Source organism: Hordeum vulgare, chromosome 7H (genome assembly GCF_904849725.1).
Source record: "Hordeum vulgare subsp. vulgare chromosome 7H, MorexV3_pseudomolecules_assembly, whole genome shotgun sequence".
In the NCBI taxonomy this organism is placed as follows: Eukaryota; Viridiplantae; Streptophyta; class Magnoliopsida; order Poales; family Poaceae; genus Hordeum; species Hordeum vulgare.
In genome coordinates this window covers 45924028-45996116 of record NC_058524.1, presented here as the reverse complement: position 1 = coordinate 45996116, position 72089 = coordinate 45924028, and the positions used below count along the sequence as shown (strand labels likewise).

The 72089-nt window shown below is 45.2% G+C and overlaps 3 protein-coding genes and 1 non-coding gene across 5 annotated transcripts; 1 reads left to right on the top strand and 3 right to left on the bottom strand.

The window, feature by feature from the left end:
- Positions 1-25690: 25690 nt before the first annotated feature.
- On the bottom strand, positions 25691-27178 carry LOC123411236 (peroxidase P7-like). The gene is made up of 3 exons (XM_045104173.1): positions 26809-27178; positions 26530-26727; positions 25691-26435 (listed from the first exon to the last, which is right to left on the bottom strand). The coding sequence occupies exons 1-3, from the start codon at positions 27094-27096 to the stop codon at positions 25872-25874; spliced, it is 1050 nt and encodes a 349-aa protein (XP_044960108.1). The 5' UTR covers positions 27097-27178; the 3' UTR covers positions 25691-25871.
- Positions 27179-29051: 1873 nt separating this feature from the next.
- On the bottom strand, positions 29052-42956 carry LOC123407312 (subtilisin-like protease SBT6.1). 2 transcript variants are annotated; one of them, XM_045100417.1, is made up of 10 exons: positions 42290-42956; positions 41613-41741; positions 40175-40327; positions 39703-39819; positions 38827-39011; positions 37825-38088; positions 36553-37639; positions 35090-35602; positions 29781-29830; positions 29052-29706 (listed from the first exon to the last, which is right to left on the bottom strand). In XM_045100417.1, exons 1-10 carry the CDS (start codon positions 42815-42817, stop codon positions 29514-29516), a joined length of 3219 nt encoding a protein of 1072 aa, XP_044956352.1. In that variant the 5' UTR covers positions 42818-42956; the 3' UTR covers positions 29052-29513. The 2 variants fall into 2 exon arrangements, with proteins under 2 accessions (XP_044956352.1, XP_044956351.1); XM_045100416.1 differs by having other exon boundaries at positions 29785-29830; positions 42290-42955.
- Positions 42957-43274: 318 nt separating this feature from the next.
- On the top strand, positions 43275-43425 carry LOC123414337. The gene has a single exon (XR_006614330.1). It is a non-coding gene; the product is annotated as a U4 spliceosomal RNA (small nuclear RNA).
- A 697-nt stretch (positions 43426-44122) lies between these two features.
- Positions 44123-48941, bottom strand: LOC123410714 (protein disulfide isomerase-like 1-5). The gene is made up of 12 exons (XM_045103651.1): positions 48321-48941; positions 48090-48219; positions 47795-47960; positions 47425-47543; positions 47163-47243; positions 46981-47067; positions 46750-46821; positions 46604-46672; positions 46277-46354; positions 46014-46148; positions 44650-44703; positions 44123-44558 (listed from the first exon to the last, which is right to left on the bottom strand). Exons 1-12 carry the CDS (start codon positions 48806-48808, stop codon positions 44409-44411), a joined length of 1629 nt encoding a protein of 542 aa, XP_044959586.1. The 5' UTR covers positions 48809-48941; the 3' UTR covers positions 44123-44408.
- Positions 48942-72089: the final 23148 nt, after the last annotated feature.

The window sequence follows — 72089 nt, the reverse complement described above, 5'->3', positions numbered from 1 at the left end:
AACCCGAGTGTTCCGCGTGTGCAATTGTTTTGCACCCGTTGTATGTGAACGTTGAGTCTATCACACCCGATCATCACGTGGTGTCTCGAAACGACGAACTGTAGCAACGGTGCACAGTCGGGGAGAACATAATTTCGTCTTGAAATTTAGTGAGAGATCACATTATAATGCTACCGTCGTTCTAAGCAAAATAAGGTGCATAAAAGGATTAACATCACATGCAATTCATAAGTGAGATGATATGGCCATCATCACGTGCTGCTTGATCTCCATCACCAAGGCACCGGCACAATCTTCTTGTCACCGGCGCCACACCATGATCTCCATCAACATGTCGCCATCGGGGTTGTCGTGCTACTCATGCTATTACTACTAAAGCTACATCCTAGCAAAATAGTAAACGCATCTGCAAGCACAAACGTTAGTTTAAAGACAACCCTATGGCTCCTGCCGGTTGCCGTACCATCGACGTGCAAGTCGATATTATCTATTACAACATGATCATCTCATACATCCAATATATCACATCACATCGTTGGCCATATCACATCACAAGCATACCCTGCAAAAATAAGTTAGACGTCCTCTAATTTTGTTGTTGCATGTTTTACGTGGTGACCATGGGTATCTAGTAGGATCGCATCTTACTTACGCAAACACCACAACGGAGATATATGAATTGCTATTTAACCTTATACAAGGACCTCCTCGGTCAAATCCGATTCAACTAAAGTTGGAGAAACTGACACTTGCCAGTCATCTTTGAGCAACGGGGTTACTCGTAGCGATGAAACCAGTCTCTCGTAAGCGTACGAGTAATGTCGGTCCAAGCCGCTTCAATCCAACAATACCGCGGAATTAAGAAAAGACTAAGGAGGGTAGCAAAACACACATCACCGCCCACAAAAACTTTTGTGTTCTACTCGAGAAGACATCTACGCATGAACCTAGCTCTGATACCACTAATGGGGAACGTCGCATGGGAAACAAAAATTTTCCTACGCGCACGAAGACCTATCATGGTGATGTCCTTCTACGAGAGGGGATATTCGATCTACGTACCCCTGTAGATCGCACAGCAGAAGCGTTAGTGAACGCGGTAGATGTAGTGGAACGTCCTCACGTCCCTCGATCCGCCCCGCGAACCGTCCCGCGACTAGTCCCACGATCTAGTGCCGAACGGACGGCACCTCCGCGTTCAACACACGTACAGCTCGACGATGATCTCGGCCTTCTTGGTCCAGCAAGAGAGACGGAGAGGTAGATGAGTTCTCCGGCAGTGTGACGGCGCTCTGGAGGTTTGTGGTGATCTAATCTCAGCAGGGCTCCGCCCGAGCTCCGCAGAAACGCGATCTAGAGGTAAAACCGTGGAGATATGTGGTCGGGCTGCCGTGGCAAAGTTGTCTCAAATCAGCCCTAAAACCTCCGTATATATAGGGGGAAGAGGGGAAGCCTTGCCTTGGGGTCCAAGGACCCTCAAGGGAGTCGGCCGAGCCAAGGGGGGGGAGTCCCCCCCTTCCAAACCGAATCCAACTAGGTTTGGAAGGAGGAGTCCTTCCCCCTTTTCCCACCTCATCTTTTTTTTCCTCTTTGATTTTCTTCCTATGGCGCATAGGGCCTTCTTGGGCTGTCCCACCAGCCCACTAAGGGCTGGTGCGCCACCCCCAAGGCCTATGGGCTTCCCTGGGGTGGGTTGCCCCCCCCCCCTGGGTGAACACCCGGAACCCATTCGTCATTCCCGGTACATTCCCGGTAACTCCGAAAACCTTCCAGTAATCAAATGAGGTCATCCTATATATCAATCTTCGTTTCTAGACCATTCCGGAAACCCTCGTGACGTTCGTGATCTCATCCGGGACTCCGAACAACATTTGGTAACCAACCATATAACTCAAATACGCATAAAAAAACGTCGAACCTTAAGTGTGCAGACCCTGCGGGTTCGAGAACTATGTAGACATGACCCGAGTGACTCCTCGGTCAATATCCAATAGCGGGACCTGGATGCCCATATTGGATCCCACATATTCTATGAAGATCTTATCGTTTGAACCTCAGTGCCAAGGATTCATATAATCCCGTATGTCATTCCCTTTGTCCTTCGGTATGTTACTTGCCCGAGATTCGATCGTCAGTATCCGCATACCTATTTCAATCTCGTTTACCGGCAAGTCTCTTTACTCGTTCAGTAATACAAGATCCCGCAACTTACACTAAGTCACATTGCTTGCAAGGCTTGTGTGTGATGTTGTATTACCGAGTGGGCCCCGAGATACCTCTCCGTCACACGGAGTGACAAATCCCAGTCTCGATCCATACTAACTCAACGAACACCTTCGGAGATACCTGTAGAGCATCTTTATAGTCACCCAGTTACGTTGCGACGTTTGATACACACAAAGCATTCCTCCGGTGTCAGTGAGTTATATGATCTCATGGTCATAGGAACAAATACTTGACACGCAGAAAACAGTAGCAACAAAATGACACGATCAATATGCTACGTCTATTAGTTTGGGTCTAGTCCATCACGTGATTCTCCTAATGACGTGATCCAGTTATCAAGCAACAACACCTTGTTCATAATCAGAAGACCCTGACTATCTTTGATCAACTGGTTAGCCAACTAGAGGCTTGCTAGGGACAGTGTTTTGTCTATGTATCCACACATGTATATAAGTCTTCATTCAATACAATTATAGCATGGATAATAAACGATTATCTTGATACAAGAATTATAATAATAACTATATTTATTATTGCCTCTAGGGCGTAATTCCAACAACGGTCACCTGAGCTAAGGTCTTATGTTGCAAGTACTTATTCCTTAGAATTTGCACCCACATGCCTTCGGTTTCAACCGAAATTCTAAACAGCCATTTATTTAGCAAGCATATGTTTTTAACCTCTAAATTCTCCACCCCTAAACCTCCTTGATCTCTGGGTCTGCAAATGATGTCCCATTTAGTAAGCCTATACTTTGTTTTCACTTCATCACTTTGCCAAAAGAAACGTGACCGATAGAAATCTAACCTCTTCCTTACCCCTTTAGGTAACTCGAAGAAGGATAAGAGGAACATCGACATATTGGTTAATACTGAATTAACAAGTACTAGACGTCCTCCAAAGGATAGAAGCTTGCCTTTCCAGCAACTTAGCTTCTTTTCGAACCGGTCTTCGATACATTTCCACTCCTTGTTTGTAAGTTTCCGGTGATGGATAGGCACCCCCAAATAAGTAAACGGAAATGTCCCACACTCACACCCAAACAGTTGGTTGTAAGTATGTTGTTCCGCCTTTGCCCTTCCAAAACAAAATATTTCACTTTTGCTAAAGTTAATTTTTAACCCAGACAACTGTTCAAACAAACATAAGATGAGTTTCATATTCCGGGCCTTCTCTAAATCATGCTCCATGAAGATGATGGTATCATCGGCATATTGTAAGATTGAGACACCCCCATCAACGAGATGCGGTACAAGTCCTCCTACTAGATCGTTGTCACTAGACCTCCTAATCATCAAGGCCAACATGTCGGCAACAATGTTGAAAAGAATCGGCGACATAGGATCCCCTTGTCGTAGACCCTTCAGTGTCTGAAAAAAATGACCAACGTCATCATTCACTTTGATCCCGACACTGCCTTTTGTAATGAAACAGTCGACATGCTTCCGCCATAACTGGTCAAACCCCTTCATACGTAGAGTTTGTTGCAAGAAAGACCATTTTACTTTATCATATGCCTTTTCGAAATCAACCTTGAAGATAACCCCATCTAGTTTCTTCGAGTGAATTTCATGTAATGTTTCATGCAGAACAACTACCCCTTCCAGGATGTTCCGTCCAGGCATGAACGCCGTCTGCGTGGCCTGCACCACCGAGTGAGCGGCCTGAGCTAGCCGATTAGTACCCACCTTTGTGAATATCTTAAAGCTAACATTGAGTAGACATATAGGGCGGAATTGTTCAATACGTGTCGCCCCCTCTTTCTTCGGTAACAACGTAATGGTACCGAAATTGAGATGAAATAGTTTTAATCGTCCACTATATAGATCATGAAACATTGGCATTAGGTCATCCTTGATAATAAACCAGCATTTCTTATAAAACTCTACCGGAAAGCCATCCGAACTAGAAGCTTTGCCATTTTTCATTTGTGTAATCGCCTCAAGCACCTCTTTCTCCGTGAAAGGAGCGGATAGTACCTCGTTGTCGGCATCTCCGATTTGAGGTATATCCGCCACCATTCCTTCATCCATAGTGATAGAAGAGTTAGCGGACTCTCCAAAGAGCTGTCTATAATAATTTGTAATGTACATTTCAAGTTCTCGTGACCCACTATAGTGCCCTCATCCTGTTCTAGCTGCACAATCCTCTTCTTCCTATGCTTGCCATTCGCAATCAAATGGAAAAACTTTGTATTGTTATCCCCATGGACAAGCGTACGTACTTTAGCTCGCAGGGCCCATTTCATTTCCTCTTCTCGAAGGAGTAGCCGAACTCTCTGTTCGGCATCATCCTTGGATGCCCGTTCATTAGCATCCAACGCACCATTCTCCGCATTGCGATCAAGATCATCAATATACTTTAAGAGTCTATCCTGCTCCTCTTTGTATATCCCAAATTGATTCTTTGCCCATCCCCGTAGGAACTGTCGAAGATGCCTAATCTTGTTTTTCCATCTTTCAACATTAGACCTCCCTCCACATTCGACCTTCCATTCCCTAGCAATCATGTCCATGAATCCCTCTCTCAGGAACCAACTGGACTCGAAAGAAAAATTGTTTTTGTTACCCGAATGGATTGCATCCCCGGAATCTAGAAGCAATGGTGTATGATCAGAGAGCGCCCGATTAAGTGCACAAACAGAGACTAATGGGAACTTCTGTTCCCACTCCGTACTCGTGGGTACTCTATCTAGCTTTTTGAAAGTTTGTTCTTGTAGGGAGTTAGCCCAGGTATACTTTCTTCCTGAAAGTTCAATTTCCCTGAGATCCAGACTTTCAATAATAGTGTTAAACATAAATGGCCATCTGCCATCAAACCTATCATTGTTTTTTTCGTTTGACCATCGAATAATGTTAAAGTCACCCCCACCAATAGAGGTAACGTGTCATCGCACATCCGGACCAGATCTGCTAGGAAATCTGGTTTGAGCTCTGCCTGGGCCGCCCCATACACCGCTACTAGAGCCCATAGGAAACCGTCATTTTTCGAGCGCAACCTATACTTAACTGCAAACTCCCCCACCACCACTTCGCGTACCTGAAGTGACTCACATCGTACCCCAAGTAAGATCCCACCGGATCTTCCTCTTGGGGGGAGACAGTGCCAGTCAATCCACTCCAGCGGATAAGTTTTTCAGGAACTATGATGTGAAAGTATCGCGACCAGTTTCCATGAGCGCGATAAAATCTAACTTATATTCTATCGTAGCCTCCGCAAGAAATCTAATTTTAGCCAAGTCTTTAAGACCTCTGCTATTCCAAAAGATCCCTCTCATCTTTCATCATAGAATTTCTTAACAGTCTTAAAATGTGCACTCCTACGCACGGCCGAAACCGGATACACCTTCCGCTTCCAAGCGCGTTTAGGCTTTTCACTGCCAATCTCGAGGTCCATATAACCTGGTTGGCAGTCTTCATCTTGTTTAGGGATGCTATCAAGAGCACACTCATCGACGAGGTGATCGTCTCCCTCCTCTAATCCCTCCGATGGAGCGAGATCCTCACATAGAGAATTCAACTCCCCCAACGCAGAAATTTCAGAATTATTCAAAGGTTTTGTCGCCGCTATATTCCTGACTATGTCCAAGTCCCTATCTACTTCTAAGTCAAGTAGATCATTAATCGATTTAGCAACTTCTTTACCCGTGCTCCCAAGTGACACCCCAACCGAAGTAGCATTATTGATAATCTCTTGAGGCGTAAAACGTAAAATAGAATGGGCCTTGTTAATGTACATACCTGTGGAAGCTTCAACTTCTCTCATCTTTGCCACACGCTTAGCCCGTCCCATCTGCAAGTCATCCGCGTCCGGTTGCTCCTGAATCCTCTGACTAGACCTCGTGCCCGACGTCATCGGATTAGCTATACCTCCATACGCTATAACCTTTTCCGCAGAAAATGAATCAATGCTGCCTTGTTCTGTAGTATGTCGAATAGGTCCCTCCAATCCGAGATCCGATGGAGAAGAGCTGCGGTGTGCTGGCTCATCCTGCGCCTGCACTCCCACAAGCAGCATGGAAACCTCCTGGATGCTAACACCTTCAGTAGCAGCACTCTCCTGCACAAGGCCGTCAGGTCCAAGAACAGCCGGGGGTGCATCTACCCCCATAGTATAGCCCAGCTCCATTCCAACCGACCCAGACTTGAGGCCTGTTAGATCATCCCCAGCACGTTGTTGCACGACACCAGGTTCCACCCCCTGCGGCTGCTCTGCCTCCGGTTCGCAATGCCGAACCCCGAGCTGGCCCAGTGTACTGTCCTGCCGCTTAGCAGTATCAAGATAAGCCGATAGCGAGACAACAGATAACATAGCTTTAGCATCAGGAAGTACACCCGGCTTGGGTACTTTCCCTAAGACCTGCTTGTCGTGAACCGCAGCCCTGCAGGTCGACGATGACCTAGACACACCTATCTTCGCCGGAGCTGACGCAGGCTCAAAAGATCCAAACTTCAGTTGAGACGTCGGAGGTAGTGACGATGGCGTACCCCCTACAGCCTTACTCGCCTTGCTGTCAGACGCCTGCTGCTTAGTAGAATCGAAAAGGTCATCCTTCTCCTCGGATTCCCTAGCTCCCATACCATCATCTTTATCTGTCATATCGACATCGCCATTAGCTACCGAATCCTTAAAAAGATCCGGACTTTCTATCTCCAAAAACAAGGTGTATCTCGCCCCCTCAAAGGTCCACATAACCTCATCCGGCACCAGCTGAATATCAATGACGTTGACTAGCATCCTCGGCACTCCTTTAGCTCTAGTAAAAATCATATCTACCTTCTCTGTCTTGCCAATAAGAGAACCGAGGCTCCAAGTAATGAGATAGTCATTCAATGCTTTCGACGGAACTCCCGCAAAACGAACCCAAATCTGAGGAAGAGGAATACCTTTTGGCTCCTCGGTCTTCCATGTGTCAAACTCCAGTACACAACTCGTGCTTGGAACTCGACACATACCAAATTTGAGCAGACGAGCAAGGTCCTCCTTGGTAGGAAAAACTACTTTGAATACATTATCTGCAATCAACAAAGGTTCCCACCTAAAAGTTGCTGACACAAGCTCTCGAAGTTGTTGTACAATCTGATCACTTGTCATAGATCCTCTCACAACAGTAATCGTCCCTATGTATGCTGTATCTGCCATATGCGCCTTAGACGCCTCAGTTGGAGACTCGAAAAACATAAGTTCTGGACAACACACTCCATAAATCCTTACCACCGGCATAGGACCAATAGCGAGCGGGCAAGCAGTTGTCCCGTGTTTAGGCTTAAGACACAGATCACATAGATCAGCCTTACACTCTGAAACGAAATGCCCCGCCTCACCACATCTATAGCAGGTCATCTTCTCCTTCTTTCGCGCCCACTTTGTCGGACGCTCTCCCCCATCGGCCTTACCGACAATCTCAGCTTTGTCCACCATAGGTTTATCAGCCATCAAGACGGGAGCAACCTCCTGGTCCTTAGAAACTTCCAGAGAAGCGCTTTGCGATGCCACCACAGCCGGAAGTAGAGGTGGGGTGGTTTTGGCCGCCTCCCGCCCCCTCTCGCAGCCCAATTGGGACGAAAAGCTCCCCTCCTAGGATTAGGTCCTGCCACCCCCTGGACAAAACTTCCAGGAGGGCCGGAGTAACCACGCCCAGCACCACCATTGCCTGGCCAAAACAGACCACGACCGCCTCCCGTCAAAGAGGATCCCCTATGATTGCCATCTGCATCCACATCATCATCACCTCAGCGCCCTCGAGCCTGGCCTTTGTGCACCTCCGGCTTGCCATGCGGTTGCGTCCCCGGGCCAGGCAGCGGCGCGGCGCTGCTAGGCTGCACCGATCGAAGGTTCGGCCCCGAGGAGTTGGTCGTCTGCTGCAAAGGCTTAGACTGCTGTCCTCTACCCGCCATGATGTCGGAAGACTCCGAAAGAGGCGGGATTCTCGCCGCCCGACCTGACCCTAACCGCGGGAACCCTGGCAGCGATCTTCCCTTATAACTTGGTGGCGGCTCGACATAACCCACCGTAGCAATAAGGGACTCCTCGACTGGGTCTTTTACCAAAGAAACCTCAGGGTTGTCTGCCGTTCGGGCCTCATACCCGAACATCTGCAGGCCCATGCCTTTCGAAAAGTCTGTTGGCCCACTGGCCAGCAGTTTGTCGTTCAAACCAGGCCCATGCTATGAGATTTCAAGACAAAGTTATAAACAAGCTTATTAACAAAAGGTTTTAAATATGTTAGAGAGGCAGCCTCATGCCTTGTTACATGCCAATTTTGGAAGTTATAAACAAGCTTACCTGTGTTAAGTCACTACAACTTGAGCTTGCTCATGTACACAACCGACAAGTCAATAACACAACCAGATCTACAATTCCAAGAAATAAAATAGTTTTCAAATGAGATAAATATTACTCAAACCCATAAGGATAATCTTATATAGAATGAAATTTGGGTATACATGAGCATGAACGATCGGACATGTATAAATAGTCATATAAATAGTCAGGTGCATAATCCTGAATCTAAGATCAATTTCCACCAAGATTAAACCATAAATTGAACACACACGTCATCATTGCCAGGCAAAATTTAACAAAGCACAGAGATACTCACCAGCAACAAACCAACTTACTTCTATGACACATCGACAATAAAAAACCGACACCATATTTTTGGTCCGGTGTGGTGACCCAAAGGTATCATAGAACTGTGCTCTGAATACCACCATGCTAGTTTGTATGGTCTTGAACATGTATATGACTGATTATGAGGCTGCCAACAAGGTATCTACGTCTCTACTATTAAAGACGAATTTGGCATGTTATTCACAGTTAAGAGGGAGAACAAGAACAGCCATAGAAAAATAGAAATGCAGTACCACTAATTCTCTCCGGAGCCAGTCTGTTGTCGTGACTCACCATTGAGGCCAAAGGTTATTATTGCCCATTGCCACACTTCTGCTAGGTCCATGATGTTGAATCGACGCCAAGGAACATCCACACGGTGGAGCGTTGCAAACATTTGGCAAGGCAACACAATTTTTATTTTTATTTGCTCTATATCATAAATTGGTACTTTCTGTAGTTTGTACGACTCTTTGCAATACACAATATGAGAGCATATAGTGACATGAGAATTGGTATTGCATGTATCCTCCTTTAGGAAGCTTGTTTCTATTATACCATCAAAACACCTAGAGAACAATTGTTGTTAATTGTTGTTATTCTTCTTATACCTTCCACAAAGATGGGAGTATACCTATAATCAAACAACAAAGGAGTTGCTCAATCGAGTATCTTCCAAGCCCAATTCTTACCAACAATGTTGAATGGCTTTGCACCTCTGAAATTGGTCACAACCATCTTCAATCACCTGATGGCGGAAGAACACAAGCCTTAGTACTATTATATGGGGGCTAGGGATCTTAAAAGTTATGTGTAGCCAAATTTAAGGCATAACAAGCTGAACCAATCATCTCCACTCCATTGCCAACTACAAACGAATTACAACTCCGGTCTATACGAATCTCACTCTCCCTACTAAAAAGTCTTTGAAATCATGGTAATGGTGGAATAAAAAATGCATTCTCGATTGCACTAAGCCTATGGCTAAATCTAATGGTTGATAGCAACCACTAATATTGGCCTAACAAAACCTTGTCCCAAGCAATCTGTTGAAGTTGTATAGAGAAGATCTGCCGTCTTAGTGAGGCTGCTCGCAGGGAAACTAATGCATAATTCAGTTTGCACGACTTTACCAAAATTGAATTGTTTAACACACGATCATTCTCAGTGGCGCTGCTTACACAGAAACAAATACAAAATTCAATATTGATACTAATCAGACATGATCGGTATTTTGGCTAATTCTATTTAGTGTGGAAAAAATGAATCTTCAGAAAAATATATACCCTATCTGCAGGTTATGGCTATCATGCCAGAAAGATGGCGAGCCTGTTGTGGATCAGGTTGTGCTTGGTACCACAGTGAACCGGTTGCCGCCGAGCACATACCTCTCCTCCTCCTCCTCGACCTTCCCTGTCGCGGCTCCCATACCTTTCCTCCTCCTTGACATCTGTTGCCTCCTCTAATGCCATGACATTGGGTCGTGATCATACCACCCCTGCACTCTCTTAGTCCTTTCTGCTCTCTCACGCTGCAAACACAGCAGCAACATCTCCGACTAAATCAGAGGAGAAATAGCAGTGGCCCATACCTGGTGGTTGGTGCCTTATGGATGCATAACTGTGTGGATAGACCTCGCGTCACATCGGTAGATGGACTGGGCGGCAATGGTGGCTACCGACTCGATGCAGTGGCACACGGTGTGATGGATTGCCATCCTTGGACAAGGCTCGGCAGAGGATGTTGTCAGCCCATGCGCTTGGGCTACGATGCGTACCTGGAAACGGCACCGAGGCGGACGGGGAAAGGAAGGTGGGGCCACTCCGGTTGGGGCTCGACACCGTCGGCCAGCCTCGATCCGAGAGAGAAGGGGTCGTGCACAAGAGATGAGTGGATGGCTGATATGTCTCAACCGTATCAGCTTTTCCAAACAATTTTGCTATTGTTTTGGCCTCATTCTTGCATGATTTGAATGAAACTAACCCGGACTGACGTTTCTTTCAGCAGAGCTGCCTGTATGGTTTTCTTGTGTGCAGGAAAATGGATTTTTAGGCGTCCGGAAAATTCCAATAAAAAATAGAGAAAATCCATGCACCGGAAGGAACCCTGGGGCAAAAGATGGGCCAGAGGGGGGCCACGAGGACTCCAGGTGACCTGTGGGCACGGCCTGCCCCCTCGTCGCGCCGGGAGGCCGCTTGGGTGGGGGCCACTGATACGTCTCAAACGTATCTATAATTTTTTATGATTTCACGATGTTATCTTGTCAACTTTGGATGTTTTATATACATTTTATATCTTTTTTGGGGCTAACTTATTAATTCAGTGCCAAGTGTCAGTTCCTGTTTTTTCTGTGTTTTTTGACTCTTTTCAGATCTGATTTTGGAACGGAGTCCAAACGGAATAAAATCCCCAAAATAAATTTTTCCAGAACAGAAGAAGATTGGGAGGCTTGAGGGCCAAGGCAGGGGGCCCACAGGGAGCCCACAAGCCCTGTTGCCGCGGCCAGGGGGCCCGCGGCAACCAGGCTTGTGGCCTTCCTGGCGCTCCCCTGCCCTAGCTCTTTGGCCTATAAATTCCCTAAAATCCTAGAAAAAATCAGGGCATCCACGAAAATACTTTTCCGCCGCCGCAAGCTTCCGTTTCCGCGATATCTCATCTGGAGACCCTTCCCGACGCCCTGCCGGAGGGGACTTTGGAGTTGGAGGGCTTCTTCATCATCATCATCGCCCCTCCAATGACTCGTGAGTAGTTCACTTCAGACCTACGGGTCCGTAGTTAGTAGCTAGATGGCTTCTTCTCTCTCTTGGATCTTCAATACAAAGTTCTCCATGATCTTCATGGAGATATATCCGATGTAATCCTCTTTGGCGGTGTGTTTGTCGAGATCCGATGAATTGTGGATTTGTAATCAGATTATCTATGATTTATATTTGAGTCTTTGCTGATTTCTTATATGCATGATTTGATATCCTTGTAAGTCTCTCCGAGTCTTGGGTTTTGTTTTGCCAACTAGATCTATGATTCTTGCAATGGGAGAAGTGCTTGGTTTTGGGTTCATACCGTGTGGTGACCTTTCCCAGTGACAGAAGGGGCAGCAAGGCACGCATCATGTTGTTGCCATCAAGGGTAACAAGATGGGCTTTTATCGTAGATATGAGATTGTCCATCTACATCATGTCATCTTGCTTAAGGCGTTACTCTGTTCTTTTGGACTTAATACACTAGATGCATGCTGGATATCGGTCGACGTGTGGAGTAATAGTATTAGATGCAGAAAGTATCGGTCTACTTGTTTTGGACGTGATGCCTATAGATATAATCATTGCCTTAGATAACGTCACGACTTTGCGCGGTTCTATCAATTGCTCGACAATAATTCGTTCACCCACCGTCTACTTGCTTTCATGAGATAAGCCACAAGTGAACACTACGGCCCCCGAGTCTACTCACAACTATTGTTTCCACTTTCACGTTTACTTTGCTTTGTTTACTCTTTGCTTTCAGTTCTCACTTTGCAAACAATCTATAAGGGATTGACAACCCCTTCATAGCGTTGGGTGCAAGCTCTTTCTGTTTGTGCAGGTACTTGAACTCTCCTCCTACTGGATTGATACCTTGGTTCTCAAACTGAGGGAAATACTTACCGCCGTTGTGCTACATCACCCTTTCCTCTTCAAGGGAACACCAACGCAAGGCCCCAAGGCCGCGGGGAAATCCTTTGCATATTTGCTAAGGAAGTCCCTATAGGCGTAGCCATAGCAGCAGGATTCCTGGCGCCGTTGCGAGGGAAGGTCTATTGTCGCAGTAGCAGCCACCTCCTCTGGTGCCCTACCTTGGCTCCTATTTTTACCTGTGACGGAGAAATCCCAGAATAGAAGTCGTTTTGCAGTTTCTCGACGTGGAGCTGCCGCCACCCTCGGTTCTTCTCCATGAGAGCTAATTTGGAGGCTGCCTTGGCCTCCGGAGAGGGTAAATCGTCGCTATCGTCATCACCATCACCACTCCATCACCCTTCCATGGCTCCCCCCATCATGTGTGAGTAATTCCGTGTTGCAGGTGAAGGGGATGGTAGGGATTGGATGAGTTAGATCATGTAATAGTTCATCGGATTGTTGGGGGCATGTTGCCTATCATCTACTATGGTGTTTATCGTCTTTGCTGCTACTTTTTACTCTTAATGCTTGTCACTTTAGGCCCGAGTGCCATGATTTCAGATCTAAATACCTTATGTTTTCATGAATATATTAGTGTTCTAAGATTCTATCTATGAATAGTATTGTGACAGCCCGAGACCGACGTTCCAGAAGATTCCCCCTTTATTCTGTTTTCGTCGTGTGTCTATTTTCTTTTGTCGCATCATCATCGCATCATGCGCATCATCTGCATTGCATCGGCATCTCCGTTGCCGCCCGTTTTCAAAACTTGCATCCGTTGTTAGTTGCCGGTTCTCGTCGTTGTCCGTTCTAAGCCGACAGCACTCGCACGCGCCAGCGACATCGTTTAAATCTTGTTTTCAAAAGTGTGCGTAAAACTTTCTCTGATTGGGTTGAGATTTGACGTGCGATCTTAATTTAATATAGGTAGGCCGCGTGTCAAGTTTCGTCGCAATCGGAGTCCGTCTGGTACCCGAACGGTCGACCGTAGCGGCACCGTATTCGGTCTATCGTCGGACGTGTTCCGGTGTTTTAAAAAAATACATTGCCGGGTGTCGTTTCCCCTCTCATCTCCGCCTAGCCCCTCTGCAGAGTGCTTCGTCCCTACACGCAGCCCAGGCCGAAACCTCCCGGAACCCGAACCCGGCGGTCGTGACCGTTGGATCCGGATCAACCCCGTTTTACCGCAAATAGTCATCGATTTGTCCATTGGACCCCTAGCCCAGTTAACCACGACCGCCCGATTTAGATCGGAGGGTCTAGACCTAATCGAACCAGTTATTTATATGCGAGTGTAGGCCTACCCTAACCCTAGTCCAATCCGACCTAGTGCGCGCCGCCACCCCACCAAGATTTCCCCATCGAGCCAACCTCAGCCAACCTCTACTCGATCCCCTCCTCGTTTCCCTCCTCGGTCCCAGATTCCCAGCGCCCTCAGCAGCCATATCGAGGGAAGGGCTCGATCCCATCGCCCGATCCATCCAGCGCCGCCAGCAGCCTCGATCCACAGGAGCTGGCCCCGCGAGCCTGCCAATCCCCTGCTACGCCGCGCCCAGTCCCGTAGGGCGCGTTTTCGTTCCCACGCGCGGAAACCCCGGCTTCTCCCTCAGGAGCCCCGCTCCACCAGGCGACCAACTTCATATCGCCCCGCAGCCAGCCGCCCGAGGCAGCTCCCGCTCCTCATGCCCGGAGGTGGACGCCCCTTGCCGGAGCACTCGACGCCGGCGACCACCTCCACCAGGAACTCCTCGTCGCGTCCCAGGCCAGACCCCTCGCTCCCTCTCCTTCCTCCTCCCTTTCTCTCCTCCCTCTCTCTCAACTCTCTGTTTCCCTCTCGTGTCCAACAAGAAAAGCAACCCCGCCATGGATGGGGAGCTTGCAGCTTGTGCACCGGCGTTCCCACCACCGAATCGAGCTCCTGACGCCGGGAATGGATCCGCGATGCCAAGACCCCCTAAATCTACGTCGAGCTCGCCTCCCTGCCCCATCCACGGTGCGCCGTCGTCCTCCATGGTGCTACCCTGCTGCTTCCTCTGTTCTTCAGAGAAAACGAGCAAAGCCAGCGCCCCCTGGGCCGAAGTCCAGCTCGCCGTCGCTGGGAATCGGCTCCCTGCGGACGGATCCTTGACCCAGCGTGCATCCCCAACCCCTCCGCCTTGCTGGAAGCTCCAGCATCGAAGCCATGTATCCCCGTCGGCCCCTTCTGTCCGCTGTAAGATGCCCCGATCTGAACTTCGTATTGTTTTTCTCAGATCCCTTCTCGTTGTTGGGCTTATTAAGGTTTTCATGTCTATTTTTGCACAAGCACAGTCGTAGCCGAGGTGGTTAGTGCCTCTGGTTTCTATCTGAGGGGTTCTGGGTTCAAATCCCAGGCACGCCCTATTATTCTCTTTTGCCTTGTTTTTTTCCTTCAGGTTATCAGGGACACTCAGCTAACCTAGTGGCAAGCACTCCACGCACACATCCATGAGCATGTTGGATCAAATCCTAGCGCCCTCCTTTTTTTGCTTTGGACAAGAATTTGCGTGAGGTGAATTGCTATGCCATCCCTTGCATCATTGAACTGATCATGCATCATATTAGGGTGTGCATCATGTCATGCATTTGCCGTGGTGAATATTTGTGTTGATGTTTGTTTCCGGTTTGCTCTGTCTCGATAGAGTTCCGCAAGCGTGTCGGAATGTGAGGAACCGTTCGACTACGTTGGTTCGCCGACTTCTCGGAGTCATTCTTCTTCCAAGCGGGATATCAGGCAAGATGACCATTTCCCCAGATACCATTACTATCATTGCCATGCTAGTTTATCGCTTCTATCGTTTATGTCTCGTTGCCTACCACATGTTTCCATATCAGCCTCTCAACAATGCCATAATTACTCTCAACCTGTTCGACCTAGCAAACCACTGTTTGGCTATGTTACTGCTTGCTTAACCCTGTTGTTAGCGTTGCTAGTTGCAGGTGCAGTTGCTTCCATGTGATAACATGGGTTCCTTGTCATATCATCATATTAATGCTATTTAATTTAATGCACCTATATGCTTGGTAAAAGGTGGAAGGCTCGGCCTTTTCTAGCCTGGTGTTTTGTTCCACCTTTGCCCCCCTTAGTTTCGGCTACCGGTGTTATGTTCCATAAACGAGCGCTCCTAACACGATCGGGGTTGTTATGGGGACCCCCTTGATAATTCGTTTTAGATTAAAGCTGGTCTGGCAAGGCCCAACTTTGGTACTATATTTGCCTAATAACTAATGAACTGCATAGGGAGTAATTAACCCGAGGAAATTTAATAAACCCCCGGGCCAGTGCTCCTCATGAGTGTTGGCCCCACCTGAGCGATGTCCGGCACCCCTCTGGTCACCCAGAGGTTTGACGATCCCGACGTCTAGCTCATCCGTCGTGTCCTGAGAATGAGGTACGCGACTCCTATCGGGATCGTCGACACGTCGGGCGCCTTGCTGGATTAGTTTTACCTTTGACGAGATATCTTGTGCATCGGGATTCGGGTGATGCTTTGGGTAATCTTAGAGTTGAGGTTTTCCACTAGGGAATCCGACGAGATCGCGAGCTTCGTGATTGAGGATTTCTATGCGGCTTGTGGTAATTTGTGATGGACTAGTTGGAGCACCCCTGCAGGGTTAAATCTTTCGGAAAGCCGTGCCCGCGGTTATGTGGCAACATGGAAAGTTTGTTTAACGCTGGTTCTAGATAACTTGAAGTTAACTTAATTAAAACCTGCCAACTGTGTGTGTAACCGTGACTGTCTCTTTCGTGAGTTCTTTCTTCGATCGACGACACGGTGGGGTTATGACTGACGTAGGTAGGTGTTTAGGATCATTCATTTGATCATCTGTAGTTCATGTCCGCTATGCGTAGATCTTCCCCCTCTTATTTCTGGTACTCGTAAGTTAGCCACCAAATATATGCTTAGTCGCTGCTGCAACCTCACCACTTAACCATACCTCACCCATTAAGCTTTGCTAGTCTTGATACCTTTGGAAATGAGATTGTTGAGTCCCCTGTGGCTCACAGATTACCACAACACCAGTTGCAGGTACAGGTAAAGGTTACTCGACGTGAGCGCGTTGCTTGTTCATTTGGAGTTGCTTCTCCTTCTTCTTCTTCAACGATCTAGGATGGGTTCTAGGTCGGCAGCCTGGGATAGCAAGGATGGACGTCGTTCTTGTTTTTCTCGTTTGTTTTCGTCCGTAGTCGGACCCTGCTCTTACTCTTGATGTTTATGTAATGTACTGAAGTGACTCTGATGTAGCTTGTGGCGAGTGTAAGCCAACTCTGTATATATATCTCTTCTTTTCAGTACATGTACTTGTAACGATATCCATTCTTGCGACACGACGAGAAGCGCTTCTATCCCTGACGAGGCCTTCGTGCCAAATTGAGGATAGGGTCGCATCTTGGGCGTGACAAGTATACACCTATTATAGTCTGGAACCGGCGATCCCAATGGTATTAGCTTGGGACACCAAAGGGGATAGACTATAGTTTGAGGATTTCATGTATCCATTGATTGTTAATGCTTTGTTCTGGTGCTCTTTGATAGGAGCACCTTAATCTCCATAAGTTCCTTTTGGCCCCGTTGGTAGCGGGATGGTAGGACAAAAGATATTGTGCAAGTTCTTATTGCAAGCACGCACAGCTACCTTGGGATACATGCCTAATGTTTGATATTTGCCTAGATGATCATTACTTTTCTATGTGCCTTGCCCCAAGTTAAATACATGATATATCTCATCCATGACCAACCATCCATCTCCCTAGCCTATAGTGTTTTAATCCTGCTAGTTACAAGTTGCTTTACTTTATCTGTTTTACTTCCGTTGCTTTGCCACCATTATTTTCGTTGCCACAATCACTTCCATATCATCGTTGCTACTAACATTTCATTGCCAAGCAAGTATCTTTCAGGTGCGGTTGAATTGACAACTCAACTGTTAAAGCTTATAAATATTCTTTGGCTCCCCTTGTGTCGAATCAATAAATTGGGTTAACTTACCCGCGAAGACGGTTGCGATCCCCTACACTTGTGGGTTATCAAGACTATTTTCTGGCGTTGTTGCCAGGGATCATAGCTTTATTTACAAGTCTACTTGGAGTTATTTTGCTTGCTGCCATTTATCCACTATGGGTAAGAAAGGAGACCCCAAGGTTCCAATTTTACCATCCACTACACGAAAAGGTACTGTTCTTAGCACTAGCGCTACGCTTGATTCACCTTCCGTTATGAGTAAGTTTGCTTCACCACCACATGCTGCTTCTACCGAGTCCGTCACTATGCCTGATACTTTTGATGATGCTTCTACTACTATTGATGAGACTGGTTTACTTGGTTATTTTATTGAGTCTCAGATTGCTAAGGCTGCGAAACAGTCTAGGGTTGAAATTCCTGTTACACGCTACCCCATTGGTGTATCCTTTGGTTACCAAGACTTGAGTGGTCTCAGGGAAATAATTCTTGATGATGATTATATTGAACTTGATGATGATTTATGCAGGGAGCTTACAGAGTGTGCTCACTCTGACCCTGCTTCTTTCTAAGAAGCTGCTTCAAAAGCACTCTATGAAGAACAAATTTACTCCTGATCCTAAATTTGCTTCATCTCCTATTTGCATTGAGGATGCTGATTTTGATTTCTTTGTCAATCTTTCACTTGTATCCATATTTGAAGTTGACCCCTTCTATGACAGAGAAAATGGCGACGCTATTGCACACCTTACCAAACTCACTGAGTTGGGTGGTTTATTCACTACAAAGGACAAGAAGAGAAATTGTTATGTTACTAAGCTACTCCCTTTCTGTTTGAAGGAAGATGCTAAAGCATGGTATGATGCACTAACATGTGGTTCCATTAAGAGTCCTCAAGATTTAGCTCAATCTTTTGTTGCTAAATATTCTCCTACTCATAAGCAACATGCTGCTTTACAAAGAATATATAACTTTGAACAGTTGCAGGATGAGCACCTCCCTAGAGCTTGGGGGAGGTATTGCACTTTACTCAACGCTAGACCGGGACAAGGAGTCCCTAAGAATGAACTGCTTGATATATTTTATGTTGGTCTAACCGATGAATCTAGAACCTATCTGGATAGTTGTGCTGGTTGTGTTTTCAGGGAAAGAACACCGGACGATGCTGAAGAACTAATAGGCAAAATAGCTAAGAATCATGATGGTTGGTCCGTTCCTGAACCACTTCGACCACCAAAGAAGAGGGCTATGCTTTTCTTGATCCCCGAAGTTATGCAAGAAGCTAAGCGGTCTATTAAAGATAAAGGTATTAAAGCTGGAGATGTGAAGAATCTACCTCCTATTGAGAAATTATGTGAGCCTACCACTCACCCACCTATGGTAGAGGTACACTCTCTTTTAGAACTCAATGCAAGTGACATCCCTCATGGTAAGCCCCTGATCAATGCTTAGATGATCTTGATAATTTCATTGTCAAGCAGAATCACTTTAATGAGCGGATTCAAAGCCAGTTGCATGATAATTCCCTTGCTATCAAGAGTTTGCTTGATGTTTTAAGTAGAACTGTTAATGATGTTAAAGGTCTTGTTAAGCATTTTCATATGGTTCAAACTCAACTTGAACAAATTTCTAATGTGCAAAAATATTTGCTTGCTAAAAATACCAAACAAGTTGATACACAAGCATATGGTATAAAGACCCGAGGTGGTACACACACCCAGGACCCCCTTCATTCGGAGGGGCATCCAAAGAGGATCGAGCAAGATTCTCAATTGCACGAAGAAGACGTTGTCAGCTCCCCGAAGAAGAAAAAGAAACACAAGGAAGTTGACAACTCCAATGATCCCATAATTCATCAAGAACCTATTGTTGATCCTAATAGTATATCTATTTCCGATGTTGAAACTGAAGATGGTGCTGAACCTGATAAAGATAATGAGAAGAATGATCCTCCTGAAGTACAAGAAGAAGAAGCACCCGACAAGCGCAAGAGATATACTAGAGACGACTTTGTTGCAAGAAGACATGGGAAGGAAAGAGAACCATTGGTACAGAAATCAATGCCCTTCCGAGGTAAGTCTTTCAAAACCAATGAAGAAGAGCATTACAATAAATTTTGTGAATGGATGAAACCTCTTTTTCTTCAAATTCCTTTGACTGATGCTATTAAGTTGCCTCCGTACTCGAGGTATATGAAAGATATTGTTACTAATAAAATAAAAGTTCCTAATGAGGAAATATCTACTATGCTTGCTAATTACTCTTTCAGTGGTAAGATTCCTGATAAGCTTGGTGATCTAGGTATACCCACCATTCCTTGCTCCATAAAAAATAATTATGTCAGAACTGCTTTATGTGATCTTGGTGCAGGAGTGAGTGTTATGCCTTTATCTCTTTACAAAAGGCTTTGTCTAGATAAACTAATCCCTACAGATATCTCTCTTGAAATGGTTGATAAGTCAACAACCGTTCCTGTTGGTATTTGTGAGGATGTTCCTGTTGAAGTTGCTAATTGCTTGATCCTTACTGACTTTGTTGTGCTTGACATGCCCGAGGATGGGAGCATGTAGATTATTCTTGGTAGACCTTTTCTCAACACCGCAGGTGCTATTATTGATTGCAATAAAGGAAAGGTGCTTTCAATGTTAATGAGAAGGAGCACACGATATATTTTCCGAAGAAGATTGATAAAAGGCATGGCCTTAATTCTATTGAGAATATTGAGACCGTGAAGGTTGGAGAGTGGGATTGTCCTCTACATGTGCACCACAAATACAAAACCATTATGGTGGGGACAATATCCATTAAAATAAAGCTTATAAATATTCTTTTGTTCCCCTTGTGTCGAATCAATAAATTGGGTTAACTTACCGGCGAAGACTATTCCGATCCCCTACACTTGTGGGTTATCAATGGCGACACTAACCATGGCCCGCGGCACGGCCTTGACCGGCGTGATGGATGTGTCCATCGGGAAGTTAAGAATCAACAAGGCGGTGGCAAACGTCTAGGACGAGCGGCACACGCATGCTGAGAGAGGTCTAAGACGTGGGTGGGATAGGCGGAAAAGGAGGTGGGTTCAGTTCGAAAATTTTGAGAAACGAGGTTGTCCTTTGATCAGGAAGGGGCATGTGTTCATGTGTCATGGGTCTATTTTTCTTTCATTGGACTGTTTTCTCGAGCGGGCTGATTTTTTGGTCGTGCGTAGGAAGGATGCGGAAAACACCTCTATCGCACTGACACCGATGCATTCAAGTTACTACCATGCTAGTATGCATGCATATCATAATGTTCCAAGCATGCATACATATCATACACATCAATGACATTAATTTGTTCATAAAATTCATAACAGTAAGTGTCATATCCATTGATTTGTACAAAAAGGTGCCAGATCCATTAACTGACATGCAAAGGCAGAGACTGCTGCTGAAATTATGTCTATGCGTCATCAAAGTTTCTTAATTAACAGTGCCAAGTTAATAAGTGCCTTGCTTGTTGTTTAGACCTTGCTCACCATGGTCAGTAATTAATCAAAATTAAGGTGATATATATAACTAAATTCATGTTAATCAGGAAACATTGCACCGAAATCAGAAAATCAAAACACACAATGACAAAGTACCAACAGATGATATGATTTTTTTGAACCGTGCAAGCAACATCATGGGCAAAAATTACAAAAAACATTGTGGAACAGAGGGGAAGGGGAGAAGCAAAGCCTCACAGGATGTTGAGGAGGAGCATGAGGAAGTGCACTGACGGCGGGCGGGCGGCCTCCTCCCTCCTCGATGTTGAGGAGGAGCACGAGGAAGTGAGCCATGGGCCCTGCACTGACGGCAGGCGAGCGGCCTCCTCCCTCACTACTGGAAAAACACAATTTGTCGTCAGCTCTGGGCTTTGTCATTAGCAAATTCACGGGGCTGACGGCAAAGGGGCTTTGCCCTCAGCCAGGAGAACAGCTGACGGCGTAGGACAGGCTGACGGCACATGTGGGCTTTGTTCACCTAGTTCTAAGTCGTCAGCCCATAGAGGTAAAATGATGACGACAAAGAAAGCCAGACGACATAGAGGGGGTCCCGGCCCCACTTTCGAGCCCGCCTAACGAAAATCGGCTTTGCCGTCAGTTGGCTGACGGCCAAGACTAACGGTTGTCTTTGCTGTCAGCTAGCTCATGGCAAAGCCGAGGGTTATCCCGCGCGTGGCCCGACCCCTCTCTGACCCAGCCCCACTCGCGCATCCGCATCCACTACAAGAAATATGTCAACTAACGACCTTCAATATTGGTCACCGAATGGTCATTGATTTCCATTTGCGACCTTTTTACGACCAAAAACAAACAGTCAAAGGCTGAGGATCTCTAATGAACTATAATGACTTTTTTGCTGGATTGGTCGTAGGATTTTACGACCAAACGAAAGCATTGAAATTATTTTGGTCATTAGCAATCTCCCCACGCCACGTCGAATCTGACATGGCAAGCTGACGTGGCATAGAATCAACCCAGTCCAATTCGGTGTTTTAAATGGGCCGAGCCCATTAATCCAACCCATTTAATGTTTTTTTCTCTTTATTTTGCTTAGCTGCATGGGCCTGGCCCAAAAATCCCCAACATTTTAGCCTTTTTTATTTTGGGTCGTGGCCTTTTACTTTCTATTGATTTTCTTTTTTGGCCATTTTATTTTTGTACTCGTCCCACTAGTCACATTGATCCCACATGTCATGTTGATCTCATAATTCGTATCGACACCGTAAATTTTGTAATTTTTCAAACAATTTGTGAGGTTTCCATTTCATAGGTATACAAATCACATACAAAATCAATATTTTCAACAGATCACAGAACAAATGAAATTCGTCCAAAAAAACACTAAATTAGTCTATTACAATCTTTACACTACTACAACTCAAATATGCCTACTACAGCCTACTATCACAATACATGATATGCTACTCTTTACATATAGGCTTCACGACTTCACGCTTGGCTTCACATTTCACCTATGCAAAAAATAAGAACAAAATAGTAGCCAATGAGGGAACAAAATAGTAAACAAAGTAGTATAATATGTATAGGTTGACGGTACTAATCGATGAGAACCTTTGAAAGAAAACGTTAAAGCCGAGGATGGAACCTAATTAATCATGTTATTGTGGAAAACACAACACGTAAATAGTATGACTAACACTAACCAATATGTGTTTATGGAGTGACTAAAATATTCTCACTAGCTAGGATTTTTTTAATGTATAGTATACTGACATGTGAAACTTTAATTAAATTGATCATAGAAATAAAAAGAACTATACGAATGGGTTTCGGGAGTTCACAGGGAGGGGCCCACCCACCCGGGAGTGAGCCCAAGACACTAGGGTGGCACCACAAGTCCTTAGTGGGCTGGTGGAGTCAACCCAAAGGGCCCATGGCGCCACATAAGAAAATACCAAAGGAAAATAAAAGAAAAAGGGAAAGAGGGAGGTGCGAAGGAAGAGGAGGACTCCTTCTTCCCAAACCGAATTGGAGGAGGAGTCCTCCTCCTCCCCTTGGCCGGCGCACCTTGAGGGCTTGTCCCTCAAGGCTAGCCCTCCCCTCCCTCCTATATATAGTGGTGTTTTAGGGCTGGTTTGAGACAACTTTTGTCACGTGCAACTCAACCCTAGACCACATAGTTCTACCTCTAGTTCGGATTTCCGCGGAGCTCGGGTGGAGCCCTGCAGGAGTAGATCATCACCACCACCGGAGCACCGTTACGCTGTCGGAGAACTCATCTACTTCTTCGTCTTGCTTGCTGGATCAAGAAGGTCGAGATCATCGTCGAGTTGTACGTGTGCTGAACGCGGAGGTGCCGTCCGTTCGGCGCTAGATCGGAACGGATCGTGGGACGGATCGCGGGACGGTTCGTGGGATGGTTCGAGGGACATGAAGACGTTCCACTACATCAACCGTGTTCCTTAACGCTTCCTGTTGTGCGATCTACAAGGGTACGTAGATCCAAATCTCCTCTCGTAGATGGATATCACCATGATCAATTTTGTTTTCCATGAAACGTTTCCCAATAATATGTCGGTACTTCTTTTTCTTCTCCTTTTTATGCTTGAATTACTCATTTAAATGTACAATAACTATGTCACATTCTAGACACATTCATTGCAAAACGGTTCTGATCTACCGACTGATCCAGCGCAAGGCGTCCCCCACTTTCCTTGCTTGATACATGGCCTACTAGACCACACACGATTTTCTTATCTATCGTTGTTGCGGAACAATGGGAATGAGCGTTGAGTACGCAAGTGCGCAAGCAGCTGGAGATGTTGTAATTTTTTCAACATGGATCTTGTTGCAGAATATTAGATGTGACGGAAATGTTGTTGCAATTGTTACAATAAGAATCTCGTTGCGCAAAAATAGAGAAAAGGAGGTTATGCAACATGAATCTTATTACAGAAAATTAGAGAAAAAGGAGGTTATGCAACAAGGGGTCCTCTTGCAAAAAATAAAGAAGAGGAGGCTGAGCAACATGGATATTGTTACAGAAAATTAGATAGATTTTATAACAATTTTCTTGTTGCGGAAATTAAAAAAGAGAAGATTTTTTCATAAAAATATAATTTTTGCCATACAAGTCTTATTGCAGAAAAGAAACATGGACAGCTCGTGAGGCGGTGGATCTTTTCAACCGACGTGTAGCATGCCCCCTTTATATTAGCCTTTTATTAAGTCGAACTTTGTAAAATTTTAGCTAACATTAGAGAAAAATGTATTATCTTATACAATATCAAATCGGTACGATTACAGTCGTCTTCGAATATATTTTCATATTATATATACTAGCATGTGCATCACTATGGAATAAAACAAGATTTAAAAAGTGATGACGTGTGACATTGTTCTTGACCGTGGTGGCGTGGAATGTGTTCTAATGATGTTGGTGTGGATGTATGCGAAGCGACAGATTATGAACTTTTTGAAAATAATCTCTACTGTTACAAAAAATATGGTTGGAAAAAAAATATCTACTACTAATTATACTAGTAATTTTGCAGTATATTAATTGCATGCAAATATTAGATATGATATTATGATTAACACTAGCACTGATATTTGATATGCTACTAATTGTACGTTGAAGGGGGTTCACCTCACCATTGAAGCAGTCTTAGTCATCACATTAACCTGATTTGATGGTTGAGATTAATTAGATCTGTCATTTAATGGCCGGGATTAACCGGATGTTGTGGCTTCTCAGCACGTTCCAATCCAGACCCTGCTCGAGGTGTCTTCTTCGATTGCTGCTCCCCCCGATGAGAAAATTACACCTTAGTACCACATTTGGGATAGTGATGCTGAATTGATATCAAGATTGATAATCTTTACGTGTTAGTACTAAGTTTTGGGCTATACGTTGCAAGTCGAACTAAACAATGTATTTCGACATATTAACGTTGAAACCAACGATCAGGCCCCACGTGTTAGGTGCCACGCTGGCCAACCGGCACACGCCCACGCGCTGACTAGGACGGGTGCGTACCGTTTGGCTAGTCTCTCGTGTCCTCGTTCACCTTTGTCATGGAACCCTAGTTAGGAGAGGATCAATAACAAGATCGCATAGCAGTGTTTTACAAAAAATGCAACCTGATTAGAAACCATCATGAGATGAGGAAGAGAAAGGTTTACTCAAGGACAGTGAAGGTACGTACCGATCACGCCGTCGTCTTGGCCGGGTGGTTGGCGATCTTCTTACCATCGAAGAGGTTCCCGTACAAATGCATCCAAGCCGGGACACATCGGTGACGGGGAAGCCCAGCGAGAGCACCCAGGTCGCCTTCGTGCCGGGGAACGGCTCATAGAAGAGGCGTCATTTTACGTCGTAGCATCGCGGCACGTACGCTAGCTATTTTGTGGGGATGAAAAAGGAACTACTACTAATTAATCATATTTCTTAATTTTTATTTACTGTTTGGTCGTGATTAACTGTTCATGCGGGTGCATTTGTGCTCGAGATTAGATACTACATGTCCGATTCTGAACTAATTTTGATGTGTGAAGATGAGGTTCAAAATTAGACAACGGAAATTTGTAGAATGAATAACTTCAATTTTCATGCAGCATACAAGCATATATATAGAAGTCGTTGTTGGAAAGTTTTAGAGCCAAGTTCAAATTCTATCAGAACCGAATTTGAAAAATAATCGAATGAACTGAATTCAATTCTGCCAAAACGTAACAACAGTGGTGGATGACAGAAAATTCTCGGCGTACAATGAGCTTATTACAGAGGTGAGACTTAAACGAAAATAAAAATTACAGTTATACAAACTTTTTAAGATGCATTCCTTGCTTTTCCGTACGTTGTTTGCTCCGCAACCTGAAAGTCTGAGAGGCGGGAAATATTGTCTGATCTCAGCTGCTGTTGACGACTCTGCAGTTGCGTCTGATCTCGCCGGCGCTTCCCGTGAGCGGGGTGATGTTCCCCATCTTGATCATGGCGGCCACGAAGTCGGCGAAGAAGAGCGCGCTGTCGGCGCTGTACTGCCGCACAAGATCGTCCTGGGCGGCGCCGTTGAAGAGCTCCTGGTCGGAGTGCAGCAGGCCCCGCCGCGCGAGGAGGTTGGGGTAGTAGGCGTTATCGAAGACGAACCGCGTCTGCGCGTCGAGCGGCGTCAGGTTGGTGTCGCCGGAGCCCGCCGGCGCGGGGCAGCTCCGCCGCAGCCCCGCGGCGAACGCGGGGTTGATGTTGGTGTCGTTGTAGATGTGGTCCCGGAAGAAGACGCACTGCGAGAAGCCGATGGTGTGCGCGCCGGAGAGCGCCGTGAGGTCGCGCGGGCTCAGGCTCTTGTTGGCGAACGACTGGATGAGCTCGGTCAGGTTCAGCGCCGGCCCCGGGAGGTCGCTGTTGGCCCCGTCCAGGCTCGCCGTCGTCGAGTCCCGCCGGCCCAGCGGCACCGCCCAGCTTGGCCCGCCGAGCTGCACACACACACGCGCATGGCACGCATGCAGATTGCCAGAGAGGTCAGCTTAACTGCACCGAGTATACACACGTTTGCATGCACGCGCGTACCAGAACTGTGCCCTCCCGTGCGGCCAAGGCGAGAATGTCGGCGCAGGACACGACGCCCGGGCAGACGTGCTCCACGTTCCTCTTGATATCGTCGATGACCTCGAAGCCGCGGACGGAGTTGACGTTGGGGAAGGCGGTCTTCTCGCCGGTGAAGTTGCTCGCCGGCACGTCGTCCAGGAGGATGGATCCGTCACAGCCCTGAGAGAAATACATCACGTCCTACTGTTAACCTGACTCCAAATATGTAACCTCCTACGTACGTGTATATATATATTTAACCTGAACAAAGCAGTCATGGAAGAAGAGGCGGAGGAGGGATGCGCCCATGCGGCGCTCCGTGAGGACGGCCTTGAGCATGCTCACGCGCACGATGATCCCAAGAGGAGGGCAGCTCTTCTCATAGAACTTGGGATCCAGCTGCCCGTTCCCGTAGCCATTATCGTTGCCGGTGCCGCCGTAGCCATTGCCTTGCCCGTAGCCGTAGCCGTAGCCGTAGCCGTAGGCGTAGGCGGCGGAGGAGAAGAGGGAGAGAGCAACAAGGCATTGCCAGACAATGGACGAAGCCATGGGGAGCTCACAAGTCACAACAAAGTTAAGCTCTCGAGTCTCAAGAGAGCTAGCTAGGTACGCTTCCTTTGGAGCTGATGAGCTGAGCTGAGCTGATGAAGTGTTGTGCATGTACCATGCCCATTTATAATGCTCTTCCGCTTCCATGCATGCACATAGATCTAATTTTTTGCCTATGCTTGCCAGCTGATTGCTCCATCCATGCATGTGGGAATATGCTGACAAGGTGGCACGATAACATAAGTTTCATGTTTACTACGTACGTACATATTTGTTTTTACGAGTACTCCTAATTTCGTCCTGGCTAGATTCCTGAAATTAATCAACCGTCGTTTGGTGCAACTACGCGGCAGTTGCCGGCAATCGGCAGAGACATAGTTAAACGATGGGCATGCAAGATTTCAACGAGGCTGGACCACGTAGGGACTACAAAGTAAACACCGGGCGCCTAGGTTCCATGGGAACGGCGAGTGGTTGTGACAGAGCTGGGCATCGATCAGTCGTGCTAGCTAGGTGAGATGTGTTGGGCGGCCGTACAGCAAAAGCTTAATTAGCTGGCGCGACTGGCGGTCAACCAACCATGAGAATGTCGTTGAGGTGTTATTATATATCAGCGTCAGTAAACTAGTCAACCGCATGCACATGATGCAACCGCACATTACGCAACGGTACGACGACGAATGTTCATCAGTATACAGGGTGAGCAAGACAACCGGGGCTGGAAGCGACTACTTTACACGCACGTAGGCCCCTCTCTCTCTAGTTAGATCATATATGCATGATAAATTGGTAATCCTCGTTCGGTACCTAAATGATTCCAGTTCAAAAGAACTAAACTGAGTACATGATTGAATAGTAAAGGGTGGGAGTCAAGCTATGATCGACAATACTATTGTCGAATCAGAAATCATATTCCTACATATAAGTTTTACTTGACTGTACGTGCCGTGAGAGGAGGAATAAGAACCTAGAGTAAAATTCGTACGTATAAATAGCATTGCTCCATGGGCAAATTCGCACGCAGAATTTGATCTTGGAAGCATTGCTCCTGCCCATGGAAACCGGGGCCTCAAAGTTGATCTTGGAAGCATTTCAGGGCAGACGGGCAGCGAATTTACCCATAAAACATTTCAGGAGTTGTTGTTTGGCTTCCAGGAGGTCTCTGTTTGCAAAAATGCTACACCTACATAACAACCTACGCATTGTTACGTAACTTAACTAACTATTTATCGTTCTTCCCCTGGTTTTCTTCCCCTGGTTTTAATTTCCTCCAACTGAAAAGTGCCACCTAGGCTATCACGTTAGTTTACGTAGGATAGCTACGTAGGTGTAGCATTGCTGGTCTGTTTGTGCCATTGTGGGGTGCGACGAAGGGCACTTCATTTGGCAAGACAGGCTGTTCGGCACCATTGGATCGCAGCAAAAAAAAAGACTTCACTCTCCCACCTCCCCTGCTCGGCACCATTGTATCACAGCCAAAAAGAACTTATGTCTCCCACTTCCAACCTCGCCGCGGGTAGCCATTTGTATCTCCCACCTTTCGCCTTGTCATAGCCCCAACACACGGCCCTTGCAGCGCTCTCGTGTGACCTCGTCACCCTGCCTGCAACTCCGGCATGCGGCCTCGCAGCACCGCCAGCAGGCAGTGTTGCCGCTGGCAGCACAGCTGTCCTTTCTCTTTGTTCACCGCGCCACACCATCACCGCACGACGCACGCAGCACCACTGCATCTGGCAGCGAGGATCACAGCTCCCCACCATCACCGCACGCAGCACCACTGCATCTGGCAGTGAGGATCACAGCTCTGCCCGCAATCGGTTGCAGCTCCAGACACCACCACTCTGGCCGGTCGAGGGCAGGGGAAGCATGGTAAGCGAGCGGCCAGTCGAGGTCAGGGGAAGCATGGTAAGCGAGCAGCCAACGCGAGTTCACGCCGATTGGCAGCAATTACCCCAGAAGAAAAACAACAGAAACTGTTGAGGCCTTCCTCTGTTTTCAGATGAGCTCATCCAGTACTTACAAGCTGAAGCATAGCCACCCTGAAAACTCAGAAGGCTTATTGACCTACAAGAAGCAACTCACCCTTACGTAAAAGAAAAGAAGAAGAGAAGAAAAGAAAGAAACAAAGGCAGACGTCAACTCTAGCCTCTTCCTACTGAATTAGCTCTCGCCTATTATGTCCCAAAGCAGTCTATTATTATTATTATTATTATAGACACAGAATTTTGTACAACTGGATGGCAATGGCGATGTCGCATGACATGAAATGTTGGAACATAGCCATGAGGTTGCATAGGTGTTTGAGTCGGCTCTCTTCGCACAGACTAAACATGAGCCACCATGACTTGGACCTCGATTCACATCCATTGCAAGCTGGAAACATGATGATCAGGGGTCTCCAGCAGAGCTGAGCTTCTTTATGTCCAGTCAGTGAATGTAGCTCCGGTTATCATATACCATGGCAGATGGCCAGATACGCAGGAGCAAGACCTTCTTTGGCTCCAGACAACTTTCCATGTTACACCAAACTTGTCAAACGACCAGTTGAGGGCCCTTTCCTTCGTCGACGGCGCCTTTGTTGCGCTCTGCAACTGACGTACACCATAACGCCTGCGTGTTGGGAGAAGGGATTCAATGAGAAATTACACGCTTTCCTCGTATATTTGAGACCAAACGTACGGTACTTACAAGTAGTGACAGCAAAGCAAGCAGGTACCATCCATTGGCTTGCGACCTGCATAATAGTAAAATCATGAAAGTCAGCACACTCCAGGCAAGGCAATTACCATATTGCATTCACTAGGATAAGATTAACTGCTCAAGGCAATGGCCATATATTATTAGCCTAGAATAAGATTGACTACCTATTCAACCCAAACTAGCTTGTCTAAGAAATGACAGTACTTGTTAGATCAAACCTTAACTAATATCTTCTCCCTCCGATCCATATTACTTGTCTTAGATTTGTCTAGATGGGGATGTATCTAGACATTGATCGGAGGGAGTAACAAAAACTAGATAGCAATCTTCCCCTCTGCTATATTCCAGCTAAAAGAGACTCTAGAATTAACTTTCTATCCTCTACTTCATGCGCAAAAAACATTATTGTAGTTATCTCTCAGGTTCCGCCCTTCCCCATACCTCACCGATGTACTAGATTCCTTGCATCCTGTACCGCTGTGGGTCTCGTCTCGTTTAATTCCTGTCAAGGAGCCAGGAAACAACCAGCTCCCACATCAACCTTTACTGATTTGCACGCCCTATGACATACTAGGTTCTGAGGGGAAAATTCTCTTACATTGTAGAACAAATGTTCATTCCTTGTTAGTAAGTATTCCATACATTTTGGAAAAAGTACGCATCCCATATAAAAATATATGTTCTTATGATAAGAAAAGTTGATGTATTTACAAAAATGTTCATGTCAAAATATTGTGTTTTCCCATAAGGTTTTTGAATATATATAGTACGAAAAATAAAATATTCAAATATTCAAAAAAAATATACCTGTTCTATAACATGTACATACAAATCTGAAATGAAACGCTCCTCCTAACTGGTGACACGTTTTCCCATATTCACAAACAGGAAAGGCAGGCCAGAGAGCCTTGTTCGAATAAGCTATGTCTTCAGTGCAGACCATAGCGAGAAGCGATCACCGTGTCCACACTCTGTTACAGATCATGTTTACTCGAGTGCCATCAGTGTATAAATCCATTTTGCAATTTCATGCCACCATGTATTCGTCCAGACGTCCTTATATGGCCTTCCTATTTACGACAGCTCTGTGTTTTCTGTAGTCTTGCCTCGTGTGCATTTCAGGATAGACATTGACCTAGTGCAAAAATAGCTGTGCAGCAGCTCTGCCTTCTAAGATTCTTGCTGCCTTCTAAGATTCAGGGTCTGTTTGGTTCATTAGACTAAGTTTGCAAACATTTGCCATACATGCCTAACCCCTGCGGTCAAAATTGGCATCACAAAATCAGACACAATAACTTCAGGCCTGACCCCTGCGTTGCCTCTCCCTGGCATCTCAGAGGAACCCTAGCCCCTGCCACCGGCCCTCCTCCGCCAACTCCTCCTGCTGGTGTTGGAGGGCCCTGTTCCCAAAGGGGGTGGGGATTACCTGTGGTCTTCGTGCGGCGGCTCTGGGCTGGTGGTGGTGGGCGCTCGACAGGGCGTGTGCTGGCTGTGTGGGCAGCAGTGTGTGGCGCATTCACCCTGCGGGGCTGCGTTGCGGCGGCGAGGTCCTTGGCCTCGCGCGTCGGCGCTTGCTCATGGTGGGGGAGGCTCGGGCTCATCCTGATCTTCCCGACTGCTCCTCCCGAAGGCGCGACTTCCAGCACGGTGAAGGAGCGTTGTTTTGATCTGGCTGCTCGCCTAACTTGGTGCGGCAGGGCGGCAGCCCATCATCCTAGCTCCGGTGGTGGCGTGCTGGACATGTTTACCTCCCGGAGTACTAGCAGGGCGGGACATGTTTGCCTCCCGGAGTACTAGCAGGGATGATCGCCGGGTCCGTGTGGACTCGTCCAGATCTGCCCCTTCCGATGAATGGAGGCAAGGAAGGTGGTGGCTCGGGTGTGGCTTTGGCGCCATCGCTACACTGATGATGCATGGCTCAATGAGTTGGCAAACCGATGATTGTTGTCGCTTGTGTGAGGGCTTGTTGGCGCTTGTCGGCCGTCAGCAACGGCGCCCATGGGCATCATTGTTCTCCTTCACCAACCAGGTCATGTCTTCGGGCAAAAGGCTAGATCCTAGTGCAAGGTCGGGTGACGGTGATGCTTTGCCGCCGTTATCCCTCTTTGGGGTGCCATTTTGAAGACCATGGTTTTCGTTTGTACTTTTTTATAGTTGGGCGTGCACAACATCGCGGTCAGCAGTGTTGGAGGTCCCGGTGACGTTACGACTCATGTGGCAAAGATGATCATGACAAGCGAAGCAGGGTAGAAGCATGTCCTTCGTCGCCAACCGTTCAGCATATCCCTGAGTGTGAAATCGGAATTGTAGCGACACAGAGCAAAACAATGGGTACGATGCTATGTGATGGAGGTCGGGCTTTGTCGGTGCAAGATGTGCTTCTTTCTCCTGCAAGACTCGTTATAGAAATCGAGTAAGCCTAGTCCGCAACATCTTTGGCAGATAGTTTGGCATAGGTCGACAAAGATTACATGTGTTGCGTGCAGCGAATGCTCTTGGTTACTCTCCCGCGTGAAGGAAATGCTTGCTCGGCGAGAAGTCATGACGATGGCAGTTTACTAGCAACCTTGACCGCGTTCCTCTCTTCGAGGGTGTGTAGCCAAGTTGGCCGGGTGCCCTGCGTCGGGGGGTGGGGGTGATGTGTCAGGTTTCATGGTTTTCTGTTAATTGACCGGGCAATGCTCTTCTCAATGACCCCCTCTGTTCCTTTTTTGTCTGCATATAATTTTTTCCCGCAATAATCTGCTTGTAGCGATTCTTTCGAACTATGCCCCTCCCTTTTCTACTCGGCAGCACACGTGCAGTAACTCCTCTCTTTCTTCGCTCCCACGACTCTTCTATCTCTTCATCTCCTTTCCCACCTCCAACAATCCCATTTGCTCTTCCCCTCCACCCTCTCCTCGTACGGCTCGTCGCCATCCCACGCATCCAACCTTCCCATTGTCCTCCACGTCTTGGTCCTCCTCACGTCTTGCTCCTCCTCGTGGACGAAATCCATGCATGGTTGTGGGGGGACAGCTTGGTCGAAGAGGACAACGGCATGCTCATGGACGAGGGCGTCCATTCAGAGGTCCGCATGCCTGTTGCATGCTCACTGAAAGCGGCGTTCACCGGAAGCACCGCGTACTCGCTAAATGCAGCGTATACACGATGGCCCACAACGGCAATAATCAAGACATTGGCATGCTCGTGGACATCCACACACTAGTTGTAGGCGGCATCCACCCAAACCATGGCAAGGTCCCGGAAGCAGGTATGCACACACTCGACCACATCATGCTCCCGAAAGATGGCATGCACACGCTCATAGAGGGTGACATCTACCCTGACGACGGTGTGCTTGTGGAGGGTGGCATTCACCCAGACGACTGCGTGCTTACGGATGGCGTCGTCCACCTGGTGCTGGTCAACACGTCGAAACGCGATCAAAGAAGATAAAAACTGGAAAAAGGATCGAACAAGGAAAAAATCAATTCATAGCGTCGTCGCTCTGCTCGAATACATACAAAGAATTGAGGTTTAGGCTAGCCATTGGATGCATGGTCGCGGTGTGGGAGAGAAGAGCAAAGAGAGTGAGGAGGTTGTTCTGTTCATGGTGTATGAATTTACAGACATTAATTCTGAGTTTCAAAGACCATGGTGGTAAGAAAATTAATTCTGAGTTTCAAAGACCATGGTGGTAAGCAAATTTTTGTCTGCTGACTATGGCGAGCAGTTCAGTTTCAGAGGGAACTGGAAAATTTGAGCGCAAAGTGTTTTGATCAAAACAAAAAAATTGGCTCCAATTCCGCCAGTTTTCAGCATCTCTTGGTATGCTTCCTTCCTCCTCATAGGCCAACACCATGAAAAAGTGCAGCGTCATGGAACAGGGAGAAACAAATTCTGCGCATGCATAGAGTTGCAGAGACGCATGCGGAGAGATGGAGAGAGAGATTACTACGTGCACGAGAGATTTGAGGCCTGGGGCAAGGAGAGTCAATCGTTTGCATGCACATCATAACTACCCAGCAGTCTTTAGTAACAAACCAGGGGCAAAATTTTCCAATTTTGACAGAGAAATCCTCCCATTGGTATGCGGGCTCTACCTTACACGCAGAGAAAAAAGGACCGAAGGGAGATGGCAATGGGTACCCATTACCCACGTACCCTACGGGTAAAAAACCCTATTAGGGTAAGGGTATGAGACAACAAGTTACCCATGGGTATATAAATAGGGAAATCTGAAACCCATCCGGTAGAGCGGGTATGGGTATGGGATGTATAACCCGTACCCACATACCCATGTACCCATATAAAATCTATGTGAAGTCAAAATGTATGACTATGAGTTGCTGTTTATGACTACGTGATGCTGTTTTGATGTGTTGTTGTTTACGAAGAAGTGATGTTGTTTGTTAGATGTGTTGTTGTAATTATGATTATATGTTGTTGTTTATGGCTATGAGTTGTTCAAATTGATGCTTTGCAAACATGAGTACTTTTACCGCGGGTACCCATCTACCCTGTTGGGTAATGGGTATGGGAAAAAGTTGTGCCCGTTGATGGGTATGGATAAAGGTGATTGGTAAGCTCCGGGGGGATGGGTAAGGGTATGGGGTGGCTCTACCCGTACCCAAACCCTGCGGGTACCATCCCCCTAGAGGGAGCAATAGATTGAGCCCTAAGGGGTACTGTTCCGAATAAAAAATTGGCATCACATGTTGCCACACGTCAATGGCATGTGGGGCCTACATTGCATGAAAAGAATCTTGCCACAAGTGCGGCTGCAAACCAAACAAGGGGCTAACTCAGTCAAACTTGCCTAACTTGTGGTGTGGCAAGGTGTGGCAACCTTAGTATACCAACCAAACATGCCTTTATGGCAATAAGTATAACAAAAAATCATTGAGAAACTGAAGATGGACTACAAAAACTATAGTGGATCATAGTATATCATTTTGAACCACAAGCTCAGCTGCTGCTTCTCTCAAGAAGCCAGAACTACCCCAGTTCAAATAACCCAACAGTGCTGAATTATAGACTAAACATGAAAGAGCTATATTTTTTAGCCAAAAATGGAAGAACTATATCAGCAATAAACTTAGGTAACTGCAGGCTATTGCAGAGAATATTTGGCAACTGTTTTCGGCATGAAAATATGGCAAACAGTTACATATTTATAGCATGCTAACCTTAATGGTAGTCAGTGTTTGTTTACATAAATTGTACAGCTCAAAGGGATCACTGAACCAACAGAATGAAGACAGGAAAGGAAGGCAATTGGTAATTGACAGAGAAAGGTAAGATATGATACCTCTTCATGACTGATAAAGCCAAAATAATCTCTTTTATCATCAAATTTATTAGCACTTGGTGCTAAAAGAGATTTTTGCAAGCCAGCTTCATCTTGTCTACTGTAAGAAGATTTTATTAATCGATTGGGACTACTAGAAACTTCTTTCTTTTGGTATTCTGGCAGCTTTCTTGTTGTGCCTGTTGGTTGGATACCATAACCTTTCGTTCCCCAAACTTCAAATCGGGAATCCTGGTGACATATCAATTCCTTGCCAATGACAGATGAAAACATTGAAAAATTTACATCAGGTCTACGCAAGGGTTTCTGGATGTTCTCGTAAACTGGAAATTCTAACCGAGTTGCTTCTGAGAAAAGGACAGGATCTCTGACTCTATTGGCAGCAAACTCCACAATTTTTCTCAAAAGCCAATAACAGTTTGTTACCATGTGACTACTGTCAAGACAATTTGAATCTCCATATACTGCAATTCGCCCTTCGCCTACTTCAAGCATACCAAGAATCGAAGAGAGCTGACATAAAGAAATCAATAAGTCTTGGATACCAAATTCATATGACAATGTTGTATGATTTGAAGTTTGAAAAAAAAAATAATGCAAGTAATAAACGATCGATCAAACTATTCTCATGGATAAAACTGTAAGTCCAAAACAAAATACAACTTTGCATCTACATGGAGGACGAACAGACCAGCAGCACACTCACTAGCATTCTATTGATGGGATAGGCGCTTAAGCCACTATCGAACCATACCAAAGGGTCAAAGCATCGCAATAAATATGTTTATCATCTTCCTTGGCTCCAACAACATGGAGGCATAGCGCTGGCGGGACTATGAGTAAGCGTATGGCAGACATTTGCGAGAACTAGCCTAGCCTAGTGTGTGTGTTTGTGTGTGTGTGTGTGTGTGTGTGTGTGTGTGTGTTGCCTATTGTTTTAGTTGGATCTTTACTTTCTTCTGATGAAAAATCTCTGACATTGTTTTCCTTTTCTGCTTAAGGAAAAGATGTGAAATCTTTCACGTTCTCTACAAAAATCATCTTCACAAGTTATATAGCTGCATGAATAAGGAGATCAGCTGAAAGGGGTTTTGGAAGCAGTTTTGACCCACTTGGATGGCGGCTGGAAATTGATGTGGAAAATTTAAACCAAGAGACCACCTCCTCTGCTGTCTTCTCAAAGTGAGCGTCACTTGGCAATGGCGAACCAGAGTCAACTCCTGGCATGTCTGACATGACAAGACCACTATCCTATTGCAAAATCACTCTTACATTTTTTTTAGTGCATTTCATTACAGTACATCAAACAATCTAAATAGCTAGAGTTTATGTCTGGCCAACAAACTGTTTTATGGAAGTTCAAGGGGCAACCATACAAGTGATCATCATCCAGTAGCTAGAAACTCGCGGATAAAACGATATGATATCAAAAAGGGTCCAAATAAACGGCAATAGATTCTAACCTTGCTCTTCTCCTGGGACTGGGAGTTCTGTGTATCTGGAGTTGAGCTATTTTGTGCAGTTTTGGGGTCTTCCTGGAGTTCGAAGCCATGCAAAAAACCTCCTGCTGGGAATTGCACTATATCAGTCCCAGAAGCATAGTGGGACTGCTCACCATTGATTGAGAAATCACCACTCAATATTTTGTCCCCAAAAGCAATGCCAAACGGGGCCAAAAGTTCATTAAGCGCAGGAATATTTGCACCACCAGTAAGCGGACTCCACCAACTGCGGGTATTTTCATCAAAGAATGTCATCTTCACCATGGTATCAACATGATACCATTCAGCAAAAACAGCAAGGCCGAGCCCCTTGTGTACAACATCATCCCTGAGTTTCTGAATCTCTTCACTGAAGTACTCGTCCTCAAGATCAACCATGAGCAGTGTACCATAATTGCTAGCATCAAAGCAGGTAAGTGGTGACCCAAGGGTCTCAATATAGTATCCTGCATCTCTCAGCATGTTGAACAGTATGTGAAAATTTGTGTGCAAGTGGTCACCATGCCAATCAAGGATATCATTATTCACATTAAGTGAATCCCTCGGAACATATCCAGATGGGTACTTGATGTTATGAAATTGGTCCCACAGTATTCTTCTTGACCTAACAGGTGTTTGAACCACCCTGATCTTCAGGTAAAGAACACACGTACTACTCCGTGGGCTGCTTTCCCCCTCAGCAGCTGGGCTGTAAATCGACAGGGTAACATTGCCACTAATTATGCCTGAAAACAGAGAACCTTCGTCTTTAACTTGCATGTGCAGGGCAAGGTACCCTGTCCAAGGCCAGATGGTGTCCGAGTAGGTGAAGTGAACACTAAGAAGATTGCCCACATCTTCAGATGGCTGCCATACAGGCGGATCCTTAACATAACCAATCACCCCCATCCCGTTAAGAATTGTAGCATTGAAGACTACTGGCATGGCTCCAGCATACAAAGGTTGCCGACAAAAAGGCCAGAAGTAGGGACAGTCAGTGAAGTCAAGCATGTTAGGAAATACACTTGCTCGTGGTTGGTAATTTTTCAATATTTCATATGATTGCCATCTGAGAAAGGATAGTAGAAAAAATGAGTGTGACTTGAGCAAACAATGAAACAAAAGAGCAGGCAAGGTTGACAGGATGCATTCTCTGGATCCTGAACCGTTGCACCTTACAACTGGAATGCATTTGAAATGTCCAACATACCATACACTATGAAGAGATACGTAGAACAAAAGCAAGAAACTTACAGATCAGGCTTGCCTGCACCCTGCTCATATATATTCGGCCCGACAAGCTTAGAAGCACCCTCAACAAGGGCCTGTTTCATACTAGCAGGATTAAGGATGGATTTCCGCTTGTCTTCTGGTATAACACTGACAAGCAAGCATACTACCCCAGCAACCACCGGGCTTGCAACACTGGTACCTGAAAGAGTCTTGCAGCCTGTGCTGGTCTTAGAACCCATTATATCACGACTGTATGCGACAACATCAGGTTTTACACGGCCATATCTGCAGAATTGAAGACACAAATTCTGAGGATGCTATTTCTAAAATGTGAGGAATGAAACGAGTATGAGAGTAAAGATGCTTAGAGCTGTCAAAAAGTCCATCACTACAGAACAATGAAACATGCATCACCTTTCCAACATCCAATTATTTGCTTCACTCTTTTTTACTATCAATTACAGGCTAGCTATAACTAATAATGTATAGCAGTTAGAGGTACAGAAAATAGTGTTCCTCGTCATATTTAAAAAACACAGATTGTCGCACTAACATCCCAAGCAAGAAATTCACACACAAGGTAAAAACATTGAGAAATTTACACTAAAATCGGAAGAGGTGCAATTATAACTACTTAAATTCAGTCATCAGCTTAGAACTCGACATGATCTAATTTCGTTCGACCCCAAAGACGATATTATGTTTTAAGAGAAACTGCGTCTGCCCATCTTCCGTGTGCAGTTTGGCCAAGTTTGGTAAGCAAAGACCTTTAACTCCATAACAGAGAAGAAAATATGAGATACCCATAACCTACATCTTCAATATGATTTCAGGATAGTGCAGATATAGCAAGCTCACAACTATGCTACAGCTTCTATAGGCTTTGCACGCTGTTCTAATGCATTCCTAACCAGTGTTGGCTTTTTCAGGAGACCGACAAAGCCCAGCAACATTGCCTTTGTAGATATGAGAAAATTAGTGACATACCAAGAAGACAGTACACTATCAAGTTAAAAAATGTACCCATGGGGAAGTTCCCAGGTAGTCATGCCTCTAGAGGAAAATGAAGCTATGTGGTTATTGTAATCAATACCACCAACGCCGATGACATCACTTTGGTCAGCTGGGTTATTTAATGTGCCATAGAGAGGACCATCATTTCCAATAGCTGATACCATAATAATGTTGTTTGCTGTGAGCTCCCAGACCTACAGAACAAAATTAGGAAGATTTCAAGACCCCGATAAAAAGTTATTTAAGATCCTCAAAGTTTGCTCATTAGCAGCAGAAAGCATTTGTTAGCACTGATGACTTCGACTGGTTCTTTTTTTACTCCAGTAAGCAGAGAAGTATGCAAAACTACGCAATTAAGGGGAAATGCATTGAAACCAGAAATAAGAGAAGACATCAAGGGTTGGTGTTGCTCAAGTCAATGACCGCAAACATTCATAGAGGAGATTTGCCAACGAATATAAACGGCTAAACGCATAGTTGGTTAAATCTCGATAGCTACGAAGTACATGTGCTCCTAGTGAATCCCAATGCTATGAAATTACTAAAAATCCTTTGTTCAGAGCAAGTCCTTAATTTGGTCTATAGGCGGGCCTTCTTCCCATTATTGCCAGGTCAATAAGCTCACCTATTTATCTACGACCAAAAAAAAAGATGATACTTAATTGACAAAGAAAGCCAGGACTTCCGTAGCTATCAACGATACTGCCAGTTACTAGTAGCCCATCACTAGAGGGCTATGAGTTGCTATCATTATTTAGTAGCTACAAGAGCTGTCACGTTTCAACGGCATGCAGTAAAAATACATAAGTCAATGTAAATGTAATACTAATAAGTGAGAAGACAGAAGAAACAAATTGGAGTTTAGCAGTCATAACCAGGTTCTACCTTTTCCACAAAGGGGAGATCCAGGTAATCAGGTCCACCAATACTCAAATTCAATACATCCATACCAGTAGCCATAGCATAATTAAATGCATCCAAGAACCATGATGTGTAGGATATCTGCACTGCAAGCAAAAGGTAATTCTCAAAATCTTACCAGCACAAATTTCGGCATAATTAGTTGTATTTGCTTCAAATAGATAGTAAAAATTGCTCGCAGAATTTTCACAGATACTAATAACATATCAACTCAAGGTCTGGTGATTCTAAATTGTATTTTACATCTATAGAGTGAAGACATGTTGAGAGCATTAAGACACTGTAAGACTCATGGTTTGTCTTTACAAGAAGTTACAGTTCAGTTTCCCTAGTTTCAAGGATGTTTGCAATTGCAAATACAAAGAAGATGGAAAGTAATTCTGATGGTGAAAAGAACTGGTGGATGCGCTTCATATATAGCAACCAACTCCAGTACCTGAGCATCTGTGAACACTCGAAATGCATATATCTCAGTGTCTGGTGCAAATCCAAGACATTCTGGATCTTGACCAGCAATCACTCCAGCTACGAATGTTCCATGACCAAGGTTGTCATTTAATGTGTCTTCATTTGTCCAATTTGTGCGCTCCTGCAAAGTTATGCCATCTTAGAAAGACTTCACTTTTTTTTGGGGTGGGGGTGGGGGGAGGCAATTTCATCTCCCAGATAATGTAATATGCAAGAAAATGGTGTAACTTTAATTTGTCCAGGATAGCAAGCTCTAATTTCGTTTTCCGTGAGAAATAATACAAGCATAGCAATTTCCCCAAGGCATTGCCACCATAGTTTCGTGACGGGCAGACATGAATTAATGTTGCAACATCTCAGAAGTACTTTAGTGAGGACAAAAGTGTTAGGCAAAACAACAATAATAAGCTACGAAACACCGATACGGCCGGGTCCAGCGTGTCCACTTCCAGGATGCGACAGATGCGCGGATACGGCTGCGATACGCGTATCCCCGGAGTGTCGCTTCTTTCGATTAAAAAAGGAAAAGAAAAAACTATACGGACGCAGGACGTGGGATGATTGGAGCGCAGACCGAGCCCAGTAGAAGCCCAGTGCGAACCCTAACAGCAGCTCTGTCCCCCTCTATTCCCACAACCGCAGGAGGACCAAGGCAAACGATTTGATCTTTGCGACCGCACGAGCACGCTGCCGCCTGGAATTGCATAGCCGCCCTGTGGATTCACCTAGCTAACACCTGGAGTCACCCGCGTCGCCGCCTCGAATCTTCTCTGCCGCCGCCACCCGTCACCAGCAAGGTCCTCCACAATCCACACTCTTCTCCGGTGTCTGGTCCTACAACGCTTGGTTGCTCGCTGTGTGCTTGCTGGTGCCATACCGCATGCATGCTTGATGCGCGCGCGCGCGTGTGTGTGTGTGTGTGATTGTTGTCGCGTGTGTGCGTTCTTGCTGGGTGCTGGCCGTTGGGTGCTCTGGCGCTGGGCTGCTGGCTGATGATGTTGCTTGTATGCTGCTGACCTGCTGATGTTGCTGCTAGGGAGTGAAAAGAGGCATGGACGTGGCAAATGGGACAGTGTTTTGGTCTCATCTCACGCATTCAATTATTCTGCGTCTTTACTACATGACATTTTCTGAACTATTGATATATAGTCGCTGTATCGCCATATGGCAGTTTCTAGAGATTGCCGTATCCCGTGTCATCACATCCGTACCGCCGTATCCATGCTTCATAGCTAATAAGTGCATCTTAAGATATTGTGCATGTTCTCTAGAGCAGAGACGAACTTTCACAAGCAAAGCTGTTTGCTTAACTTCCTCCAGATTCATGTTTTTCTACCTCTTGTGCACATATACTGGACAAAAATCACCGGTGACAAAATTTACTCAATATCACACCATTATCATACCTTAATATTACGGAAGTGTGGGTGGTCCGCCCGAATACCAGTGTCAAAAATGGCCATTTTGACTTTCCTACCAGTGAAGCCTCTTTCCCATAGCTGTGCAGCTCCAAAAAGAGATGTCACATGTGATCTCTGTCAAAGGACACGTGTTACGGTACTAAAAAACATGACAATAAGCAGGCTGCATGAAAATTCACAAAATCCAAGGTGTCTACAAGATAGTACAATCCACTGTTTTGAACGTTACTTTGGCATTGCAAGTTAGTGCCATAGCATCATGCTAGTTGGGAGCCGTTCTAGCTTTAAGCAGAGCATAAACCGCATAGTGCGTTCATTTCAACTTCCAGTTTATATATGAAAAGGCTAATGTTCTGGAGTCCTTTTCCAAAAGAAGGAAACACTAAGGTTAATATTTTGGACCAGTTTTAGCATTTATAGAAGTACAAATGAAAATTTTAGTTCTATACAATGGTTTCCACAAGAGGTTGACATTAAGAACATAAATGATGTTGAAAATGGCCATCAATTCCACTGAATGTGACTGGTATGTTCCTTTTCATAGCTGGCGATCTTTATGTACTCCGGCTAGGTTGCAAGCTAGCACTACTAATAATTATCAAACAAATGATCATGCACAGATGTTTCCACCATGAGCAGCACTGTACCAAAGAGAAACGTACCCGCATTTGAAGCTTCCGCCTCCGACCACCAGAGGAGGAACTGCCGTTATTGCTGGAAACCGCGCCATCGCCGTCGCCGTCGCCGTCGCCGCGTCCCTCCTCCTCGAACGACACGGCGGTGAACCGCTTGCCCCGCCGGTGCGCCGGATCCGCCGCCGACAGGGCGCCCCGCGAGTGGCTGGTGTCGGGGTGCACGTCCCGGACGCGGGCGAGCGCGCGGACGGCCTCTACGACGGCGCCCCGGTGCGCGTCGCGGATCTCGAGCACGGCGAAGTCGGTCGGGTGCGCGGCGGCGGGGTTGCGCCGCTCCACCCACCGCCACGGCCCGGCGGGGGGGAGGCCTCCCTCCAGGTACGCCCGGTGGTCCCGGGCGGGGCGGTACCCGAGGAACCGCACGACGTACCTGCTGGCTAGGGTTTCCTCCCCGGCCCCGGCCGGGGAGCCGGGCAGGAGGAGGCCGCGGAGCGCGAGGAAGAGGAGCGGGAGGAAGGCCGCGCACGCCGCCCTCCTCCTGTCGGCCGCCATCATGGTCGGCGGCTGTGGGCGCGGCTCCCCCGGAGATCGTCGGCCCCGCGCGGTGGCTCGCCGGGAACGAGCGGTGGGTCGGCTCCAAAGACAAGCAGAGAGCACGAGGCGCTGCGGGTGGGTGTTCCGATGACCGGGCCGCACCCGCACAGACACTGACCGGTGGGCGCACAAGTAAGCGTCGTTTTATTTTTCCCCTGGCGTAAAGCGTCACCAGGTGAGTGAGTCATTCGGCTGCTGATGAGTGATGACGATCCTTATCCAGGCCCGCTGAAATCGGGGCCCAGGGCCGCAACACCCGGCCCAGGGAAGCGACTCGGGTGGGGGAGGCGGCCCGCGCTTGCTTGCCCGTGAGGGAGGGAGGTGCGTCGGACGGATTAGTCCCACCTCGGTGGCGGGGGGGGGTGGGGAGGGGGGAGGGAGGGGTATAAGAGGGGGTGGTGGGCGGAGGCGAGAAGGCATCTTTGCGCTTGGGGCAATGACGCAGCTAGTGAGGTTATACCGAGGCGCGTCAATTGCTGGTTGAAAACTATTTCCAAACCCCCTCTTTGGCCCTCCGGGGCCACTGAGAATTTCTGGAAGGGCTCCCTCTCTTCGGAGAGGGGAAAGCCCTACAAATATATCCAAATTTTGTCCTGTTATTTTAGGCCTTTGTTCTATTTTAATTTAGTGGCGTCTTCATTCAAAAAAATTCTGACAAGCAAGTGTACTAGTTTAAAAGTGTCCCGGGCAACACCCTGGGTACGTCATTCCACCATGACTAAGACTTTGAAGTAGGAAACCATACCAGCCAACCACGAACCCGAACTCTAGATCTGTCATCCCACCACGAGTAAGACGTCGAAGTAGGAAACCATACCAGCCAACCACGAACCCATCACACGTTCCGTTCCGTCTTTTAGATGCAGACCACAATCTGCATCCGTTCCTGGACTACCTCCCAAGCTTCGCGTCGACGCTGGAGCAAACGTCGTCGCAACAACGGAGCCCGAGGACACAGGTACACCACGAGGATGCCGTCGCTACGCCATCCTTACTTGAAAAGACTAATTTTCAAATCCATCCCCAACCATAGGAGCGATGGCCTCACCAGGGAAGGATCCGAATGCTCATTATTCAACGTCGTCATTGCCGCTATCGAAGCCAAGACGATGAACAACCTACAACCCTAGAGTACAAAAACTAAAAACGATCCACACGTATGGATCCGACGACCCTCCTCACCACCGGCGACCAAGATCGCCGGCCGAGGAGAGCCGCCGAAGGACAGCGCCGGAAGATTGTCCTCTCCTGGCGGCGGCTAGGATATTCATGCAACATCTAATATCGGAGTTCCTGACTTTATTTCATTATAATACATGAAGAAGCTAATTCAGAACATGTGGTACATCATACATAGCCAACTGACGTGTTAGAACATTTGGTACATGATCAATTCATCATATATATTTTTAGATGTCTACTGTGTAACCGTGATCAACACCTACTCTATTTCCTTCTCTATAAACGCCATGCTCCATGGTCATTGCCATAGCAACGCAGATATGCTGCCATTTTCCTTCAACGCGTCAAGCGTGCTTGAACGAGCAATCCACTATAGCTCATCCTTGACATTGTCAGCCGCAGCTACTGTTTCGACGTCAGGAGCTTGGAGCTTCTCCTTAATCTCAACGTCCAAAATCTGCAGCTTCTCCTTGATGAATCTCGCCATGTCTTTCAGGCTTAATTTCTTTGAAAGTTTGATCTGTATTTCCAGAAGGAGAGCAACAATATATCAATAACGCGTGGCCAAGGGTAAATTATGGCGTGTTTGCATTTTGTTTCGGTAGACGTACCGGGTTGGTCTTGTCTTCAGCAGGATAAAGCAAGAGTGTGGGGTAATTGTTTACCTGTATGAAAACATGGGGAAACCGTAAGCTGAAGTTAATACCTTCGATAGGTCATTGCAGGTTTATTAGATCAATTCATTCGTTCGGCATAATGGCAAAAAAACTATGCTTCCAGGTTCCAGCAGTCAAAAGCAACGGAACTAAAAAACTTCAGATCTCTTTTCACAAATTTAACCTTTAATGAACATCCTAGTTATCACTCATTCATTTATGTCACTTATTAAGCTATTCTTCCTTATAGCAATTAGCATACATGTACAGTCATAAGTAGCAGCAATTCCACCAGAACCTCATCTTCAACATATAGGAAGTCGTATTTCTGCTTATTCTTTGTTTATAGAGCTGTCTTTAAAAGCCCATGCATGGCAACATTTGCAGTGAGCACCTCTTTTTTTTGGTGGGGAACAAACAAACTCCACATCAACATTTCCATTTGCAGTAAACAACAAACAAACTCACCCTCATGTATGTCAATATTCGTGTGTTCTTCAAAGCACAAATTGTTATGGGCTTAGTTATAAAGTTAATGGATGTAACTATGCACATTCCAAAGCTTGTAAATTCATAAAAAGAGTTATTACTTTTTAGAGTAATCTAAAGTCTCAGAAATTGTCCAAAAAACACTTAGTGTGGTAAATCAATGCACATGATTCCAACAATAGTTAATGAAATCTGCAATCCAACAGATAATGTGTATGTGGTTGAAAATAATCTCCTTCATATGATTATTTTTTCTGAAGGCGCTTTCATAGTAGTAACCCTTCACAAATATAAGATGTTCTGTATATTTCAATATGGACTACATACAGATTGAAATGAGTGAACAAACACATTAAAACGTGTCTATATACATCCGATTTAGAAAAAAGTTCAAAAATCTTATACTCCCTCCGTTCCTAAATATAAGTCTTTTTAGAGGTTCCACTAGTGGACTACATACGGATGTATATAGACATATTTTAGATTGTAGATTCACTCATTTTACTCCGTATGTAGACTCCTAGTGAAATCTCTTAAAAGACTTATACTCCCTCCGTCTCAAATTACTTGTCTTAAATTTATCTAGATACGGATGTATCTAACACTAAAACATGTCTAGATACATACATATCTAGACAAATCTAAGACAAGTAATTTAGGACGGAGGGAGTATTTAGGAACGGAGGGAGTATTTGTGAACAGAGGGAGCAGCACATAAGCCCAATACTAAAATGAAAACTGTAATTTAGTGGATAGCAGGACTGTGGTTGAAAGTATTTGGTCTCTATGTTGTGGGCATATATGATGGTACTGCAAAAAGATTGAATTACCTGCAATTTTGGATGTTCATTCACCGAAGCATCAATACGTGCAAATTTAAGATTATCCAAACCACTGAAATGCTTGGCCAACTTCTCAATGTTTTTACTGATGGCTTCACAGTCAACACACCAAGGTGCATAAGCCTATGTTTTTCAATGTAAAAAAGGGTGTGAGATCTTGGATACAACAATCAAATAGTTTGAAAATGACGAATCATGGATATTGGAGCCTAAAAAATCAAAGGTAAATAACTTTGAGTAAAATCAAATACCTCCAGGAGGACATTGTGAGGGCTTTGCAAGACAGAAGAATCCAATGTACGTCCAACAACCTTTTCAACTAGTCCCTTCTGCAAAATGGTGGGTGGGGGTCAAAGACTACACATGTCAAGAATACTAATTACACAATCTTCACAGCATTACCTATATGTTAACAGAGGTTATTAAGAGCAAAGGCTAAGTATACATGTCAGGAGTAACAAGTGCATATGTTGCTCGGACCTCAACATGTGGTTGTATTTGAGTTGTGACTGCTTAGGGAATTCGAATCAGGATACATTAACTTGCAAGATTCAAAACTTGACAAAATTAAAACTTACTTCTTGTGGTACTGGTTCTGAGCGGAAGTATGGAGGGAGTGTACCATCCAAAAGGCTTAAGCAGAACTCCTGTTATTCAGTACATGGTCTAATTAATCAATTTGCCTCAAGTAAAAGACCATAAAATCAAATAAACTATTCGTTACCTTTAGGTTCTTCGTGTTAATATCTGCCTCCAACAGATATTTAGTACCTTTGCTCGTATCAAATGCTGTAACCTGGTAAATTTTATAGTTTTAGCAACAGGCTATATCGTTAAACAATACGGAAAAAACTCCCACCATAATGCACACATGTGGACACCTGCATCTACTGGGAAAAGATATATAATATGGAAACATCACTCCAGAATGAGATTCATAACACTATGAACGTACAGTAGGTTTATCTCCTTCAAGGCCATAAAGAGTCAGGAATGGTTTTGCAAGGTTTTCTTCAGCAGTGTCCACATATATAAACATTATCTGCAGTGGGGAAAGAAACTGTTTTAGTCATTGCATAATATGACGACAATGGACAGGACACAGGGCAGCTATATTTTTATATCAAAAATGCACACCTTTGTCTTAAATCCTCTGGCCACCTCTTGAACAATAGATTCAAGATCTTCAAAATCATAAGCCTCTGCAAAGGTGAAGACCTAGAACAAATTTGCAGAAACTAAATCAAATTAACCATGTAAAAGACCAAGGGTACATTTATAATTTCCTACGATCACTTCACAGTTATAAGGCTTATTACATAGTTCAATCCACTAGGGAAGAATGTGATGTATATCCAAAGTGCACTTGTTAATATTTAGAAAGGCTGGGAGTACCAACCTGTAGCTTAATTGGGCTTGAATAGACTTTAGCTGAGTTTAAATCAGTGAATACAGTAATTAGTGGGAACTTGTTAAGCTCCACAAACTGAATTATCTCCTTTTCTTCAAATGATCCATCTGTAAAATGGCATTACATGAGTTACTGGACATATCAAAAAATTATGACTGTTACACTTACAATAACTATATTGTACGCCAAATCGATAAGCATGAGAAACTGGGCATTGAAGCTTAACCCAGCATCATCTTTCTTTTTTATAGCATCTTTCAGTAAGGATTGTAACTAATAAGTTACTCATCAAATCATGGCATGCAAGGCCAGAATGTAAATAAGGAAAAAACGGAACATCTGCATAAAAGATACTTACCAAACTTTTCAAACTTCTCTGGTTCATTTTTCACAAGGCCCAGGAATTGTTCTTCAGATGCAATCCCTGGAAAAAGAATCTTGGCCACATTCCTATCATTTGTTTCTACGAATTGAACCTCATTTTCAGCAGTCGCTGCCTTCACAAATTCTTCGTGGTCGGCTCCCTGTCAAAAATGGATATGAATAAACAAGTCAACAAAATTGAGCAAATGTATAACGTCATTCTCAAGTTTTTAACCGGAGACAAAGCCATAACCTGCAAATTAAACATCCACATCAAGCATTTCGCATACCTCGTAATCCTTGAATACGCCAAGAGCAAATGTCTGGCCCTTCTTGAGAAATTCCTCAGCTGAATCCCTCGACTCAAGCCTAATGACTGGCGTGCCGGTCTTCTTTCTAACCCAAGTAACTATCGCGTCCCTGTCAAGAAGAAAGACAAAAGTGACTTAGTCAATTCGTCGAGCAGATCAAAGGCATCTGCCATATCATTGACAGAACAGAGGAGCAGCCAGCGTGCTCACTTGGTGTGGAGGCCGGTGTAGGGGTGCTCGGTGCCGTTGACGAAGAGGAGCACGGAGGGGAAGCCGTTGACCCCGACGGCTGCGGCGGCCTTGGGGAACCGCTCCCCGTCGAGCTTGGCGAAGGAGACGGCGCTCCCCATGGCGCGCAGCGCCGCGGCTGCCTCGGCGAAGCGCGGCATGAGCTGGGCGCTGCGCTCGCACCAGGGCGCGTAGCCGAGCAGCAGCAGCTCCGGGTGGTCCTGCACGGCGCGCGCGGCGTTGTCGTTGTCGAGCACCAGCACCATCGACTGCGTCCGCCGCACCGCCTCCGCGCCCCCGCCCCCGCCCGAGACCGGCGGCGCCGCCTCCTCCTCGTCGTCCACCGCCAGCAGCGCCTCCAGCACCTCCGAGTCGTCCACGTCGTCCAGATCGAGCTTCGCCGCAGCCGAGACCGCGAGCAGCGCAGCGAGGAGCGCCGCCGCCGCGAGGAGCCGCCGCGTGGCCCTCATCGCGTCCTCCTCCGAGATCTAGGAGAGGGAATCCCGCGCGCACGACGACGGCACGAGGAGAGGAGGGGAGGGGAGATCGAATGCGCGTGCGCGGAAACGGAAGGGGCCGCGGCGCGCTATTACTAGTGGTGCTAATGGCGACTGGCGAGGCGAGCGAGCTCGGGTGTTCAAACGGTAATGACGAGCGCGCACGCCGCGGCGGTGGCGAGGCTGGCGGGTGGGGCCGTGTCGACGGCGGGGCCGCATGGCAGTGAGGGCGGGGACGTGTCGGCGGGACGGGACGGGGGCACATGGGGTTGGGATCGTGACCGCGTGATTGGTGGTTAAGCGAAGGTAAGCCGGTGGAGCTGCATCTGCATGTGATGGGTGAAGGAAGGAAGGAAGGTCAGCTCTCCTCGGCTTCTCTAACGAGGTCAAAGGCCTTTTGTCTGGATCAAGCGAAAATAAAAATAAAAATAATGGAGGAGCTTTGCTAGATTTCTTAAATTCAATGGAAATATTTCTTTGCGTTTGCTATTCCATAGAGACAGAAAGTTATATTCCGGACGACTTGAAGAAAGGAAGAGAGAGAGCCCGGGGCGTGCAAGGGTGAGACGGCGAGGCCTTTGGATTTGAAACGAAAATATTCTCACGAAGCGTATTCATATCAAAAGTCGTTGTTTTCAAAAGATATGTATTTGTTCATCAGTCATGTAAGACCGAGAAACGGTTGGCTCTTGGTTGGTATCTTTATGAAGCCATTGAATGAGAAAAGGTTTTATGCTAAATATGCTACTGTTCTTGAGTGTGTCGTAAATGGTGCGCACGTGCTAACACTTATGCTTTGAGAAGACTTAGTTGCACACGACATGAAAAGTTTCATCGTGCTTGAACTTTGGTAGGTATCAATCTTTTGTGAAATCAAAAACATGCAAAAAGAAAAATAGGAACTGATTGTTGCTACTAAATTGATAGGTTAGTTTGGAAAAATATTATAAAATGATGTATAAAAAAACACAAAAGTGATAATATATAGCACTCAAAAAAATAATAGATACGTTTGAGACGTATCACAAACTCATTTTTATGGTCATCAATAGTAGCAAAATAAGCAAAGTATAAGTCACTAGAGGCCAAACTAATTGAACCAATGAAGGAGTCACCTATCAAGGAGCAATCCCGCTAAAAAGTTTCGAAAATGAAGCTCCGAGCATGGAGATAAAAAATTGTTCATAGAACAGCAAGAACACGAATTGGGGAGCAAGAAAGAAAATTTCTGGAGGAGGAAGGCAAGGGCCACCGTCACTAAGTGAGTGGGTGCCCGTGGGACCTACAAGCTCACATGGCACGACCTCAGGGTGGTCGCACCACTTGCCCTTGTGGTTGCGTGGTGCACCCCCCCTCGGGTGTTTTCAGTGCCAAAATTTTTTAAATGTTGGAAAAATTGTATCAGTTTTTCATGGCATACTGAAAACTACTCCCTCTGTTTCAAAGTAAGTGACTCAATTTTATACTAAAGTTAGTACAAAATTGAGTCATTTATTTTGGGGAGGGAGTATTATTTTTGTCGTCTTTGTTGTGTAGTAAACTCAGTAAACAGGAAAAACTGGTTGTTATAAAACTTCTAAATATTAGTACAACTAATTCAAACAATGGATAAAGTAAATGCACAACAAGTTATGTTTATAGAATTGATCAATCATATGCCTTTCAAGATAATCCATTAATACGGTTGATCAACTCTTATGAATGGACAATTTCTGAGCAACATAAAACCAAGGAATTTTTGTAAAGCACAATGTTACCTCAACTTGAATATGCATGGTTCCAATCATAATAGTTTGATGTTTCTTTTTTGGAATCGGGAGAGGAAATTCAAAAGTCTCCAACAGTGATAGTCATAATCTTCTCAATAGAACTGAGACTTTGCCCTTTGTTTGGCCTTTTTGGGAAATAAAATGTACGCTCATTGCCATTAATATAAAATGTGAACTTACTTTTGTTACAATCAATAACATCCCCTACATTGTTAAGAAAAGGTCTTCAAAGTATGAAACACATATTTTCATCCTCGGACATATCAAGTATAACAAAGTTTGTTAAGTTCATAAAATTAGCAACCACAACAGAACATCATCACAAACACCAATGGGAAAAATAATAGACTTATCAGTCATTTGCAAAAGATATTTTAGTGGGTATGAATTTATGAATTTATTCAAATCAAGTCTATTTCAAAGAGACAAGGGCATAACACTATCACGAGCTCCCAAATCACATAAAACAGTTTTAACATAGTTATTTTTAATGAAATGTGGTATAGTAGGTAATATGTATCCTGGATCTCCTAGCTTTTAAAAAAATCCTTTGAAATAATAAATAGAAAGCAGAGTAGATATTTCAGCCTCGTGAATTTTCCTTTTATTAGTATATCTTTCATATACTTATCATATGGAGGCATCTTGATAGCATCAACCAAAGGAACTTGAAGAAACAAAGGTCTAAGCAATTCAACAAAGTGATTAAAAGCTTCTTCATCTTTAAAATTTACAACCTTGCTAGGAAAAGGCATCGGTTTTTGTATCAATGATTCTCTTCCTCTACCATGCTTCCTAGCAACAAAATCCTTTGGCCTATATTTACCCCTCGAACGGGAAACCCTGAAAAAAGATCGACAATCGCGAATTTCTCCACCGTTCCGCCGACGCAGCTCTTCCGAGATTGGGAATGCTAGAAGACCTCTTCCTGGCACCCGGGCGGAGGGAAGATTGACCTCCGGGAGCTTCTCCACCACCATGGACACTTCCCGGACGTGCCGTGAGTAGTCCTCCTTGGACCATGAGTCCATGACCAGTAGCTATGTGATGTCTTCTCTCCAATCTTGTGCTTCAATGTTTAGCCCTTGTGAGCTGCCCTACATGATCAAGGCATCTGTGTAATTTACGTGTTGTTGCTATGCTCGGTTTGCTGGGATCCGATGGATTATAAGATTATGTTCAAATTGTGATGAGTTATATATTTGGTTCTCCTTTTATATTATGTTCTTGAGTAATTCATGCATGTTCTCCGTTGCTTTTTATTGCTTTGGTCGAGTAGTAGATTGTAACTCCAAGAGGGAGCGTTATGCATGATTATGGGTTCATGCCCCCTGATGTCTAGCTTGAGTGACAGAAACATGAGACTAGGGGATGTGTTGTTGCCACCAGGGAGAAAACAACGGTGATTGTGACCACGGTTGCAAGGATTGTTTACCTTACACAAAGTTCGTTAATGTAGTTGTCTGTTGCTTTGAGTTTACACTTTGGGTGGGGCTCACAACTTAATACCAACAAGATGTTCTGGATAGATATCTCAAGGTGGATGATTAGAGAGTAGATGTTGATGGATAAACGGTCTACTTGTCTTGGCGTACTGTCCATTACTTTTGAGCCTCTAACTTTCTAGCAGCATGATTAGCATTGTGGTGCGTTTATAATTCTGTCAATTGCCCAGCTGTAATTTGTTTACCCAAGCATAGTTGTTTATCGTCTTTTGGGAGAGAGACATCACTAGTGAACATCATGGGACTGTGGTTCATATTACCACCATTGTTTACACCTCCACCATTTGCTGTTTTTATTTACTTTTCCGTTGCAATCACTATCGCTATTCCCGCTTGTGTTTGATCTTTTGGAAACGACAAGGCCGGAGAGATTGACAACCGCTCTGAGCTCGTTGGGAGCTGATGTCCCACAAGCGTATGGGATCGCAGCAGTTTTCGAGGGTAGAGTATTCAACCCAAATTTATTGATTCGCTCACAAGGGGAAGCTAAATAATATTCTCAAGTATTAGCAGCTGAGTTGTCAATTCAACCACACCTGAAAGATTAGTGTGTGCAAGCAAAGTATCCGTAGCAAGGTGTTGGAATTATGCCCTAGAGGCAATAATAAATATAGTTATTATTATAATTCCTGTATCAAGATAATCGTTTATTATCCATGCTATAATTGTATTGAATGAAGACTTATATACATGTGTGTTGGGAAACGTAGCATAAATTCAAAAAAATTCCTACGCATGTTCAGATCTTCCTATGGAGAAACCAGCAACGAGAGAGGGGTAAGAGCATCTTCGTACCTTTGAAGATCGCTAAGCGGAAGCGTTGCTAGAACGCGGTTGATGGAGTCGTACTCGCAGCGATTCCGATCTAGTGCCGAACAACGGCACCTCCGCGTTCAACACACGTGCAGCCCGGTGACGTCTCCCGCACCTTGATCCAGCAAGGAGGAGGGAGAGGTTGGGGAAGAAGACCAGCAACACGACGGCGTGGTGTTGGTGGAGAGACGAGGTCTCCCGGCAGGGCTTCGCCAAGCGCCGGCAGAGAGGAGGAGGAAGAAGTGTAGGGCTGCGCCGAGGGAGAGGGAAAACCGTGTCCTCCAAAGGCCAAAAGTGCCCACTATATATAGGGGAAGGGGAGAGGGGGTGCCACCCCTAGGGTTCCCACCCTAGGGGGTGCGGCAGCCCTCCCAGATGGGGGGTGTGGCGGCCAGATGGGGAGGAGGGGGTGGCGCACCCCTCTGGTGGGCCTAAGGCCCACCTAAGTTAGGGTTCCCCCCCTCTTTTTCTTTCCCCTGCGCCATGGGCTGAGTGGGGAGGCGCACCAGCCCAACTAGGGGCTGGTTCCCACCCCCACTTAGCCCATCTTACCTCTTGGGGTCGCAGCCCCCCTTCGGTGGTCCCGGTACGTTACCGGTGATGCCCGAAACACTTCCGGTGTCCGAAACCATCCGTCCTATATATCAATCTTTACCTCCGGACCATTCCGGAGCTCCTCGTGACGTCCGGGATCTCATCCGGGACTCCGAACAACTTTCGGTAATCTCGTATAACAATTCCCTATAACCCTAGCGTCATCGAACCTTAAGTGTGTAGACCCTACGGGTTCGGGAGACAGGCAGACATGACCGAGACACCTCTCTGGCCAATAACCATCAGCGGGGTCTGGATACCCATGGTGGCTCCCACTAGCTCCACGATGATCTCATCGGATGAACCACGATGTCAAGGATTCAATCAATCCCGTATACGATTCCCTTTGTCTGTCGGTATAGAACTTGCCCGAGATTCGATCGTCGATATACCTATACCTTGTTCAATCTCGTTACCGGTAAGTCTCTTTACTCGTTCCGTAGCACGTCATCGTGTGACTAACTCCTTAGTCACATTGAGCTCATGATGATGTTCTACCGAGTGGGCCCAGAGTTACCTCTCCGTCACACGGAGTGACAAATCCCGATCTCGATTCGTGCCAACCCAACAGACACTTTCGGAGGTACCCGTAGTGCACCTTTATAGTCACCCAGTTACGTTGTGACGTTTGATACACCCAAAGCACTCCTACGGTATCCGGGAGTTGCACAATCTCACGGTCGAAGGAAAAGATACTTGACATTAGAAAAGCATTAGCATACGAACAATACGATCTAGTGCTAGGCTTAGGATTGGGTCTTGTCCATCACATCATTCTCCCAATGATGTGATCCCGTTATCAATGACATCCAATGTCCATGATCAGGAAACCATGATCATCTATTGACTAACGAACTAGCCAACTAGAGGCTTGCTAGGGACACATTGTGATCTATTCATTCACACATGTATTACTGTTTCCTGTTAATACAATTATAGCATGAACGATAGACGATTATCATGAACAAGGAAATATGATAATAACCATTTTATTATTGCCTCTAGGGCATATTTCCAACAATGTGTGGATACATAGACAAAACACTGTCCCTAGCAAGCCTCTAGTTGGCTAGCCAGTTGATCAACGATAGTCAGTGTCTTCTGATTATGAACAAGGTGTTGTTGCTTGATAACTGGATCACGTCATTAGGAGAATCACGTGATGGACTAGACCCAAACTAATAGACGTAGCATGTTGATCGTGTCATTTTATTGCTACTGTTTTCTGCATGTCAAGTGTTTATTCCTATGACCATGAGATCATATAACTCACTAACACCGGAGGAATACTTTGTGTGTATCAAACGTCGCAACGTAACTGGGTGACTATAAAGATGCTCTACAGGTATCTCCGAAGGTGTTCGTTGAGTTAGTATGGATCGAGACTGGGATTTGTCACTCCGTGTGACGGAGAGGTATCTCGGGGCCCACTCGGTAATACAACATCACACACAAGCCTTGCAAGCAATGTGACTTAGTGTAAGTTGCGGGATCTTGTATTACGGAACGAGTAAAGAGACTTGCCGGTGAACGAGATTGAAATAGGTATACGGATACTGACGATCGAATCTCGGGCAAGTAACATACCGAAGGACAAAGGGAATGACATACGGGATTATATGAATCCTTGGCACTGAGGTTCAAACGATAAGATCTTCGTAGAATATGTAGGATCCAATATGGGCATCCAGGTCCCGCTATTGGATATTGACCGAGGAGTCTCTCGGGTCATGTCTACATAGTTCTCGAACCCGCAGGGTCTGCACACTTAAGGTTCGACGTTGTTTTATGCGTATTTGAGTTATATGGTTGGTTACCGAATGTTGTTCGGAGTCCTGGATGAGATCACGGACATCACGAGGGTTTCCGGAATGGTCCGGAAACGAAGATTGATATATAGGATGACCTCATTTGATTACCGGAAGGTTTTCGGAGTTACCGGGAATGTACCGGGAATGACGAATGGGTTCCGGGAGTTCACCGGGGGGCAACCCACCCCGGGGAAGCCCATAGGCATTGAGGGTGACACACCAGCCCTTAGTGAGCTGGTGGGACAGCCCAAAAGAGCCCTATGCGCATTGGAAGAAAAATCAAAAAGAAAAAAAAGAAGGAGGTGGGAAAGGGAAGAAGGACTCCACCTTCCAAACCAAGTAGAACTCGGTTTGGGGGGGGGGAGACCTTCCCCCTTAGGTTCGGCTGACCCCCTTGGGAGTCCTTGGACCCCAAGGCAAGGCTCCCCCCTCCTCCTCCTATATATAGTGGGGTTTTAGGGCTGATTTGACACAACTTTGCCACGGCAGCCCGACCACATATCTCCACGGTTTTACCTCTAGATCGCGTTTCTGCGGAGCTCGGGCGGAGCCCTGCTTAGACGAGATCATCACCAACCTCCGGAGCGCCGTCACACTGTCGGAGAACTCTTCTACCTCTCTGTCTCTCTTGCTGGATCAAGAAGGCCGAGATCATCGTCGAGTTGTACGTGTGCTGAACGCGGAGGTGCCGTCCGTTCGGCGCTAGATCGTGGGACTGATCGCGGGATAGTTCGCGGGGCGGATCGAGGGACCTGAGGACGTTCCACTACATCAACCGCGTTCACTAACGCTTCTGCTGTACGGTCTACAAGGGTACGTAGATCTCACATCCCCTCTCGTAGATGGACATCACCATGATAGGTCTTCGTGCGCGTAGGAAATTTTTTGTTTCCCATGCGACGTTCACCAACAGTGGCATCATGAGCTAGGTTCATGCGTAGATGTCTTCTCGAGTAGAACACAAAAGTTTTTCTAGGCGGTGATGTGCGTTTTGCTGCCCTCCTTAGTCTTTTCTTGATTCCGCGGTATTGTTGGATCGAAGCGGCTCGGACCGACATTACTCGTACACTTACGAGAGACTGGTTTCATCGCTACGAGTAACTCCGTTGCTCAAAGATGACTGGCGGGTGTCAGTTTCTCCAAATTTAGTTGAATCGGATTTGACCGAGGAGGTCCTTGGATGCGGTTAAATAGCAACTCATATATCTCCGTTGTGGTGTTTGCGTAAGTAAGATGCGATCCTACTAGATACCCATGGTCACCACGTAAAACATGCAACAACAAAATTAGAGGACGTCTAACTTGTTTTTGCAGGGTATGCTTGTGATGTGATATGGCCAACGATGTGATGTGATATATTGGATGTATGAGATGATCATGTTGTAATAGATAATATTGACTTGCACGTCGATGGTACGGCAACCGGCAGGAGCCATAGGGTTGTCTTTATAACTAACGTTTGTGCTTGTAGATGCGTTTATTATTTTGCTAGGATGTAGCTTTAGTAGTAATAGCATGAGTAGCACGACAACCCCGATGGCGACACGTTGATGGAGATCATGGTGTGGCGCCGGTGACAAGAAGATCGTGCCGGTGCTTTGGTGATGGAGATCAAGGAGCACGTGATGATGGCCATATCATGTCACTTGTGAATTGCATGTGATGTTAATCCTTTTTTGCACCTTATTTTGCTTAGAACGACGGTAGCATTATGAGGTGATCTCTCACTAAAATTTGAAGACGAAATTGTGTTCTCCCCGACTGTGCACCGTTGCTACACTTTGTCGTTTCGAGACACCACGTGATGATCCGGTGTGATAGACTCAACGTTCACATACAACGGGCGCAAAACAGTTGCGCACGCGGAACACTCGGGTTAAGCTTGACGAGCCTAGCATGTGCAGACATGGCCTCGGAACACATGAGACCGAAAGGTCGATCATGAATCATATAGATGATATGATTAGCATGGGGATGCTTACCACTGAAACTATGCTCAACACACGTGACGATCGGACTTGAGCTAGTATAAGTGGATCATGAACCACTCAAATGACCAGAGAGATGTACTTTTTGAGTGGGAGTTTAGCGAGTAATTTGATTAAGTTAAACTCTAATTATCTTGAACATAGTCTAAGTCCACTTTGAATATATTTGTGTTGTAGATCATGGCTCACGCGACAGTCACCCTGAATTTTAATACGTTCCTAGAGAAAGCTAAGTTGAAAGATGATGGAAGCAACTTTGTAGACTGGGCTCGTAATCTTAAGCTAATCTTACAAGCTGGGAAGAAGGATTATGTCCTTAATGCTGCGCTAGGAGATGAACCACCCGCTACGGCTGATCAGGATGTTAAGAACGCCTGGTTAGCACGTAAGGAGGACTACTCATTAGTTCAATGTGCAGTCTTGTATGGCTTAGAACCGGGACTTCAACGTCGCTTTGAGCGTCATGGAGCATTTGAGATGTTCCAAGAGTTGAAGTTTATCTTTCAGAAGAACGCCCGAATCGAGAGGTATGAGACCTCCGATAAATTCTATGCTTGCAAGATGGAGGAGAACTCGTCTGTAAGTGAACATGTGCTCAAAATGTCTGGGTACTCAAACCGTCTAGCTGAGCTGGGGATTGAACTCCCGCAAGAAGCTATCACTGACAGAATCCTTCAATCACTGCCGCCAAGCTATAAAGGCTTTGTGTTGAACTACAACATGCAAGGGATGAACAAGTCTCCCGGCGAGTTGTTTGCGATGCTGAAAGTCGTACAGTCTGAACTCCGTAAAGAGCATCAAGTGTTGATGGTGAATAAAACCACTAGTTTCAAGAGAAACGGCAAAGGCAAGAAGGGTAATTCAAAGAAGAGCGGCAAGCCTGTTGCCAATCCGACGAAGAAACCCAAAGCTGGACCTAAGCCTGAAACAGAGTATTACTATTGCAAGGGTATGGGTCACTCGAAGCACAATTGCCCAAAGTATCTGGCTGATAAGAAGGCGGCCAAAGAAAAATCAGGTATATTTGATATACATGTTATTGATGTGTACTTAACCGACTCTCGTAGTAGTGCCTGGGTATTCGATACCGGTTCTGTTGCTCATATTTGCAACTCGAAACAGGAACCGCGGAATAGACGAAGGCTGGCGAAAGATGAAGTGACGATGCGCGTAGGAAATGGTTCCAAGGTTGATGCAATCGCCGTCGGCACAGTTTCACTTCAGTTACCATCAGAATTAGTTATGAACTTGAATCATTGTTATTTAGTGCTTGCGTTGAGCATGAACATTATATCTGGATCTTGTTTATTGCGAGACGGTTACTCTTTTAAGTCAGAGAATAATGGTTGTTCTATTTCTATGAGTAACATCTTTTATGGTCATGCACCCAATGTGAGAGGATTGTTCATATTGAATCTTGATAGTGATACACACATACATAACATTGAGACCAAAAGAGTTAGAGTTAACAATGATAGCGCCATATTTTTGTGGCGCTGCCGCTTAGGTCATATTGGTGTAAAGCGCATGAAGAAACTCCATGCCGATGGACTTTTGGAGTCACTTGATTTTGATTCACTTGACACGTACGAACCATGCCTCATGGGCAAGATGACTAAAACTCCGTTCTCCGGAACAATGGAGCGTGCAAGTGCATTGTCGGAAAGCATACATACCGATGTGTGTGGTCCAATGAGCGTAGAGGCACGCGGCGGATATTGTTATTTTCTCACCTTCACTGACGATTTGAGTAGATATGGTTATGTCTACTTAATGAAGCACAAGTCTGAAACATTTGAAAAGTTCAAGCTATTTCAGAGTGAAGTTGAAAATCATCGTAACAAGAAGATCAAGTTCCTACGGTCTGATCGTGGGGGTGAATATCTGAGTTTCGAGTTTGGTGCTCACTTAAGACAATGTGGAATTGTTTCACAGTTGACACCGCCTGGAACACCACAGCGTAATGGTGTGTCCGAACGTCGTAATCGTACTTTATTAGAGATGGTGCCATCTATGATGTCTCTTACCGATTTGCCATTATCATTTTGGGGTTATGCATTAGAAACAGCTGCATTCAATTTAAATAGGGCACCATCAAAATCCGTTGAGACGACACCATACGAACTGTGGTATGGCAAAAGGCCAAAGTTGTCGTTTCTTAAAGTTTGGGGATGTGATGCTTATGTCAAAAAGCTTCAGCCTAAAAAGCTGGAACCCAAAGCGGAAAAGTGCATCTTCATAGGTTACCCAAAAGAGACAGTTGGGTACACCTTCTATCTCAAATCCGAGGGCAAAGTGTTTGTTGCTAAAAACGGAGCTTTTCTCGAGAAGGAGTTTCTCTCGAGAGAATTGAGTGGGAGGAAGATAGAACTTGACGAGGTTGTCGAACCTCTCATCCCTCTGGATGGTGGCGCAGGGCAAGGGGAAACCTCTGTCGTTGCGACGCCGGTTGAGGAGGAAGTTAATGATGATGATCATGAAACTCCGGTTCAAGTTTCTGTCGAACCACGCAGGTCGACGAGACCACGTGCTGCTCCAGAGTGGTACGGTAATCCCGTCTTGTCAATCATGTTGTTAGACAACAATGAACCTGCAAATTATGAAGAAGCAATGGTGGGCCCAGATTCCAACAAATGGTTAGAAGCCATGAAGTCCGGGATAGGATCCATGTATGAGAACAAAGTGTGGACTTTGGAAGTACTACCTGAGGGCCGCAAGGCTATTCAGAACAAATGGATCTTTAAGAGGAAGACGGACGCTGACGGCAATGTGACCGTTTATAAAGCTCGACTTGTGGCAAAGGGTTTTTCACAAGTTCAAGAAGTTGACTACGATGAGACATTCTCACCCGTAGCGATGCTTAAGTCCGTCAGAATCATGTTAGCAATAGCTGCATTTTTCGATTATGAAATCTGGCAGATGGATGTCAAAATGGCGTTCCTTAACGGTTTCCTTAAGGAAGAGTTGTATATGATGCAACCCGAAGGTTTTGTCGATCCTAAGAATGCTGACAAGGTGTGCAAGCTCCAGCGATCCATTTATGGACTGGTGCAAGCATCTCGGAGTTGGAACAAACGCTTTGATGAGGTGATCAAAGCATTTGGGTTTATACAAGTGGTTGGAGAATCTTGTATTTACAAGAAAGTGAGTGGGAGCACTGTGGCGTTTCTAATATTATATGTGGATGACATATTGCTGATTGGAAACAATGTAGAGTTTTTGGAGAGCATAAAGGATTACTTGAATAAAAGTTTCTCTATGAAGGACCTAGGAGAAGCTGCTTACATTCTAGGCATTAAGATCTACAGGGATAGATCAAAACGCCTGATAGGACTTTCACAAAGCACATACCTTGATAAAGTTTTGAAAAGGTTCAAAATGGAACAGTCCAAGAAAGGGTTCTTTGTTGGGGAACGTCGCATGGGAAACAAAAATTTTCCTACGCGTACGAAGACCTATCATGGTGATGTCCATCTACGAGAGGGGATGAGTGATCTACGTACCCTTGTAGATCGTACAGCAGAAGCGTTAGAGAACGCGGTTGATGTAGTGGAACGTTCTCACGTCCCTCGTCCGCCCCGCGAACAATCCCGCGATCAGTCCCACGATCTAGTACCGAACGGACGGCACCTCCGCGTTCAGCACACGTACAGCTCGACGATGATCTCGGCCTTCTTGATCCAGCAAGAGAGACGGAGAGGTAGAAGAGTTCTCCGGCAGCGTGACGGCGCTCCGGAGGTTGGTGATGATCTCGTCTCAGCAGGGCTCCGCCCGAGCTCCGCAGAAACACGATCTAGAGGAAAAACTATGGAGATGTGTGGTCGGGCAGCCGTGAGAAAGTCGTCTCAAATCTGCCCTAAAAGCTCCATATATATAGGAGGAGGGAGGGGGGCCTTGCCTTGGGGTCCAAGGGACCCTCAAGGGGTCGGCCGAGCCAAGGGGGGTAGGACTCCCCTCCCAAACCGAGTTGGGCTTGGTTTGGTGGGAGGAGTCCCCCTCCCTTCCCACTTCCTCCCTCTTTTTTTTTCTTTTCCTTTGATTCTTTATTCTTGGCGCATAGGCCCCCTTGGGGCTGTCCCACCAGCCCACTAAGGGCTGGTGTGTCTCCCCAAAGCCTATGGGCTTCCCCGGGGTGGGTTGCCCCCCCGGTGAACTCCCGGAACCCATTCGTCATTCCCGGTACATTCCCGGTAACTCCGAAAACCTTCCGGTAATCAAATGAGGTCATCCTATATATCAATCTTTGTTTCCGGACCATTCCGGAAACCCTCGTGACGTCCGTGATCTCATCCGGGACTCCGAATAACATTCGGTAACCAACCATATAACTCAAATACGCATAAAACAACGTCGAACCTTAAGTGTGCAGACCCTGCGGGTTCGAGAACTATGTAGACATGACCCGAGAGACTCCTCGGTCAATATCCAATAGCGGGACCTGGATGCCCATATTGGATCCTACATATTCTACGAAGATCTTATCGTTTGAACCTCAGTGCCAAGGATTCGTATAATCCCGTATGTCATTCCCTTTGTCCTTCGGTATGTTACTTGCCCGAGATTCGATCGTCAGTATCCGCATACCTATTTCAATCTCGTTTACCGGCAAGTCTCTTTACTCGTTCCGTAATACAAGATCCCGCAACTTACACTAAGTTACATTGCTTGCAAGGCTTGTGTGTGATGTTGTATTACCGAGTGGGCCCCGAGATACCTCTCCGTCACACGGAGTGACAATTCCCAGTCTTGATCCATACTAACTCAACTAACACCTTCGGAGATACCTGTAGAGCATCTTTATAGTCACCCAGTTATGTTGCGACGTTTGATACACACAAAGTATTCCTCCGGTGTCAGTGAGTTATACGATCTCATGGTCATAGGAACAAATACTTGACACGTAGAAAACAGTAGCAACAAAATGACACGATCAACATGCTACGTCTATTAGTTTGGGTCTAGTCCATCACATGATTCTCCTAATTATGTGATCCCGTTATCAAGTGACAATCACTTGCCTATGGCCAGGAAACCTTGACCATCTTTGATCAACGAGCTAGTCAACTAGAGGCTTACTAGGGACAGTGTTTTGTCTATGTATCCACACAAGTATTGTGTTTCCAATCAATACAATTATAGCATGGATAATAAACGATTATCATGAACCAAGAAATATAATAATAACTAATTTATTATTGCCTCTAGGGCATATTTCCAAGAGTCTCCCACTTGCACTAGAGTCAATAATCTAGTTCACATCACCATGTGATTCCAACGAATCCAACACCCATATAGTTATGGGGTCTGATCATGTCTTGCTCGTGAGAGAGGTTTTAGTCAACGGTTCTGAAACTTTCAGCTCCGTGCGTTCTTTTACAAATCTTTATGTCATCTTATAGATGTTGCTACTACGTGCTATTCGGAAATGCTCCAAATATCTACCCTACTATACGAATCCGTTTCACTACTCATAGTTATTCTGATTAGTGTCAAAGCTTGCATTGACGTAACCCTTTACGACAAACTCTTTAACCACCTCCATAATCGAGAAAAATTCCTTAGTCCATTAGTTACCAAGGATAAATTTTGACCGCTGCTAGTGATTCAATCATGGATCACTTTGTGTACCTCTCAACATACTTTGAGTCAAGGCACACATCAGGTGCGGTACACAGCATGGCATACTTTAGATTCTACGGCTAAGGCATAGAAGACGACCTTCGTCTATTCTCTTTATTCTACCGTGGTCGGGTTTTGAGTCTTACTCAAATTCACACCTCACAACGCAACCAAGAACTCCTTCTTTGCTGATCTATTTTGAACTCTTTCAAAAACTTGTCAAGGCATGCATCTTGTTGAAACTTCTATTAAGCGCTTTCGATCTATCTCCATAGATCTTTGATGCTCAACGTTCAAGTAGCATAATCCAGGTACTCCTTTGAAAACTTCTTTCAAACAACCTTGTATGCTTTACAGAAATTCTACATTACTTCTGATCCACAATATGTCAACCACATATACCTATCAGAAATTCTATAGTGCTCCCACTCACTTCTTTGGAAATACAAGTTTCTCATAAACCTTGTACAAACCCAAAATCTTTGATCATCTTATCAAAGTGTATATTCCAACTCCGAGACGCTTGCACCAGTCCATTTGAAGGATCACTGGAGCTTGCATACTTGCTAGTATCTTTAGGATCGACAAAACCTTCTGGTTGCATCACATACAATGTTTGCTCAAGGAAACCGTCGAGAAAACAATGTTTTGACATCCTACGTGCAATATTTCATAAATAATGCATCAACAACTAACACAATTCTAACAGACCTTTAGCATCGCTACGAGTGAGAAAGTCTCATCATAGTCAACTGTTTGATCTTGTCGAAAACATCTTTGCGACAAGTCGAGCTTTTCTTAATAGTGACTTATCACCATCATCGTCTGTCTTCTTTTAAAGATCCATTTTTACTCAATAGTCCTATGACCATCAAGTAGTTCAACCAAAGTCTACACTTTGTTTTCACACCTGGATCCTCTCTCGGATTTCATGGCTTCCAGCCATTTGTCGGAATCTGGGCCCACCATCGCTTTCTCCATAACTCGTAGGTTCACTATTGCTCAACAACATGACCTTCAAGACATGGTTACCGTACTACTTTGCAGCAGTACGCGACCTTGTCGACCTACGAGGTTTGTAGTAACTTGATTCGAAGCTCAATGATCATCATCATTAGCTTCCACTTCAATTGGTGTAGGCGCCACACGAACAACTTCCTGCGCCCTGCTACACACTGGTTGAAGTGATGGTTCAATAACCTCATCAAGTTCTACCACTCTCCCACTCAATTCTTTCGAGAGAAACTTTTCCTCGAGAAAGGATCCGTTTCTAGAAACAAACACTTTGCTTTCGGATCTGAGATAGGAGATGTACCCAACTGTTTTGGATATCCTATGAAGATGCATTTATCCGCTTTGGGTTCGAGCTTATCAGACTGAAACTTTTTCACATAAGTGTCGAAGCCCCAAACTTTCAAGAAACGACAGTTTAGATTTCTCTAAACCTCAGTCTATACTGTGTCATCTTAACAGAAACACGTGGTGCCCTATTTAAAGTGAGTGCGGTTGTCTTTAATGCATAACCCATAAACGATAGTGGTAATTCGATAAGAGACATCATAGTATGCACCATAACAAATAGTGTGTGGCTATGATGTTTAGACACATCATTACCCTATGATGTTCTAGGTGGCATGAACTGCGAAACAATTCCACATTGTCTTAACTGCGTACCAAAATTCGTAACTCAGATATTCATTTCTATGATCATATCGCAGACAGTTTATCCTCTTGTTACGACGAACTTCACTCTGAAACGGAATTGAACTTTTCAATATTTCAGACTTGTGATTCATTAAGTAAATACTCCTGTATCTACTCAAATCGTCAGTGAAGTAAGAACATAATGATATCCACTGCGTGCCTCAGCACCCATTGGACTGCATACATCAAAATGTATCACTTCCAACAAGTTACTATCTTGTTTCATCTCAATGAAAACAAGGCCTTGCTCATGTGGTATGATTTGCATGTCACTAGTGATTCGAAATCAGGTGAGTACAAGGATCCATCAGCATGGAGCCTCTTCATGCAATTTATACTGACATGACTCAAGCGGCAGTGCCACAAGTAAGTGGTACCATCATCATTAACTCGTATCTTTCGGTACCAATATTATGAACATGTGTAACACTACGATCGAGATTCAATAAACCATTTGAAGGTGAATATTCAAATAAATAGAGTAATCATTATTCTCTTTAAATGAATAATCGTAAAACACGATCCAATCATGTTCATGTTTAACGCAAGCACCAAATAACAATTATTTAGGTTTAACACCAATCCCGATGGTAGAGGGAGCGTGCGACATTTGATCATATCAACCTTGGAAACACTTCCAACACGTATCGTCACCTCGCCTTTAGCTAGTCTCCGTTTATGCCATAGCTTTCATTTCGTGTTACTAATCACTTAGCAACCGAACCGGTATCCAATACCCTCATGCTACTAGGAGTACTAGTAAAGTACACATCAACATCATGTATATCAAATATACTTCTTTCGACTTTTGTCAGCCTACTTATCTACCAAGTATCTAGAGTTGCTCCGCCTCAGTGACTGTTCCCCTCATTACAGAAGCACTTAGTCTCGGGTTTGGGTTTAATCTTGGGTCTCTTCATTAGTGCAGCAACTGTTTTGCCGTTTCACGAAGTATCCCTTCTAGCCCTTGCCTTTCTTGAAACTTAGTGGTTTTACAAACCATAAACTATTGACGCTCCTTCTTGATTTCTACTTTCGCAGTGTCAAACATCGTGAATCGCTCAAGGATCATTGTATCTATCCTTGATATGTTATAGTTCATCACGAAGCTCTCATAGCTTGGTGGCAGTGACTTTGGAGAACCATCACTATCTCATCTGGAAGATTAACTCCCACTTGATTCAAGTGATTGTCGTACTCAGACAGTCTGAGAACACGCTCAACGATTTGAGCTTTTCTCCTTTACTTTGTGGACAAAGAATCTTGTTGGAGGTCTCTTACCTCTTAACAAGGGCACAAGCATGAAATCACAATTTCATCTCTTTAGAACATCACTTATGTTCCGTGACGTTTTACAACGTTTTCGGTGCCTTGCTTCTGAGCCATTAAGTATTTTGTACTAAACTATCGTGTAGTCATCAGAAAACGTGTATGTCGGATGTTCACAGCATCCACAGACGACGCTCGAGGTGCAGCACACCGAGTGGTGCATTAAGGACATAAGCCTTCTGCGTAGCAACGAGGACAATCCTCGGTTTTACAGACTCAGTCTGCAAAGTTTGCTACTATCAATTTTCAACTAAATTTTCTCTAGGAACATATAAAAACAGTAGAGCTATAGCGCAAGCTACATCGTAATTCGCAAAGACCATTAGACTATGTTCATGACAATTAGTTCAATTAATCATATTACTTAAGAACTCCCACTCAAAAAGTACATCTCTCTAGTCATTTGAGTGGTACATGATCCAAATCCACTATCTCAAGTCCGATCATCACGTGAGTCGAGAATAGTTTCAGTGGTAAGCATCTCTATGCTAATCATATCAACTATACGATTCATGCTCGACCTTTCGGTCTCATGTGTTCCGAGGCCATGTCTGCACATGCTAGGCTCGTCAAGCTTAACCCGAGTGTTCCGCGTGCGCAACTGTTTTGCACCCGTTGTATGTGAACGTTGAGTCTATCACACCCGATCATCACGTGGTGTCTCGAAACGACGAACTGTAGCAACGGTGCACAGTCGGGGAGAACACAATTTCGTCTTGAAATTTTAGTGAGAGATCACCTCATAATGCTGTTGGGGAACGTCGCATGGGAAACAAAAATTTTCCTACGCGCACGAAGACCTATCATGGTGATGTCCATCTACGAGAGGGGATGAGTGATCTACGTACCCTTGTAGATCGTACAGCAGAAGCGATTAGAGATCGCGGTTGATGTAGTGGAACGTCCTCACGTCCCTCGATCCGCCCCGCGAACAATCCCGCGATCAGTCCCACGATCTAGTACCGAACGGACGGCACCTCCGCGTTCAGCACACGTACAGCTCGACGATGATCTCGGCCTTCTTGATCCAGCAAGAGAGACGGAGAGGTAGAAGAGTTCTCCGGCAGCGTGACGGCGCTCCGGAGGTTGGTGATGATCTCGTCTCAGCAAGGCTCCGCCCGAGCTCCGCAGAAACGCGATCTAGAGGAAAAACTATGGAGGTATGTGGTCGGGCAGCCGTGAGAAAGTCGTCTCAAATCAGCCCTAAAACCTCCGTATATATAGGTGGGAGGGAGGGGAGGAGGCAGCCTCAAAACCTAAAGGTTTGGCCGAAATTGGAGGTGGAGGAGTCCTACTCCAATCCTACTTGGAGTAGGATTCCACCTTCCCACTTGGAAACTCTTTCCACCTTGTGTTTTTTCCATCTCAAACCTTATGGGCCTTAGTGGGAACTTATTCCAGCCCACTAGGGGCTGGTTTATCTCTTCCCATAGCCCATGAGACCCCTTGGGGCGTGACACCCCTCCCGATGGTCCCCGGCACCCCTCCCGGCACTCCCGGTACACTACCGATGAGCCCGAAACTTTTCCGGTAATGCACGAAAACCTTCCGGTAACCAAATGAGGTCATCCTATATATCAATCTTCGTTTCCGGACCATTCCGGAAACCCTCGTGACGTCCGTGATCTCATCCGGGACTCCGAACAACATTCGGTAACCAACCATATAACTCAAATACGCATAAAACAACGTCGAACCTTAAGTGTGCAGACCCTGCGGGTTCGAGAACTATGTAGACATGACCCGAGAGACTCCTCGGTCAATATCCAATAGCGGGACCTGGATGCCCATATTGGATCCTGCATATTCTACGAAGATCTTATCGTTTGAACCTCAGTGCCAAGGATTCATATAATCCCGTATGTCATTCCCTTTGTCCTTCGGTATGTTACTTGCCCGAGATTCGATCGTCAGTATCCGTATACCTATTTCAATCTCGTTTACTGGCAAGTCTCTTTACTCGTTCCGTAATACAAGATCCCGCAACTTACACTAAGTTACATTGCTTGCAAGGCTTGTGTGTGATGTTGTATTACCGAGTGGGCCCCGAGATACCTCTCCGTTCACACGGAGTGACAAATCCCAGTCTTGATCCATACTAACTCAACTAACACCTTCGGAGATACCTGTAGAGCATCTTTATAGTCACCCAGTTACGTTGCGACGTTTGATACACACAAAGCATTCCTCCGGTGTCAGTGAGTTATATGATCTCATGGTCATAGGAATAAATACTTGACACGCAGAAAACAGTAGCAACAAAATGACACGATCAACATGCTACGTCTATTAGTTTGGGTCTAGTCCATCACATGATTCTCCTAATGATGTGATCCCGTTATCAAGTGACAACACTTGCCTATGGCTAGGAAACCTTGACCATCTTTGATCAACGAGCTAGTCAACTAGAGGCTTACTAGGGACAGTGTTTTGTCTATGTATCCACACAAGTATTGTGTTTCCAATCAATACAATTATAGCATGGATAATAAACGATTATCATGAACTAAGAAATATAATAATAACTAATTTATTATTGCCTCTAGGGCATATTTCCAACAGTCTCCCACTTGCACTAGAGTCAATAATCTAGTTCACATCACCATGTGATTCCAACGAATCCAACACCCATATAGTTATGGGGTCTGATCATGTCTTGCTTGTGAGAGAGGTTTTAGTCAACGGTTCTGAAACTTTCAGATCCGTGCGTTCTTTACAAATCTTTATGTCATCTTATAGATGCTGCTACTACGTGCTATTCGGAAATGCTCCAAATATCCACTCTACTATATGAATCCGTTTCACTACTCATAGTTATTCAGATTAGTGTCAAAGCTTGCATCGACGTTACCCTTTACGACGAACTCTTTAACCACCTCCATAATCGAGAAAAATTCCTTAGTCCATTTGTTACTAAGGATAAATTTTGACCGTTGCTAGTGATTCAAACATGGATCACTCTCTGTACCTCTCAACATACTTTGAGTCAAGGCACACTTCAGGTGCGGTACACAGCATGGCATACTTTTGATTCTACGGCTAAGGCATAGAAGACGACCTTCATCTATTCTCTTTATTCTGCCGTGGTCGGGTTTTGAGTCTTACTCAAATTCACACCTCACAACGCAACCAAGAACTCCTTCTTTGCTGGTCTATTCTTTCAAAAACTTGTCAAGGCATGTATCTTGTTGAAACTTCTATTAAGCGCTTTCGATCTATCTCCATAGATCTTTGATGCTCAACCTTCAAGTAGCATAATCCAGGTACTCCTTTGAAAACTTCTTTCAAACAACCTTGTATGCTTTACAGAAATTCTACATTACTTCTGATCCACAATATGTCAACCACATATACCTATCAGAAATTCTATAGTGCTCCCACTCACTTCTTTGGAAATACAAGTTTCTCATAAACCTTGTACACACCCAAAATCTTTGATCATCTCATCAAAGTGCTTATTCCAACTCCGAGATGCTTGCACCAGTCCATTGAAGGATCACTGGAGCTTGCATACTTGCTAGCATCTTTAGGATCAACAAAAACTTCTGGTTGTATCACATACAATGTTTGCTCAAGGAAACCGTCGAGGAAACAATGTTTTGACATCCTACGTGCAATATTTCATAAATAATGCATCAACAACTAACATAATTCTAACAGACCTTTAGCATCGCTACGAGTGAGAAAGTCTCATCATAGTCAACTGTTTGATCTTGTCGAAAACATCTTTGTGACAAGTCGAGCTTTTCTTAATAGTGACTTATCACCATCATCGTCTGTTTTCCTTTAAAGATCCATCTTTACTCAATAGTCCTATGACCATCAAGTAATTCTTCCAAAGTCTACACTTTGTTTTCATACATGGATCCTCTCTCGGATTTCATGGCTTCCAGCCATTTGTCGGAATCTGGGCCCACCATCGCTTTCTCCATAACTCGTAGGTTCATTGTTGCTCAACAACATGACCTCCAAGACAGGGTTACCGTACTACTCTCCAGCAGTACGCGACCTTGTCGACCTACGAGGTTTGTAGTAACTTGATTCGAAGCTCAATGATCACCATCATCATCTTCCACTTCAATTGGTGTAGGCGCCACAGGAACAACTTCCTGCGCCCTGCTACACACTGGTTGAAGTGATGGTTCAATAACCTCATCAAGTTCTACTACCCTCCCACTCAATTCTTTCGAGAGAAACCTTTCCTCGAGAAAGGATCCGTTTCTAGAAACAAACACTTTGCTTTCGGATCTGAGATAGGAGATGTACCCAACTGTTTTGGATACCCTATGAAGAAGCATTTATCCGCTTTGGGTTCGAGCTTATCAGACTGAAACTTTTTCACATAAGTGTCGAAACCCCAAACTTTCAGGAAACGACAGTTTAGATTTCTCTAAACCTCAGTCTATACTGTGTCATCTCAACGGAAATACGCGGTGCCCTATTTAAAGTGAGTGCGGTTGTCTCTAATGCAAAACCCATAAACGATAGTGGTAATTCGATAAGAGACATCATAGTATGCACCATACCAAATAGTGCGTGGCTATGACGTTCAGACACATCATCACACTATGATGTTCCAGGTGGCATGAACTGCGAAACAATTTCCACATTGTCTTAACTGCGTACCAAAAACCCGTAACTCAGATTTTCATTTCCATGATCATATCGTAGACAGTTTATCCTCTTGTTACGATGAACTTCACTCTGAAACGGAATTGAACTTTTCAACATTTCAGACTTGTGATTCATTAAGTAAATACTCCTGTATCTACTCAAATCGTCAGTGAAGTAAGAACATAATGATATCCACTGCGTGCCTCAGCACCCATTGGACTGCATACATCAAAATGTATCACTTCCAACAAGTTACTATCTTATTTCATCTCAATGAAAACAAGGCCTTGCTCATGTGGTATGATTTGCATGTCACTAGTGATTCGAAATCAGGTGAGTACAAAGATCCATCAGCATGGAGCCTCTTCATGCAATTTATACTAACATGACTCAAGCGGCAGTGCCACAAGTAAGTGGTACTATCATCATTAACTCGTATCTTTTGGCACCAATATCATGAACATGTGTAACACTACGATCGAGATTCAATAAACCATTGAAGGTGAATATTCAAGAAAATATAGTAACCATTATTCTCCTTAAATGAATAATCGTATTGCAATAAACACGATACAATCATGTTCATGCTTAACGCAAGCACCAAATAACAATTATTTAGGTTTAACACCAATCCCGATGGTAGAGGGAGCGTGCGACGTTTGATCATATCAACCTTGGAAACACTTCCAACACGTATCGTCACCTCGCCTTTAGCTAGTCTCCGTTTATGCCGTAGCTTTCATTTCGTGTTACTAATCACTTAGCAACCGAACCGGCATCCAATACCCTCATGCTACTAGGAGTACTAGTAAAGTACACATCAACATCATGTATATCAAATACACTTCTTTCGACTTTTGCCAGCCTTCTTATCTACCAAGTATCTAGAGTTGCTCCGCCTCAGTGACTGTTCCCCTCATTACAGAAGCACTTAGTCTCGGGTTTGGGTTTAATCTTGGGTCTCTTCATTAGTGCAGCAACTGTTTTGCCATTTCACGAAGTATCCCTTCTAGCCCTTGCCTTTCTTGAAACTTAGTGGTTTTACAAACCATCAACTATTGACGCTCCTTCTTGATTTCTACTTTCGCAGTGTCAAACATCACGAATCGCTCAAGGATCATTGTATCTATCCTTGATATGTTATAGTTCATCACGAAGCTCTCACAGCTTGGTGGCAGTGACTTTTGGAGAACCATCACTATGTCATCTGGAAGATTAACTCCCACTTGATTCAAGTGTTTGTCGTACTCAGACAATCTGAGCACACGCTCAACGATTGAGCTTTTCTCATTTACTTTGTGGACAAAGAATCTTGTTGGAGGTCTCGTACCTCTTAACAAGGGCACAAGCATGAAATCACAGTTTCATCTCTTTAGAACATCACTTATGTTCCGTGACGTTTCAAAACGTCTTCGGCGCCTTGCTTCTGAGCCATTAAGTATTTTGCACTGAACTATCATGTAGTCATCAGAAACGTGTATGTCGGATGTTCACAGCATCCACAGACG

Coding starts and splice junctions, on each gene's coding strand:
- LOC123411236 (XM_045104173.1), bottom strand. CDS start 27,096: ATGGCTTCGTCCATTGTCTGGCAATGCCTTGTTGCTCTCTCCCTCTTC. Junction 26,728..26,808: donor TCCATGACTGCTTTGTTCAG/GTTAAATATATA, acceptor TATTTCTCTCAG/GGCTGTGACGGATCCATCCT. Junction 26,436..26,529: donor CACGGGAGGGCACAGTTCTG/GTACGCGCGTGC, acceptor GTGTGTGTGCAG/CTCGGCGGGCCAAGCTGGGC.
- LOC123407312 (XM_045100417.1), bottom strand. CDS start 42,817: ATGATGGCGGCCGACAGGAGGAGGGCGGCGTGCGCGGCCTTCCTCCCG. Junction 39,012..39,702: donor ATCTCCCCTTTGTGGAAAAG/GTAGAACCTGGT, acceptor TTTGTTCTGTAG/GTCTGGGAGCTCACAGCAAA. Junction 37,640..37,824: donor GGTGCAGGCAAGCCTGATCT/GTAAGTTTCTTG, acceptor ATCCTTTCTCAG/ATGGCAATCATATGAAATAT.
- LOC123410714 (XM_045103651.1), bottom strand. CDS start 48,808: ATGAGGGCCACGCGGCGGCTCCTCGCGGCGGCGGCGCTCCTCGCTGCG. Junction 47,068..47,162: donor CCAGAGGATTTAAGACAAAG/GTGTGCATTTTT, acceptor TCCCCACTGCAG/ATAATGTTTATATATGTGGA. Junction 46,822..46,980: donor TTGAAGGAGATAAACCTACT/GTACGTTCATAG, acceptor AAAATTTACCAG/GTTACAGCATTTGATACGAG.